Consider the following 71,656-nt stretch of genomic DNA (forward strand, 5'->3'; position numbering starts at 1 on the left):
TAGGGCTATTTGAACTACCTTAAAGAACTTACATCTATCGTATAAAATTTGAGATGAAAAATATTTCTTTGGATGTGCTCATATTGTAAAGGGTGATAGGTTCAATAAATCTTAATATCCAAGAATTAAGATAAAGATAGAAGAAATAAGGTTTATAACTGATTTATGTCACAAATTGACATAAAAAAGTATCAATTAATATCTAAATTATCTAACTTTATTAGGAAATTGATACTTGTTATTATATTTTGTAGAAGAAGAGATCATTAATAGAAAGAACAAGGAAAGAGGATTCCAACGGCATAAATTTTATGCAAAACGGAGTTAAATTGACCCAGAAATTGAAGAATGAAGAAAGAAGACTCAATTGGGTCAAATCCGAGTCAAATCAGGTCAAAATTGGTCAAAAATCAATTGATTTGATGATCTGGTTAGCCGCCTGATCCACAGCAACAGGCGCCTGGACCATGGACCCATCGACGCACCATAAACCAGTCAATCAGCGAGTCTCGGCTCACCGCAATGCATCGCGAGCCTGATCCACGCGCACGGTCCAGGGCTCATGAGGAGAGAGAAGAAGGTCCGAAGGGCAATCTGGTAACTTCACATCACTCGATGGTTCGATCTTCTCTGATCAAGATCCAACGCTCCACATTTTTGCGCCATCGGACGGCCACCATCGCAGTCGGTCAAGATCCAACCGTAATCAAGGCAATTGCAAGAATCAATAAACACTAGGACAACACGGGATCCTTCTGCAATGCGATCCAACAGACGAAATCTTCCAGCGCCTTGATCGGACGGTCCGCGATGCATCCGACCTGATCCCATCTCTGCAGCACGATCCAACGGCAGCGCTTCACCCAGATCGTGATCCGACGGCCCAGAATCGCTTCCGGCTTGATTTATTAGATGAATTGGGTCCTTTAGATGAAGATCGGACGGCTGAAATAATTTTTAAGGTTTCTTGATGGATTTAAGTGCTTTTTGAGTGAGATTTGAGCCCCTAAACCTCCCTAACAGCCCTCTAAAATCTCTTAGTCCCACATCTAAAGTTTTGAAAACCTTATAACCCCCAAATGCCTATAAAAAGCCCCCAAAGGCCCTTGTTTTAATGATTCTGGCCTTCCGATCAAGCTTGTAACCCTAGATAGTGGGGTTTTTAGCTTTCTTCTCAAGCCTCGAGCTTTGAGGTTTTTGTAATAAATATTTTTTTATATAAAATCTTATTTTATATAATTTTATCTCTTTACATTATGCAATTTATTTTTCTTGCAATTAGGATAGTTTAATTTATGCAATTTAATTTATGCAATTAGGTTAGTTTAAATTATGCAGTTTAAATTTATGCAATTAGGATAGTTTAATTTATGAAATTAGGATAGTTTATTTTTCTGCATTTAAATTTTGCAAGTAGATTTAGATCATGTCTAGCTAAGCATCCCTTCTAGGGTTTGCGATGTAGCTAGATCATGAGTAGGGGTTTTACATAGGGTTCTTTCTTTTTCTTAGGGTTTCTTTTTCTTCCTCTTTTGCCAAGAATTTTTGATGAACTAAGTTGGGTCAGAGTCCCTTCATAGTTCATGCTTGATTCAGTGCATAGGAGGAGAAAATCCTAAGAGATCTTAGTTACTACTCTCCTGTAAAGAATCTTGATGGGTTATCGTTGGGCCTTAGTCCCTTCATAATCTATGCTTGGAAAAGACAAGAGGAGTAGTCGTTAGGATCAATAAGAAAAATTCTAGGTAGAATTTCCTAATCTAGATCTAGTAGATTCAAAAAACCCTAGATCCTTAGTCTTATTGTCTTTAGCAAACAACTTTCGATTTTCGATTTTCGTTAAAGCTCGCTTGAGCATAGATTTGAAAATCATTTTTAAACCAAGTCTCTGTGGGATCGATCCGTACTCGCTGGTCGTGCTACTCTGCACACTGTGCGCTTGCGGTTTTATTTACAAATTTTAAGATTTGCACATCAAGTTTTTGGCGCCGTTGCCGGGGATTTGGCGTTTTAAATTATTTTCAAATATTTATTCTTCGTGCTTTATAACTCTCTTTCTTTTTCCTTTAGGTTTCTAGATTTAGTTGGTGATTGCTGAAAAACTCAGGTACGCTTCTAATTTTTCTTTTATTATTTTTAGTTAATTACTTTTCCTTTTAGACCTAATCATTTGAATTTACTTAATCACAAAAAAATAAAAATAAAAAAAAATAAAATAAAATAAAAGACATTTCATAATCATGAAGTAAAATATCAAAATAAAAAAAAAATTAAATTAAAATCTTTTACATTCTTGGTCATCTTGTTTATTTGCATTTGCATTTTCATAATTAATCTAAGGGCATCAACTCATTAACAAGATAAGGTGGGGATTTCATTACCCTTCCTTAGCCCAAAAACCATCTCCATCATATTGCATTACCTAGACCTTTAATCTTAAAATCAATTAGACGTCAACCTTAAGGAATTCGAGCTCAATAGGACAAGGAACCCTAAGAGTTCTATCAAGTTTGAGTTGTTTGATTAGTTGGTGTCTAGACAAGTCCCTGAGGGTGGTTTGTTAAATTGGTTCAGTTGCTGGCCTGGCCAACTCGTTTGGTGTCTAGAAAGGCAACGATGAGTGAACCTCCCACCTCTTATACTTACCTGGCTAACTAGTTGATCAATCTCCACTTGGAAGGCTTGAAGGGTCATCTTGGAACAGTTAGGAGCTGTCTAGATTTAGGTTAACCCTAGGATAGATTGAGTTTAATTTATTATTTCACTTGTTTGAAAAATAAAAAAAAAAATTATTAAAATTTAAATTAATTTGGTTACTTTTCTTTAGATTTAGGACTCCTTAGGATCTTTTCTTTAGAACTTTTTCTCTTTTCTTTCTTTTTCTTATACATAAAAATTTTTATAAAAAAAAATTGTATAAACATCGAGAACCGTATACCTCGTGTGTGGAGAAGAGTATCGGGTCGTCTAGTTAGAATTGAGTCAATTCCTGTTGTTCCAATGGCTGAACCAATCCAACCCATGACCATTAAGGATTTGTGTTATCCAGTTGGCTCCATCCAACCATCTTGTATCAGGTTGCCACAACCCACAGCTAACAATTTTGAAATCAAACCTCAAATCATAAATATGCTTCCAAAATTCACAGGATTAGAGGATGCTTATATATTTATTAGAGAATTTGAGGAGGTATGTGCAACCATGAAACTGTAATTAACAGAGGATGAGGTCAAACTTAGATTAATCAACTTTGCCCTTAAGGATAATGCTAAGAAGTGGCTTTATAGTCTGCCAAACCATTCTGTCACTACCTGGGAGGGCTTTGTGAGAATATTTTTGAAAAAGTATTTTTCCTATTATAAAACAACTAGGATTAGGAATGAAATAAATCAATTTTACCAACTAGCTGGTGAATCATTTTGGAAGTACTTTGATCGTTTCAAGAATCTTTTGACCCAATGCCCACACCATGGAATAGAAACTTGGAGACTATGCCAGATCATCTATGAGGGGTTAGATTCAAACTCAAGAACCGTGCTAGAGTCCATGTGCCAAGGCCAATTTATGGACAAAGAAACTACTGAAGCTTGGCAATTCTTAGAAGACCTAGCCGAGAAAAATTTACAGTGGAAAACAACTAGGGAACCTGATAAAGCTACACCTTCAAGAGGAGGAATGCATCAAATTCAACCAACCCTAGCATCAGAGGCCAAGATTGCAACCTTAACACGTAGATTGGAAGCCTTAGAATTACAGAGACCAGCCAATGTAAATCAAATATCTGCATCCATGTGTAAAGGGTGCAATGCACCAGACCATGTCTTAGAAGAATGTTCCTACTCGAATGAGTGTGCACAGGTGAATGCCACCTATCAAGGACCATTGAACAATCCTTATGCACCCACATATAACCCAGATTGGAGGAATCACCCGAATTTCTCATGGTCTCAGAATCCTAATGTAGGCAATCCAAATTTCAATCAGCAAAATCTAAGGTCCAACCCAGTGATGAACAACCCGCCAGGCTTCCATGATAATGACAAGAAAATTATCTCTTTAGAGAAAAGCCTAGAAGCCATGATGAAGACACATACCAGCTTTATGCAAACCACGGGTCAATTCATAAATAATAACACCCAAGCTATAGTCCGTCTGGAAATGCAAGTAAGTCAGCTGGCTTCGACCATTAGTGAACGAGAACATGGTAGGTTACCTAGCCAACCTGAGCCAAATCCTAGGAACCAAAATGGTCCACGACCCCAACAAGGAAACCAAGTTAATGGTGTAAATGCCATTCATACCTTAAGATCAGGAAAACAAATAGACAATAAGGTAGTTGCACTTGATGATATAGAGGACTTATCTGCCGAGTCACCTTCTAAAACTACTACCTTTCAACCTCAAGCATCAGAAATTGAAAATTTACTTAGTCCAGTACTTAAAAGTCCTAGAGCTCCTTTTCCAAACAGACTGAAATCCAATAAATCTGAACATTTAGACAAAATTTTAGAGGTATTTAAACAAGTCCAAGTTAATATTCCTCTTTTAGATATAATTCATCAAGTTCCAACTTATGTCAAATTTTTAAAAGATCTTTGCATTAGGAAAAGGACCACTAATGTACGAAAGAAAATATTTTTGGCTGCAAGTGTCAGTTCATACCTATCTAGCCATGTGCCAATTAAATATAAGGACCCTGGAGCTCCAACAATTTCTTGTGTTATTGGAGAAACCAATATAAAAAAGGCCTTGCTAGATGTAGGAGCTAGTGTGAATATCCTTCCATATTCGGTGTATGAGCAACTAGGATTAGAAAAACTTCAACCTACTGGGATCACATTACAGTTAGCCGATAGATCTCTCAGGATCCCTAAGGGAATGGTCGAGGATGTTCTGATAAAGGTTGAAAATTTTATTTTTTCTGTAGATTTTATTATTTTAGAGATTGAGCCAGTTGCGAATCCTAAAAGACATATACCTGTCATTTTAGGAAGACCATTCTTAGCTACGGCCAATGCTGAAATCAATTGTCGAAATGGTCTAATGAAGTTATCCTTTGGGAATATGACCATTGAGCTTAATGTTTTTAACTTAGAACAGGAATCCTCTTCTCATGCTGATGTCAATGTAGTCCAAGATGGTATTTATGAATCCATTGACATTAGTGATGATGAAGTCGACCTAGAGTCTAACCCCTGGTTAATCCATGAGTCTGAAGATGTCAATGAAATACTTAAAGAAAATCAGATTAATCAGGAATCGACACTTCCTACTGAACCAATTATTGAGATGGTGAAATCATCACCTAAACCATCGATAGAGGAAGCACCCATTTTAGAACTGAAACCCCTCCCAGAACATCTCAAGTATGCATATCTAGGACCCAAAGAAACTTTGCCTGTAATTATTGCATCAGACCTAGATCCCAAGCAAGAGGAGGAGTTAGTGTCAGTTCTAAAAGCAAATCAAGAAGCAATAGGTTGGACCATAGCAGATATCAAAGGAATAAGCCCTTCTATAGTTCAACATAGAATATACTTAGAGGAAGAGGCTAAACCAACAAGAGAAGCCCAAAGAAGGCTTAATCCAGCTATGAAGGATGTAGTTAAAAAAGAGATTCTGAAACTCCTAGATAGTGAAATAATTTATCCTATTTCTGATAGCTCTTGGGTAAGCCCAGTTCAAGTAGTACCCAAGAAATCTGGGGTAAGAGTGGTCCAAAATGATGCAAACGAACTTATCCCAACTAGGACCCAAACGGGATGGAGGGTCTGTATAGACTATAGAAAGTTGAATGCTGCGACAAGGAAAGATCACTTTCCTTTGCCATTTATTGATCAAATGTTGGAAAGACTAGCCGGACAAGAGTTTTACTGTTATCTTGATGGATACTCCGGTTACAACCAGATCTCCATAGCCGCTGAAGATCAAGAAAAGACTACATTCACCTGTCCATTTGGTACTTTTGCCTATAGACGAATGCCCTTTGGACTATGTAATGCACCGGCAACCTTTCAGAGATACATGATCAGCATGTTTTCAGATATGATAGAACGATTTCTAAAAATTTTTATGGATGACTTTTCTGTTTTTGGTCTAACCTTCTCCGAGTGTCTGAATCACCTGCAATTAGTTCTAGAACGATGTAAGGAGAAGCACTTAGTTCTCAACTAGGAAAAATGTCAGTTTATGGTCAAACAGGGAATAGTTCTTGGCCATGTCATTTCTAAAAAGGAGATTGAAGTAGACAAGGCCAAAATAGTTCTAATTGCAAGTCTTCCACCACCTAAATCTGTGAAAGAAATACGTTCATTTTTAGGTCATGCTGGATTCTATAGAAGGTTTATTGTCAACTTTAGCAAAGTAGCACATCCACTGACTAATCTTTTGGCAAAGAATACCAAATTTGAATTTACTCATGAGTGCTTGAAATCGTTTGAATTTCTAAAAAAAGCACTTGTATCAGCTCCAATCATTCATCCTCCTGTCTGGTCTGAACCATTTGAATTAATGTGTGATGCGTCCGATCATGTTGTGGGTGCAATCTTAGGTCAACGGATAAATAAGCTGTCTAGAGTGATATATTATGCAAGTAAAATCTTAAATGATGCGCAGCTTAGCTACACCACAACTGAGAAGGAGTTCCTTGCCGTTGTCTTTGCTTTAGAGAAATTTAGATCTTATTTGGTTGGGACCCACACCATTGTTTACACCGATCACTCAGCCATTAGACATCTCCTAGCAAAGAACGATGCCAAGGCACGTTTAATCAGATGGATTTTGCTCCTTCAAGAATTTGACCTAGAAATTAGGGACAAGAAAGGCACTGAGAACGTTGTAGCAGATCATTTATCCCGAATTCCAGTCGCACCATCTAGTGAACCACCCATCAATGAATCTTTCCCAGATGAGCAACTCATGTCTGTGTCTACTGAACCTTGATTTGCTGATATTGTAAATTATTTAGCCATAGGTAAGATACCTTCTCATTGGACTAAGCAGGATAAATATAAATTCTTTGCCCAAGTGAAGTATTTCATTTGGGATGATCCTTATCTTTTTAAACAATATCCTAATCAAATTATTAGAAGGTGTATCCCAGATAACGAAGTCATGAATATTTTATCTTTTTGTCATGATCAAGCATGTGGGGGTCACTTCACGTTTAAGAAAACTGCTGCTAAGGTTCTCCAATGTGATTTTTATTGGCCCAATTTGTTTAAGGATGCTCATGAATATTGTAAAAGTTGTGCTCAATGTCAGAAAATGGGTCGAATCACCAAGCGACACATGATGCCACTCAACCCAATCTTGGTAGTTGAAGTTTTTGATGTTTGGGGGATCGATTTCATGAGATCATTTTCAAATTCCTTTGGAAATGAATATATTCTAGTAGCTGTTGATTATGTTTCAAAATGGGTAGAAACAATTGTATGTAGAACACCCGATAGCAAAATGGTCATTAAGTTTCTTAAAGAAAATATTCTCTCCCATTTCGGTATTCCTAGGGCAATCATTAGTGATCGGGGAATCCATTTTTGTAACCGACCTTTTGCAATATTGATGAAAAAGTATAATATCACCCACAAATTGGCCACACCATATCATCCTCAAACTAGTGGGCAAGTTGAAGTGTCAAACTGACAAATCAAACAGATCCTGAAAAAAACTGTTAGTGCCAATAGAAAGGATTGGTCTTTGAAATTAATTGATGCACTTTGGGCATACCGAACCGCTTTCAAGACCAATCTAGGAATGTCTCCTTATAGGATTGTGTTTGGTAAACCATGTCACTTGCCTATTGAGATAGAACACAAAGCCATGTGGGCCATCAAACAACTAAATACAAATTCGAACGACGCTGGAAACCATAGGAAGCTTCAGTTGAATGAATTAGAAGAATTTAGAAATGAAGCCTATGAAAATGCAAGGATATACAAGGAATGAACCAAAGCATTTCATGATCAATCAATTATGAAAAAAAATTTTAATATCGGACAAAAGGTGCTCTTATATAACTCTAGATTACATCTGTTTCCAGGAAAGCTTAGGTCTAGATGGATAGGACCATTTTTAGTAAAGGAAGTCTTTTCACATGGAGCTGTTGAGATAGAAAACCCAAGTAATGGTGTTATCTTTAAAGTTAATGGTCAACGATTAAAACTATTCTTGGAATTACCTGTCGAGACTGTTGAAGATGCCATGGTTCTTTATGAACCAACTTATTCTGATTAAATTGCTTCGAGGTTTGGTCTGGCTGAAGACATAAAACTTAGTGCTTCTGGGAGGCAACCCAGCTTATTTAATTTCTAATATTTTTTTTGTTTTCAGTTTGCTTAGGACAAATAAATTAGATAAACTCCATTGGGGACAATGTCGGTCAAGTTGGGGGGAGAGCTTGAACAAAATCAGGTGTTATCATTTCCTTTTCCTTCCACTATGAGTTATTTCTTGCATTTAATATATTAAAAAAAAAATTTAAAATAAATTAATCTAGAAAAGAAATAAGAGTAAGTTAGAAAGTATTTGCTAATAAATGTAGTGAGTCACGGAGAAGATTAGCTGGTTAGACTCTTGGTGGCCTAGGTCATTTAAAGACTATTAGCACTTCCAATTGCACATGCACACTAACAAGATAAAGTAGGTATTAATTGTAAGGCCAATTAAGGATTTGAGTATTATTTAAATTAGATAATTTTCTCTACACCCCAATTGAAGAAATTTGAATTTAAGGAAAGAGCTACCTGCCTGAAATAAAATGCAAAACACAGAGTAAATGTGGATTGCCTTAAGCCTAGTAATCGGATCTCTTCACCTAAGTCAAGTGTTGAGATTCGCGTCAAACGGTGGTGGGAAGGCTAGGATGCTCAGTAAAAAAAAAAAGTGCGAAAGCTACCTTAGTTCTTTGTTTAATCTGGGGTGTATAGAAAATTAATCGAACTAAGTTATGAAAAATGATACAATTGGCCTGTACAAGTTAATACTGAAATACTAAGTTAGTTATCACTCACATAAGTGCTATAAAACTTTAAGTGTACTCTAAGAAAGCTCCTAAGTAGACTGACTACCGATTCTAATTCGAAGCTCATTACTTAGTAATACTAGAAAACTTCTTGAATTTCGATCTTAAATTAATTTGCAAAGGAAGGATCTTTTTGGAATATGATCTTATTTTGGTATATTGCTAAGGGACTAGCAATGATTAAGTTGGAGGGTGTGATTTATGTCACAAATTGACATAAAAAGTATCAATTAATATCTAAATTATCTAACTTTATTAGAAAATTGATACTTGTTATTATATTTTACAGAAGAAGAGGTCATCAATAGAAAGAACAAGGAAAGAGGATTCCAACGGTGTAAATTTTATGCAAAACGGAGTTAAATTGACCCAGGAATTGAAGAATGAAGAAAGAAGACTCAATTGGGTCAAACCCGAGTCAAATCAGGTCAAAATTGATCAAAAATCAACTGATTTGGTGATCTGGTTAGCCGCCTGGCCCATAGCAACAGGCGTCTGGACCATGGATCCATCGGCGCACCATAAACTAGCCAATCAGCGAGTCTCGACTCACCGCAACGCATCGCGAGCCCGATCCACGCGCGCGGTCCAGGGCTCATGAGGAGAGAGAAGAAGGTCCGAAGGGCAACCTGGTAACCTCACATCACTCGATGGTCCGATCTTCTCTGATCAAGATCCAACGCTTCACATTTTTGCGCCATCGGACGGCCACCATCGCAGCCGGTCAAGATCCAACCGTAATAAAGGCAATTGCAAGAATCAATAAATACTAGGATAATACGGGATCCTTCTGCAGCACGATCCAATGGATGAAATCTTCCAGCGCCTTGATCAGACGGTCCGTGATGCATCCGACCTGATCCCATCTCTGCAGCGCGATCCAACGGCAGTGCTTCACCCAGATCATGATCCGACGGCCCAGAATCGCTTCCGGCTTGATTTATTAGATGAATTAGGTCTTTTAGATGAAGATCGGACGATTGAAATAATTTTTAGAGTTTCTTGATGGATTTAAGTACTTTTTGAGCGAAATTTGAGCCCCTAAACCCCCCTAACAGCCCTCTAAAACTTTTTAGTCCCACATCTAAAGTTTTGAAAACCTTATAACCCCCAAATGCCTATAAAAAGCCCCCAAAAGCCCTTGTTTTAATGATTCTGGCCTTCCGATCAAGCTTGTAACCCTAGATAGTGGGGTTTTTAGCTTTCTTCTCAAGCCTCGAGCTTTGAAGTTTTTGTAATAAATTTTTTTTATATAAAATCTTATTTTTATGCAATTTTATCTCTTTACATTATGCAATTTATTTTTCTTGCAATTAGGATAGTTTAATTTATGCAATTTAATTTTATGCAATTAGGTTAGTTTAAATTATGCAGTTTAAATTTATGCAATTAGGATAGTTTAATTTATGAAATTAGGGTAGTTTATTTTTCTGCATTTAAATTTTGCAAGTAGATTTAGATTATGTCTAGCTAAGCATCCCTTCTAGGGTTTGCGATGAAGCTAGATCATGAGTAGAGATTTTACATAGGGTTCTTTCTTTTTCTTAGGGTTTCTTTTTCTTCCTCTTTTGCCAAAAATTTTTGATGAACTACAGTTGGGTCAGAGTCCCTTCATAGTTCATGCTTGATTCAGTGCATAGGAGGAGAAAACCCTAAGGGATCCTAGTTACTACTCCCCTGTAAAGAATCTTGATGGGTTATCGTTGGACCTTAGTCCCTTCATAATCTATGCTTGGGAAAGATAAGAGGAGTAGTCGTTAGGATTAATAAGAAAAATTCTGGTAGAATTTCCTAATCTAGATCTAGTGGATTCAAAAAACCCTAGATCCTTAGTCTTATTGTCTTTAGCAAACAACTTTCGATTTTCGATTTTCGTTAAAGCTCGCTTGAGCATAGATTTGAAAATCATTTTTAAACCAAGTCTCTGTGGGATCGACCCGTACTCGCTGGTCGTGCTACTCTGCACACTGTGCGCTTGCGATTTTATTTAGAAATTTTAAGATTTGCACATCAATAACCTATGCATCTGATGTTGGAAGCCTATGCGCATGTTTATATGGGTCCAATTTTGGTTATGTTGCATCAATGTTTAGACATTATTAACATGATCCAGGAGTAGAGCATAGGAAAGCCGTAAAGAAAGTCATATGTTACCTATAGGATATAAAAGTTTACATGCTCACATACAGTCGATTTAATCATCATAAAGTAACAGGCTATTAGGATTTGCATTTTGTTGGATACATGAATAGTAGAACATCTACTGCTGGTATATTTTTCTACTTAAAGGAGGTATTATATCAGGAATGTATGTAAATAAGGTTTTGTTTGCTACATCTATTATGAAAGTAAAGTACGTGCCTATATGAGACTCCTCACAAGCTATAAGGTTGCAGAATTTTATCACAGGAGTTAGAGTTATAACTCTACCAGCAAACCAATAAAGATATACTGTGATAATTTTGTAATAACATTCTCCTATAGTACGAAGAATACATATGCTTGCAAGCATACAGATATCAAATATTTTGCTCTTCGTAAAAAAATAAAAGAGAACATAGTGTCTACAAAATATATTAAAGAAAAGTTGATAAATGTGGATGCACTGACTCAAGGATTCATTTTCAAAATTTTGAGAATCAGTTGGATACTATAGGATATAGCTTATTTTTATAATATTTATTGGACACTATGTATAAAGCCATCACATTGAATTTTATGATAAAGTTTAGTTTATTTTATGCTGATCAGCTATTTACTGTGTGAGATAAAGATGACCAAGGAATAGGCATAAGGTTTCTTCTATTCATAAAGTAAAGTTCCACGTAAAAAATTTGGTTATGAGATGTCATTAGTATTGTGATACATGAAAGGTCATGTGTTGATTGATAATACATTTGCCGCCACTACAATAAAATAGATTATTAACGACGAAAATTTTTTATCGCTAATAACCTATTTTCGTCACTAATATTTCATCATCAATAATCGCGTTGTTGATAATATTTTATGATGAAAATTTTTTTTTATCATAAATAATCATTATTTACGAAGAAAAATTTTCATCGTTAAAAAATTTATTTTCTCGAAAACTATTTATGATGAATAATTTTAGTTGTAAAAAAATATTTATAATAAAATTTAACATCAGTAATAAATAATTGATTAATAGCGATAAAAATATTTTCATTGCTATTAATTTAATTAAATATTTTTTTAAAAAATCAAATTTTTAAAAATTTTTAGCAACCAAAATATTTTTGTTGCTAATAAGGGCATTTGCGACAAAATTTTTTGTCACTATTAATTTAATAAAAAATATTTATAAAAATCAAATTAAAAATATTAGTGATGAAAATTTTTCATCACAAATATCTTTATTAGCGATGAAAATATTTTCATCACTATTAATTTAATATAAAATTTTAATATTTTTAAATTTATTAAAAATTTTATTTATGATTAATTTTTTATCGTAGTAAAATATTTTTGGCGATCAATATTTCATCAAAAATAATTTCATCACTAATAGTTTATAAATATTTTTTTTAAAAAATAATTTATGAATATATATTTTTAATTTATATTTATAATATTTTTATAAATTAAAAATAAAAAATAAAAATAAAAAATTTATATAATAAACTTATAAATAAATTTTATTATTTTATTATATTAAATTAAAATTATAAGATATTTGAAATAAAAATAAAAAATAACATAAAGAGACCGTCAAGTGTGGCCATCAAGTGTCGGCATCTGCAGAAGGAGAACAAGTTGGGGAAGAAAAGTGCTCGAAAGAGCTCGGACCGGTCTGCTACTACCTCATCAACTATATCATTCACTTCATCTGTGCCATCCGCTCCATTATCTGGATTTGAAGCCGCTGATGCTCGTCGATGCGTGCAGCCAACTCATGAGCTCGCTGTCGATCCTTAGTAGCCTGTCTCTGCACCTCCGTTAGAGCATGCAATAAATAATAACGAAAACTATAAGTAGTTGAGTATACAATAAATATAAAATAAATTTATGTAACAAATATAAAATAAACTATAAGCAGTTGAGCATGCAAAATAATATTAACGCAAAATAATAACATGAAACCTAATCCCAAGGACTCGATGATTTTTTATTTTTCTAAAATATTTCTTACTTAAATTTTATTTTATAATTTTTTATTTTTTTAAAAATATTTTTTACCTAAAAATATTTTTTTTCCAAATATCTTTTTTTCTGAACGAGTTTCGAACTCGACCTCCCATGTCCCTTACTCCCATGATGCCGGCGCTGTCGCACACCTCGTATCGCTCGGACTCGGCCCCTGCGAACCCTGTTCCCATGATGCCGACGTCGGTGCCGTCACACACCTCGCACCGTCCGGACTTGGCCTCCCACGACCCCCACTCCAATGGTGCTAGCACTGTCACAGACCTTGCACCGCCCGGATCAGATCTCGTTTTGGATCTCAATTCGAATCGAGGTCTTGACCCAGATCCCGATCTCGATTTAATTTGGATCATGATTCAGATTTTATTTTCATTAATCAAATAATAAAATATTTGATAAATATTTTATTTTTTTACTTTTTTTAATTTTTCTTTTCTTTTTTCCCCTCCTGTCCCTCTTCTCTTCCTCCCTCCCCACTGTGCAAACCCCTCCCCGCTGCCGCCCCCTCCCCGGCCCCATCGCCCCCGGCCGCCGGCCGCCCCCTCCCCGACCCCATCTCCGTCATCACCGGCCGCCCCCTCCCCGGCCCCATCCCGCGTGCCTATGCCCTAGACCCCCTCCCCGCCGGCCGACCCCCTCCCCGGCCCCATCTCCGTCGTGACCGGCCGCCCCCTTTCTGGCCCCATCCCCTCCTCCGGCCCCATTCCGCCTCGCCCCCATTTGGATCCTACCCCCTGCCCACCGACCGTCCCACCCCCTCCCCGCCGGCCGTCCCACCCCCTCCCCGATCCCATGGCGCCACCGGCGGCCTACGGCACCGCCCCCTCGTGGATGGCTCCACCCTCTAGTGGCCCGATCAACAAAAAAAAAGGTTGAAAATCTTACCTTCGACGGACAGCGAACAGCGGGCATCGTGGTCAGACGGTAGACAACGGCGGTGGGGAGGGGCTTGCTAGTGGGAAGAAACAGAGGGGAGAGCACGGAGAGAGGAGAGCTCAGGGAAAGGGAGAGAGATCAGGGAAAGAAGAGGGGAGAAATAAGGGTTTCATGCGGTTTCATGCGAAGAGACATCGATTTGACGTTGATTGAAAGCAGGAGTATTAGCAATATAATTTTTCATTGTTAATAACTTTATTAGCGACGGAAGCTAATTTTTATCACTAATAATTCAAAAAAAAAATTGATAAAAAAATTTTGCCACAAAAAAAATTTATTTGCGATGAAAAAAAATTTCGTCACTAATAACAATATTAACGATGAAAAAATAATTTTTGTCACTAATAATTTCTATCAAAAAAATTTCTCCCATTTTTTCGTTAAAAAAATTCTCTTCCCACCAAAAAAATTTCTCTGATAAAAAAATTTTGTCATAAAAAATAATTATTCTTAATGAAAAAATATTTTTATCACCAATAACATTATTAGCGATGGAAAATAATTTTTGTTGCTAATAATTACCACCAAAAAAAAATTTCTTTCATTTTTTTGCTAAAAAATTCCCTTTTCACCAAAAAAAATTCTCTGATAAAAAAATTTTGCCATAAAAAAAATTTATTTATGATAAAAAATTTTTTTGTCACTAATAACATTATTAGCGATGGAAACATAATTTTTATTGCTAATAATTCTCACCAAAAAAAAAATTTCTCCCATTTTTCTACTAAAAAATTTTTTTCCCACCAAAAAAATTTCTTCGATAAAAAAATTATACCACAAAAATAATTTATTTATGATGAAAATTTTTTTTATCGCTAATAACATTATTAACGATGGAAAAATAATTTTTGTCACTAATAATTTTTGCCACAAAAAATTACTCCTATTTTTCAAAAAATTATTTACAACAAAAATAAAATATTTCAGTATTGATTATCTTATTAGAAATATAGAATAATTTTCATCGCTAATAACTTCTATCAAAAAATAAAAAAATTATTTACGATAAAAATATTCCTCATCAATAATGTTATTAGTAATGAAAACTAAAATTTTGGCTTCAATAATTCTATCAAAAAAATAAAAAATTCTTCATTAAATTTTTTTTTTCTTTGAGAAAATTTCATAAAAAAAATTATTTACGATGAAAACTAAATTTTAGTCATTAATAATCTTATTAGCAACGTAAATATAGTTTTCATCAAAAATAATTTTTGTAAAAAAATTCTTCAATAATAATTTCATAAAAAAATAATTTTAGATTTTTTTTATTAAGAAAATTTTTTATCCAAAAAATTTAACAACAAAAAATGATATTAAAAATATTCATATTGAAAAATAAAATATTAATAAAAAAATTTATATAAATAGTTAATTTATGATTTTTTCTTCAAAAAATATTACGTACATAAAAAAATTACGTACGTAAAAAAAATTATGTTATCATGTACCATCGGATGAGAATCATTTTTCTGTTGATACATTATAGATGTTAACTAATAATCAAATAATCATCGCAGACCAATTATGACCATGAATGCACTCTTGAAAAATAATACTGATAGATCCAGTAAAAGCCTTCTGCATATAGTTTAGAAGTATGTGACACAATTTAGTCTATCGAACAGTTAATAAAGTTTTATTTTTTTATGCAGTCGGAAGTTGATATTTTTTCTAAATCAAATTTCTTGCATTTAATTTTCTGAGATGGTTTGCTCTTGGATCTTATAGACGGTTGATTCGATTGTGGGTAAAAAATTTTGTTGCATTATCCAACAAAGTCTAGATACTGAGAGAATGATTCATTTTCAGTATCGGAAGTCATTTTTTTAAATTTATAATTTTTTAATTATTAGCGATGAAATTGTTTCATCGTAAATAATGAACTATTTACGATGTTTTCTAGCATTTCATCGTAAAAAATCTATAATTTTTATTTTTTAAATTTTTATTTTTTTAAAAATATTAATGATGAAAATTTAATTTTCATCATAAATAATCAGTAATTTTTAATTTTTTTTATTTTTTTAAAATATTAACGATAAAAATTTATCGTAAATAATTGAGATCCAGTATCATGTTTTAACGTATAAAGATCAAGTACCATATGAATAACCTTTTTGTAGATCATATTTTAATATATAAAAATTCAGTATCATCTCCTTTCTATGTTCTTGGACAGATACAAGGTCTTTATACTTGATGACCTTTAGTCAGTCCATAGAACCAACAACCTATGCAAAATTGAGCAATGAGACAGATTCTGAGAAACTTAGAGACGAAAAATATTATCGCAAATAATGATCAATTTTTGATTTTTTTTCATCATAAATAATAGGTTATTTACGATAGAAAATATATTTTCATCACAAACATAAAGTTATTTATGACACAATATTTTCTTCATAAATAATCTATAATTTTTATATTTTTTAAATTTTTTTATTTTTTTTAAATATTAGCGATGAAAATTTTTCATCGTAAATAATAGAGTATTGATGACGGAAACTAGCTTTTCGTCGCCAATACTCAAGTATTTACGACGTAATATTTTCGTCGCTAATAATATGTGATTTTTAAAATTTTTTATTTTTTTCATGTATTAGCGATGAAAAATTTTTATCGTAAATAATAGGTATTTACGATGAAAATTTAGTTTTCATCGTCAATACTCCATTATTTATGACATAATATTTTCATCGTAAATAATCTATAATTTTTAAATTTTTAAATTTTTTTATTTTCTTTCAAATATTAGTGATGATAAATTTTTATCATAAATAATTGATATTTATGATGAAACTTTAGTTTTCATCGTCGATGCTCTATTATTTACAACGTAATATTTTCATCGTAAATAATTTATAATTTTTAAATTTTTTAAATTTTTTATTTTCTTTCAAATATTAGCGATAAAAATTTTTCATCATAAATAATGAAGTATTGGAAACAGAAAATCACTTTCCATCGTTAATACTCTAGTATTTGCGACATAATATTTTCATCATAAATAATATATAATTTTTAAATTTTTAAAATTTTTTATATATTAGCGACGATAAACTTTCGTCGTAAATAATGAGGTATTTGCGATGAAAATTTAATTTTCATCATCAATACTCCATTATTTACGACATAATATTTTTATCACAAATAATCTTTAATTTTTAATTTTTTAATTTTTTTCAAATATTAGTGACAAAAATTTTTCATCATAAGTAACTATATTTACAATGAAAAATAAATTTTTATCGTAAATACTTATATTATTTACGATGAAATTATTTTCATCATGAATATTTAAAAATTTAAAATTAAAATAAATATTTTATTATTTATGATGATTAATTTCATCATAAATAATAGATATTTATGATGAAAATTTTTTTTCGTCGCAAATATGAAGCTATTTACGATGAAAACTAATTTTCATCGTAAATATTTAATTATTAGCGATGAATTTAATTTTTTATCGTAAATAGTCTTATTGGTGACGAAAATATTTCCGTCGCCAATAAATTTTTTGGAAAAAATCTCTTTTCTTGTAGTACACCATGATTCGCATTGGTGATTATTTTATAATCAAGTATGTAGTATATATCCTACGGAGGAATTAAGCTTTTTAAATATGGTCACATCAATTTTTTAAATTATTAGATCCCGATAAAGTTTTATTAAAAAATTTTTGAAAAGCTTTAAATAATTACAACGGAGATGCTTTGTTAGGTTGGGCTAAGCGAGAGAATATTGTGATTTTTTTGATTAAACCCATCTAGATGTGGCACATACTAATATACGTCGAGATTTATTTTATATATTTTAATTAATCTGGACTCTGATTAAAGATAAAGTTGAGCTCAATAACCATTGTGGATAAAGCCCATCTTTCAGTCTTTATGACTGATTTATGTACTGCCTCTCATGGGCGAGGCACATTGTAAAAGAGCTTCTACGAACTTGATCCGCTATCCATCCGAGAGCTTGTGAGATTCTTCTCATCGAGAATACTCAGATTAGGGTCAGAGAAATCAAGACGCTGCTTGTTGACAACGAGGAGCATTTAGGATTAGTTTTCTTGTCATTGCACATTGCAGATCGTTGTAGGCATTGATTTATCTGGGACTTGAACAATAATAGTTAAAGGTATGATTATTTTTATATTAAAGATTAAAAATTTTTGTATGCAATTGAAGTGGGTGCAGTACCATCATCTGAGCGTTCCTTGGATCTTGTTACTTGTTAGTGCAAAAATTTGAGTTATAGCCCGAGAATGAAAAGCTTCCACTTTTTGTGAATGGAACCTGGTAGCACGAGTTGAGGGGAGTGGACGGGTGGGTTGCACAGACGTAGAGCTCTTTGAGCCCAGGCCAGAAATTTCAAAGGTTAAACAAGATCGGTGGGCCCAAGTTTTCCTTGCCTGGAGATTGTGTGGAATCTGGGTTCCTACGATTGGATATAGACGGCCCATGAAACGGCCCACATGTTTTTAGCCTAACTAACCGCATGATCTATTAATTCTCGGTATCCAACACATAAACTCGTGGTGCTTGAACGACATATATGTCATATATCCGAATCGAATTATGCTGGGTAAGGTTAGAAAATTGAACTGCCCACGAGTTGATAGGTAACTTGCAGCCATGGTGATCCCCAGCTCAGAATTTTGCATAAGCTTAACCAAACCCAATCTTTTCCTCACCTAGTTCACTTAGGGCTTATTTCGATGATTGGACTAAAATATTTTATTGAATTTATGGATCGGCCAGTACAACCACTACATAATGGGAATATAGGCTGAACTATTTACCTATTTATAAGTATCCAGAAGTGGTTTGAGAGTGGACGGCTCGAATCCTGTAGGAAGGAGAAAAAGATCTCAATCCTAGAAGTGGTTGAGTGGACTAGCTCGAATTTCATAGGAAGAAGAAAAAGACTTGTTGGGAAATGGACCGGCTCAAATTTCATAAAAAGAAGAAAAAGATCTCAAAAGAGATTCTATGCACCGCATTCAGTGCAAAAAATCGTGCACCGCGTGCAGTGATTGGATCACATATGGAGCCGAAGAGCGATGCAAAATTTTTTTTTTCTCCAATCCTGCGTATGATCCAATTATCGCATGCAGTGCGCAGTTCTACACGACACGCGGTGCACAAAAAATTTTGGAAGACTTCAATCTCAGAAGAAATTTAGGAGTGGGCCAGCTTGAATCCACATAGGAAGAAAAAATAAATCTCAACAAGCTTTTTTCTTCTTCCTATAGCATTCAAGCCGGCTCACTCCCAAACTACTCTTGGGTACCCATCTATATTCTTACCATGTAGCTGGTATTATAGATTCAATCCATAAATTCAATAGGATTTTTAGTCCAATCATCCCAGCAGATGCTTAAAGGGGAAGGTGGGGTAAAACTAGTGTTTGTACTTGCCCAACATGCACCATAACTACAAAGTGCGCGGATTATTAGCACCCAAGAGTGGATCTACAAAAAGATGGAATTGATTACCTTCTTTAAAAATAAAGAAAGATGCATGTCGGCAAGATAAATTGCATGACAAGCTTGAGGTTTGCTGTAAGCATCATCCTTCAAAACCATTCAGGAAAACAGGCACAGTACATGAGACTATGGGATGACAAGGCTCATTTTTTATGCATGAATGAGTTATATGTGCAGGAAAAATTCTTTACGTACCATAGGCGGCATGCATCAGCCATGATGATTGACTTACATACGGAATCGAAAAAAAAAATTTATTTTCATATATCGTATCTCAATTCCATATATAAATCAATCACTGTAAGCGATGCACGCGTTTTGCACCGCGTGCAGTGCATAAAGAATTTTTCATACGTACAGAGGTTACCCATGGGCCAGGGAGTTGGCTGGTGTAATAACGAGAGAAATGGATAGACGGGGACAAGCAACCTTTGGCGTTTTCAACATTGAAAGGAAATTGCCAAGTTCATTGTCCCTAAATTTTAAGGGTAAATCAAATCACCTATTAAATCTGATTAATTATTCAAGATTTAGAGATAGAGAGTGTGCGACATGCAGCGTGGTGGTTGTGCACGGACAATCTATTCATTCATCCAAACAAGGCCAAAGAACAATGTTGCTGTAATCCAATAAGTACTCAGGGATTTCTACATCAGCATTAACAAGATAACATTGCTCGGCCAGCAATACGGTGTCCGGTCCCAGTAGCCTTCACAAACGAGAAAAAGGTAACAGGACAATTAAGATCTGGAGAGCCTGGCCTGTGAGCTTGTCATACGGGAGAGATGATACAACCACACGGCACTCAACCCTATGACGAGAGATTTCATTAGTTGGGAACAATATTTAAATTTTTTGTAAGATTATTCTTTTTTTTTTTCCTGAAATTGGAAAAAAGTCTCTACCTTTTAGTTTATTACGACATAATTTTTGTATTTCTTAAGAAGTATCCTAATAAATTTGTGTGTGTTGTACAAATCTTATATATAATAATACCAGATCCATATGCACCATTTATTGCACTAACTGTCAAATATAAATATGCATCTGTTTGGGCTTTATGAATTAACTCAAGTATTGTATAACATGCTAAATAAATTGAATATATTAAGAAAAGCTAGAGTTATAGATAAGTTGAGCAAAGCTAAATTATAAACTACTAGAAACTACGATTTGCTTCGATACTAAGATCCTTTCATTTAGGAACTAGAGATTTTATGTTTAATTTTGGATATGAAACATTATATTGTAGATTGGTCTCTCTTCATTTCTCACCAAAAAAAAAAAAAAAAAGCTAGTAAGAAAAGAACAAATTAAAAAAAATATTATGACACTAGAGTAAGCTATTCATAAGCTAGCTAAACTTGGCTTGAATTTAGCTTGTTTAAATAGAGATGAACCATGGTAGGATTATGCTTACTTACTTTACATCAACTTGAATTAATTTGAAATATGAATATATAAACAATTTATCTATACTGCATTCATATAATTATTTATTATATATTAATATAGATTGTATAAAATAAAATATATCTTAGCTATATAATAATATATTTAAAGTTATTATTCAAATTATATGATAAAGATATAAAAATTGTTTTAGATTGTCGTAGAATCTCTTAAACATATAAGCTTAGTTCTGCTCGTGTTTCATCCACTTACGACCCTATATTACAAAGTGCTGGACTTAGTTATACAAAGTAAATGATGAGGTACATAGTGACTTGAAGGGTGGAGGAATTTACTTTAAATTCATGGATGGAGATTATGCTGCAATACCGTAAATGATATGCATATTTTTGTAATCTTAAGCAAACTATAGGAACGATAATGCAGCTATCTGTCGACATGGCACCACGTGCTTGGAAAATTATGGCACGAGTCTTGACTAAGGTTGTCAACTTGCCATCAAGATCGCCCATCGTGCTCTTTTTTCTGTGGTGGAGCTTATTTATAGATCGTGGCGTTGCTGGCCGGCCGCCACGTAACCGCCTGCGTGTGGCTGAGTGGGATCCACCTCCTTTTTATCACGCAAACGTGATTCGCGAGCGTCGGCACCGGCGCGGGTGCAGATGGGCGCGCACCTGGTCCCCCATTTTTGCCTTTTGCCGGCCATCCCCACGGGTCCAAAAGACAAACAGTCATGTAACAAACAAAAAAAAAAAAAAAAAAAAGACAAACAGTCAACTTGTCCGTGCACCGCCGCACCGTGTCTATTTCAGAGCAACAAGGATCGATACGTACCTGTGCCTCCAAACAAACAGTCATAAACAATGTTTGGATTTACGCTTCTTATGGTCATAAATTTTAAGCTTTTCTACTCAAATTGATGTAGTGGGAACAGGGGCAAAGCATGAGACCATTGAAAAATGGTTTATGCTAGTTTGATTCCAAAATCTTACTCGAAAAAAGCCATGCAGTGGTGTGTGATTTTACATGGTTCCATTAAATTATATACCACATAATGCCAAATTCAAACAAGCAATTAAAAAGCAAAAAAAAAACAAGTTATTTAACTTTTTTAAAACGAATTTGCGACTTACTAAATTGTCAGAGTAACACTGGATGAAAATTCTTGGAGCAGTAGATGTAACAGATCCTGTGCTTCAAGAGTAATTTCTATATGCACTATGGGGGAAAAGGTTTTGAATCTAGAGGCTTCTCACTTGGAGATGAGGGCACCAACCAGTTGAACTAACAACTGTTGGTGGGTGAGAGCTTTATTTCGGTTTGACAATGTGCTTGGATCCTTGCGTGAATTGCTCATCAAAATTCAAATCAGATGAAGGGATTAATTCCACTGCTGGCACCCATCTTTGACCAGTTTTTTATGGCAAGGATGGGCCAAAATCATTCCAAGTACGATACTTTAAAACCAACAATGGGCAAAAAGTGTGCGAGGAGATGAGATCAAAGTGCCAGCAAACAACACGACTTCAGGTCAGGGCTTCACATGATTCAACCGGTGTTTTTGGTTGGTTTTTTTGCCTTTACACCTAATAGATCATCAAAATGGACACATGCCCTTCCCAAATGTTGTCATCCATGCCCATCAGACAGATGCTCGGCTGATTCGCCCAACTTTTGTTGGTGTTAAGTCCATGCTGGAGTTCTTCTTCACCTTTTGCCGAGCTGAGAACCTTTCATCTTCCAAAGCACCTCAGAAGGATTCGAGAACTCTGCTGCCTCTGCTGCGGTAAGGCCTTACAACTGTCTACAAAATAATAAAGATAACAAGTCTTTGTAGGTTGAGCTCTCTTATATTTCTCAACATTTTACAGTCTCAGTTCAGGACTGCAAAATTCCGCGCACTTGTAGGAAATATTAAAATAAAGGAATCTTCTGTTCGCATAATTTACTTTTGAAAGAACAGCAATGCTCATTACCTATTGGTAGGCAAAAATTTGCATCTGAACAGCTGTCCTTTTAGCGTTCTAAAATTTGTAGTGTAAGCATTTCAGTTTATGAATCTGCTAGCAAGTATAAATGGCTTCTAACACACTTAATCTTGTTTCAATTTCTCAGAGGGTATTAAAAGTTTGCATGGGTCTGTTCTGAGGAGAATCATGCTGAAAATGGATCCATGTAAAGCAATAAAATTAGCATATGGAATTTGAATGCATCCATGACAGTACTTTTTCTAACTTGATGCAGATATTTCTCAGAATGAAGGCCTAAAAAGTATCAATCAGAAGCATCATATAGTTTTCGATTGAAAAATATGGTCAAGTCTGTTGCTTTAGGACTCTATATTACTATTTCTTGCGTTGCATTTATTATGTCCAAGATTATAGTTTCATTCCTCCTCTACAAAAGATGGGCACGGAAGCATAGGATCATGGAAGACACTTTGTCAGGTTACTTTCTACTATAAGAAAACTACTATAATTTTATCCACAGGAATTTGCATATGAAGCAGAACACTGATGTGTGGTAACAGGTGGAAAGATGGTCATGTTCCGGTCTCCAACAACACGGTCTCTTACTTCAAAGGCTTTTATGAAGAAGACCATGAGATTATCAAACAAGGACATCATTGGTTCAGGTGGCTATGGTACTGTTTACAGATTAATAATAGATGATAACAGTGCTTTTGCTGTGAAGAAATTGAACAAAGGAAATACAGATAGAGATCACGGATTCGAAAGAGAGCTGAATGCAATGGGTGACATAAAGCACAGGAACATTGTCACTCTTCATGGATATTACATTGCACCGCAGTTTAATCTTCTAATATATGAACTGATGCCAAATGGAAGTTTGGATGTATTGCTTCATGGTAATAGAGTCTAGAACCTTTTTTCAAAACTGTCACGTTTTCAGTACTCTTATTCGGCTTCTCACAAAGACCTTGATACAGGCAAATCAGGTAAAGACAAACCTCTGGATTGGCCTTCAAGGTGCAAAATAGCACTAGGTGCAGCACGGGGTTTATCATATCTACATCATGATTGTATTCCACATATAATCCACAGGGACATAAAGTCAAGCAACATTCTGCTGGATCAGAACATGGAGGCAAGGGTATCCGATTTTGGATTGGCCACATTAATGGAACCAGATAAGAGTCATGTTACAACAATTGCTGCAGGGACTTTTGGATATTTAGCTCCCGGTATTATGCTGTGCCAGAGAAACTATAAGTTATTAAGTAATACATTCTCTTCTACTTCTCTACATGGGTCATAATGAATGAGTGTACTGTTTGAATTGTGTTCAACAGAGTACTTTGATTCGGGAAGAGCAACAACAAAAGGAGATGTTTACAGCTTTGGTGTTGTCTTGCTTGAACTTCTAACAGGGAAAAGACCAACAGATGAAACGTTTATTGAAGAAGGCACAAAGCTGGTGACATGGGTAACAACACTTCCACCCATAAATACAAGTCCTAAAAACACAAGCTCCATAAAGCTGAGTTCATATAAGTGTCATTTGTCAAGTTTTTTCCAATGTAGCTATAAATTTTCTATGGCTTTTTTGTAGAATAAATTTCTTAATTTCTTTCTAGATGAAATAAACCAGCAGAGTATATTAACCATAACAATAATTGTGGAATCTCATCCTAACTATCTGAGACCAGATTTATATTTCTTTTTCCCACCAATCATTTCTTTAAGCGTGACATCCTGTACTAGAGTTAGTTTTTCCAAAATTTTGAATCGGAGTTTTTTACTCACATCATGATAGGCCGCCTCCTTGCTGAACCTTCCTACATGTATTCAAGCCAAGCAAATGCTTTTATTATTTGGTCTCTTTCAATGAACACGTTGCGTGGATTGATATGGTTGCATCACTGATCCAGTTCAAAAGTTTATATATTATTGAATGTACTGAAACTGTAAAAGCCTACCAATTATATTCAACATATTCCTTAATATAGATCAAGCAAGGTCATGGCTCATCTACCTTTAGTTGTTACAACGGTCAGATTTTTCATCAAAATGTCAAAATATATTTTGCCGGATATCATATCTAGAAAAAGATGCAAGGTTGCCTTCAAGGTATGTGGACATTGGACATTTCAAGTTTGAGTTTCTTGAGGTGCTGGAAATGTGGACATTGGACACTTTAAATCGACAAAACATGACATATTAACTTTGGAATGCCAACTTTTTACATTTCTTTGTAAAAGTTGTCAAGCGTTAATATAACAATTAGCTTTCATAAAAAAGAATCATGTATCACATGCCACATATTTACAAAGGTATCCAACTTTAAGTATAAAGTGGATTTGTCTGACTTATTATTCATCATATGCTACATATTTACAAAGGCACATATGTAATTCAAATATGTCCACATGTCCAATGTCATGACAGTTTCCAGGTTATTCTTTTGAATGCTAGACAACAGAACATCCTGTCAAGTTGTCTACTTATTTAAGCTTAGCAATGAGAAATTGTTCTAACTGCAACCTTGATTACCAAGGACCTCCGTGAATTCTGCAGCTTTCAAGATAGCAACTTATGCATATGCAGTGCCCCAAAATTCACATTTACATCTTGCTGATGCATCTCTTATTACTTTAAGTTGCTCTTTAATCTGCCTCTGATGACTTCTGATTTTGATGAAATGTATGGGGTAATAGGTGAAAGAAGTTGTCAAAGACAAGAGAGAAGAACATGCAATCGACAGTTCCCTGGTATGTTTTCCAATGGAAGAAGTCAAGAAAGTGTTCAACATTGCAGAAAAATGCCTAGAATCAGATCCCTCCAAGAGACCAACCATGGCTGCAGTTCTTAAAATGCTTGAGCAAATAAACCAAACAAATCTGTAGCTGGTCTCAATATACTCTAACCTTGGTCCATGTAACAAGCAGATTTCTTGAGGATTATGGAATGCCATTTTTTAATGTCTTATGTACCAATGAGAAAGATCTCATGTAAATCGTGCAGCAATGATTTTTGTAAATTCCTGCAAGAGACTGCTATATGAGACTAATTAAGAAACAAGAACTGACTGATATTAAACTTGTGATGATGCCCAAGAAGTACACTTTGAAGATGTATAAATAAGCTCACTCATCCTTCTAGAAGTACTTACTCTGCCAACTTGTTACATGTTTTGCCTCTTCAAGGAACCAGATTCAAATCCCAGAACAAGAGAAAAATATAAAAGAAAACAAGGGTCCTCATCTGAGGTGACTGAAGCTTTCTAAAGAAGTATGATGGGCCATTTTCTTAAGGAAAGGAGTATCCCTGCAATCGGGACTTTGTATACACAATAAAGGAAAGGAAAAGAAAAGCTGACATTTAACTAGTTAAATAACTAGGAAGAGAAAAACAGAATTTAAGAAGCCCTAAATGGATTAGGATATCTTCTCTAGCTGGATAAACTGTTACTATCTAAATATCCCTATTCTTACATTTTACAAGCAACATTTACATGTTATCATGCCATATTATTATGGTATAAACTCATCACATATTCCATAAGATATCTTGCATTCTATAGATGCAATATGCCCTCTATTTAACTTTGAGCACTTATTTTCTTTGATCACTTATTTTCTTTGATCAAGAAATCATAAGTGAGAAGTCTTTTAGACTATAATATGTACTCAGCCAGCTGTATTAAGTAGCTTTAAAGGCTATAATCTCGGTCTGTTGAATATAATTCAGACTTTAAAGGCCATGTACAATGAATAGGATTGAGAGAAACAAGATTAATGGAAGAGAATGCTGACAACAGAATAATGGAAAGACAATTAAAAGAACTGGAAAAGGAGAGCGGGGTAAAGTATTTAGGTTTATACTGCAGACAGGATAAAGTGTCATGGTCATGGTATTCCGTACCGATCTGAACTGACCGGTACATCTCGTACCATAACATACCGATGGAGAATTGATCCGGTTTAGACCGGATTTTTGAAAAATGATTTGAACTGGACTAAACTGGTCGGTTCAGTACGATATTAGCCCAAACCGTCCGATACCAGGCGGTTTGGCATGGTTCGGGGCCGTTTTGGTCTGATTCAGCCTGATTTTTTTTTTTTTTTTTTTTTGTGCTGTTAGGTAGGATTTTTTTGATTTTTTTTATTATCGATACGATATGGTACGGATCGGTATGATATGGTACCATACCAGCTGGCAACCAGCACAGATTTCGGTATGGAGTCCGTGAACTTGGGTCACAGTTATATACTGCAAATTTTGTTGGTTAGTTAAAAAAGAGAAATGACTGCTACCTTATTAAAGAAGTAACAAAACCCCACTTCTGAGTTATTACTGACAAAAAGAGAATCAGGGAGGCCTTTGGAGACTTGGTATCCATCTATCGCAATGTGACTATCACAGGGTATGGGTTGGGTCCATCTGAGTCTGATATATAAAGTAGCATGATAGCATGATAACAATCTATCTACTTTGTACTATCAAAAAAAAAAATCTATTTTGATGTTCACATTACCCTCTAATTCATTTGTGCATGATTGTTCTCTCTTCAATTGAAAAGAAGAATTTTGCTGTTCAACATCTATAATGTCAAAAACCACTTAGTTTATATTAGCTATTGGTATTTATATTTTGAGAAGTTGGAGTCTAGTCCATGGTCCTTTTTCAAAATCGATCTGTTGTTATATATTAAAAGTTCACCTACAAGCTAGGACTAAGGTTCTAAACTCTTCATCAGATTGATTTGATCCAAGGACACATTGAAGGAGCATTGTTGAAGGATATTTTCTTTATATTTTCAGAAATGCAGTGAGGATGCCACCTTTGGAGTCCAAATGTGAAACCTGCTCTAGGCCATGGGCCAAGGAGAGGAGTGCCAACCAACAGATCCTAGTGCCATTTTACTCTTAACATTTGCAGAGTTGACATAGAGTTCTAATTATGGGCTTGGCAATCATTCTCTTACTCCACATTCTTATAAACTTAAATAACATTCACCTCTTGCTAAATCATCCTCCTATGTCTCTTTACATTCTAGTCAATGTACACTCATATCAGTTCCAAAAGCAAATAGAATCTCTCTCTCTCTCTCTCTCTCTCTCTCTCTCTCTCTCTCTCTCTCATTCACTCACTCACGGACACATAAACATGCAAATGCATAGGACATATATGTGCAATAAAATTCTATCATTCCTATCAATTTCAAGCTTAATTTCCTAAGAAATTTAAATTGTGTTGTTGCATCTTTCTTATAATCAGTTTCAGAAGATATATATTCTTTGTTGTTATTTCTATCATACACAAACGATTGATACGATCATAATATGCATGTATATCCATTATCTTTCACTTATGATAACGATAATAAATCAATACTGCTATCTATTACTATACATAAAGAATTGTAACACTCTCCACTGCAGTTTTGTGTGTCTATAAAGGTTGTTAAAGTTTACCATCCGCTTTCTAGTTTGCAGTGATGGCCATTATTTATTACAGTATGTAATTTTGCGTTTACAAAGAATTGAAGTATAATTTATTCTGCAGCCTTCTACCAATAGATAGCCATCAATACTATTTTTTCCTCATAAACTCACAGTTACTGGATGGTATAAAGGTTTGGAACAGCATCTACATGTGATAAACAAAAAACTGATAGTTTGATAATATAATTGGACTTACTTGAATCTGGATTTAGCTGAAGACCTCTGTCAGCCCATTCACCACTGAGGTCTTTAAGGTGGGAGAAACAGGAGATTCTCCGAAAAAGGCATCATAAAGGGCCATGTTAACATTTGCTGATTCAATTTCAGCATCAACATTTGAAGGAAAGCCACCAGATGAGATGGAAATCTGCATAGATCAGGAGAGGCAGACAGAAACTCATATCTTGATGCATCCAAGTAGTTACTGTTCTAGCATCAATCATATTTTACATGTATTCTATCTCCATACCAGCATTTTGGATGGTACCACCCATGTCAAAAATATGAAAGTTCCTTGTTTTAGATCACGGCTTTGAAAGGTGCTGCGGAAAGTTAGTAGTGCAGATTCATCAACAGATGTAGGGTTCTTGATTCTGGGAGAGATAACATCATCTAAGGCATTCCAAAATGTCTTGCCATCAACATCTCTGACCAGCATAATATTTAGTGATTTCTCCAAGGGTGCTGTAAATTCGAGAACTCATTTCAGGATAGCAGTTATTGTCCAAGTGCTTGGAAAACTATTAAGTGATACCTTGTAAGATTAAGCTGAACAATGAGCAATCCCCTAAAACCTCAGTAGCCGGCTTTCCTTTCCAGGCATCCAATCTCTCTCTGATAGAAGGTTCAACATAAAATCCTGCAGCATACACCTTGACGCCAATAATTGCAAAGACCTTCTCTCTATAACCTGCAATTGAGAAAATCAAAGTTAGGAAAAATGATTTAAGAGACATAAGTATGGTAATATATCTAAGTTGATTTTGCAGTATTATCAACAGATAGAAGACTCAAAACATTGAAATGAATGATGAACCAAAACCGTAGTCATGACCACAGAATGATTATTTGGGCCATAGCTCTTTACTAGAGCATGGCGAACGCAATGCACGTGGCTGCAGAAGCATGGCATCTAGAGCTTCATGAATGCATCTCCCTGAGTTTGGATTATACATTAGAATTTGTTGATTTATGTAAAGTGGATATTTCCTCATGATATTAAACCTATTCCTCTTCTGGTAGAGGTTAAACTTACTTCCGTTTTAACAAACGTTTAGAGAGAGAACAGATGAAGAACACAATATAATGACATTTATTCTTTAAGGAGTATAACTACCATGTAGCATAATACAAAAACAGTCTGCTGGCCAGACAATGCAACAAGAATATAAGATCACCAGATAAAATAAGTAAGAATCAGTGTCATGGTTTATTATGTCAACCCCCAGGCGGCCCCTTTTGATCTCCCAAAAAAATGTTTATTTGGGCTGGTACTTGGAAAATAAAACCAACTTCTTAGAACCAACACAAGAACAGCATCACGAAGAGTAGATGTTTAAAAAAAAATAATAAAAAGGGGACTAATTCCAGCCCTAATTCTGGGTACTGATGCAGGCATAAATTTTCTTCACTGTAAAGTACAAATCAACCATATTCCTTGATCTACATTCACCAGCAAGCTAAAACTGATCGTTGAATTCAAGCAATTCTCCATAATTATCTAGAAATGAAACAAATGAGACACCGCCGCACCTGTGCCGAGTAAAACCAGTGAGCCCGAGCAGCCAGGAACTCTCAGCTCCCTTGGGAATTTTACATTGGTCCCAGTCTCCACTACATACTCCGAACTCCCAACTGCAGCCAAGAACACAATTCTCATCAAGTTGGCAACATTGCATTCAAATTTCCTCACTGAACTCGACTACGATGCATGAGTTGCCAGAATGTAGCCCAATTTCTTGTTTTTAACTTTTAGACATAGTCCGTTCCTATTTCCGAAACATCTATTTACGGCAATTAGACAAGTAACAGGTGGGTAGTGATCAAATCCCGCAAGAATTTTCGCAGACTTAATGAAGCTAAGGAACGAACAGATGGCGTCTGGGGAAAATGAGACAGCAAAAGACTACAAGGGAAGCGGGTGCAGTACAGACCTGATGCTTTGGGGATGAGAGGAGAGTGGAAACTATTGAGACGAGGGATTGTGGAGAAGGCTCGAAGGAGAGGACGCCTTTGGAGGACACAGAAGGGGGCGGCATTGGGTCGGCATCCGGAGATGAGCAAGGGCGGGCGAGGTGGATGTGAGACCGCTCCGAGCATGTCGAGGTGGGTAGTGATTTGCGGGCGAGCGATTTTGGCCTTTCGAGCTCTTGCTGATTGCGATCCCGTGGAGGAGAATTGGAGAAATGACCGGCAGCTGCTCGCAGGGAGGCTAGATTCCTTTTTCTTTTTCAATTCGTAAATGCTGAAAAAAATGGAGACCTGAAGATATTACCGTTTCGACGTTCCCTCGTGGCATCCCTTGGAGCCTCACGCTTATGATACAGGTTCACCCGAGAGCCCATATGTGATAAACTAGAAGAAATATTTGCAGGCGGCAAATTCTTCGTGCACCGCAGGCAGGTGGCGTAAAAAATTCGAGACAGAGTGCACCATTTTATCGGATTGATCTGCATAATGATTATTTTTTAATATATATTAAATATATTATAAATTAATTTTTTTATTTAAAAATTTTATATTATAAAAATATTTTTATTTTTTAATAAAATTATGATATTTTATAATCATAATATGACATCCTACATCTAGAAAGCCATAATTTTTGTCTACAAAATATCATAATATAATACAAAATATCATAATATTTACAGAATATTATAATTTTTTTAAAAAAATAAAAAAATTTATCATTTAAAATTTTCAAACAAAAAAATAAAATTGTAGGTATTAAATATGTATTGAAAAATGGTCGGACAAAAATGCCCCTTCTATATTATGATATCTTTGACCATATTATGACATCGTAGGCTATAATACGCTACAGGATTTATAATTTTTTTCAAAAGATGAAGGCATTTTTATCATACAAAATTTTTAAATAAAAAAATCGAGCTGTAGACATTAAATGCGTGTTGAAAAGCAATAATGACGTGGATCAATCGGACAAGACGGTATACTCCATATTGAATTTTTTATACTGCCCACAGTGCATAAAGAATTTCTCTATTGCAGCCTATGAGAAATTCTTTATGCATTGCGAGCGATGTAGAAAATCTAACATGGAGCGTGTTGCTTTGTCCGATTGGTTCACGTAGTTACCATTTTTTAATACATATTTAATACTTGCAGGTTGGTTTTTTCATTTAAAAATTTTATATAATGAAAATACCTCTGTTCTTTGAAAAAAAATTATGACATTCTATCGCATAATATAGTCCAGGATGTCATAATATGGCCTAAGATATCATAATATAAAAGGAATATTTTTGTCCAATCACTTTTCAATACGCATTTAATACCTGCAGATCAGCTTTTTTTCGTTTGAAAATTTTGAATGACGAAAATACTCTTATTTTTTAAAAAAAATTATGACATCTTGTATATATTATAACATCCGTGATCGAAAGGTATCATAATTTTTTCAAAAAATAAAAATATTTAAAAATAAAAAAAATTTTGTTATACAAAATTTTCAAACGAAAAAATCGAAGTACAGATATTAATTTTTTTAAAAAATAAAGATATTTTCATCATATAAAATTTTTAAATAAAAAAACTAACTTACAAATATTAAATATGTGATGAAAAATGATGACTATGTAAATTAATTGGATAAGATGATGCAGTTCATATCAGATTTTTTACATCACCTACAGTGCACAAAATATTTCGCTGCAGCCAATACAGTATTCCCCGGAGCCGTAAATATCCCTCCCTCCCAATCCTTCTCGGTTGGTAATTGGGCCCACGTCCATTGGACCACCATGGCCCATATCCTCCAAAACATGAAAAAAAAAAAAAAAGACTTCGTGAAATTTTGAATTGCACCGTTCCGGCGAGTGGAGCTAGCAATGCACGGAGAGCATGGGATCTTACTCCATGCCTCATTCATCACTTTCATTGAGTACTGCAAATCTGCAATAATCAATATGCTACATTCCATGCTATTATTGTAAATTTTTGGTGGCAAAGCTAGTACATGCAAATAATGGATTTTCTTTTTTTTTTTTGAAAAAAGATTATTACTTTCCAGCGACAATCGTACAGGCAAGCTCAGGAGATGCATGTTTAGATGTGGCTCGAGTATTCCAGGGAGTTTTTTTTTTTCCTAATCTAATACTCAAAAAGTAGAGTTCTATGCTCACCATTAAGGTATTCAAAAGTTATTCAACAAACATGACACAAAACTCAAAGTCTGCCATGTATTGCAACCATGCAACAGGGTTCAAAGTATCAGTGTGAACCTAAGTCATGCCTTGTGACCGTAAGTCAAGAGTGCCAATTCACGTTCAGCCAAACTTGCCTTTAGCATTAAGAGGTAAAACAGGAAAAGCCGATTTGCCTTTTTCTTTACCCAATGCCATGACTACGAATCATCCATGAAACCCACTGACTCCTTTTACTGTAATTTCGAATGTGGCCTTTCCTGCTACCAAGTGACAAGGAATGCTACGTGTGAGGGTCAAAAGTAGCTTCGCTAATTATGTACATGTTTTACGCATGTTTCTCCCAATGTTTTTTTATTGGACCTCATATGAATACCGAATTTGGAATTCAACACGTATCACTTTTGCATCAATCACAGAATACAGATTGTCTCCAAAGAAACCAACAACTGTCTTTTAGACCATGACTGCACTCCAGAGATGGAGTCCAAAAAATTGCATAAGAATCATGTGACATACAGGATGCCTCCATCCTATCAATTGAGATTGATACGCATCGACCCATCTTTTTGTGCCGGATGTACCCAGAGCCATCATTTTTGCCATTTCTTTGGGCTTCCAAGCATTTCATGGGGGCAATTTGCGAAGCTCTCAGGTGGAAGGAATCATGACCATATCGATGTGGCGCGTCGTAATGGCACTAGCTGGCAACAACATGGCTGTCTTTTCATATTTTCATCATTGCTCAACAAAATTAAAATAAAATAACACGAGGCTACGAGTTTCGAGATTATTGGACTCTAATCAACAATTTGTAGGACGGCATGCTTTTCAGCATGGACCAGACATGCACCACGGAATCAAAAAAGCAAGCACCAATTATAGCAAGCAACAGCAACAGAAAAAAAAAAAAAAAGGAAAAAAAATTATTCAAAACAAAAGAAAGATCGAAACAATGCGCTTGGCTCTCTCCATACTTCACGTCGCTCTCTTTTTCTTAGTAAAATCACACGTTCTCTTTCCCAAAGATAAAAACATCGCTATCTCCTGTTCAAGGACAAATCCAAGTATTTTGAACCTAAGGCTTAACCTAACTAATATGGATCGGCACCAAAGACAACAATTTATTTCATTCATGAGTTGGAGTTCTTGATGCCTCTAATACAATTTACTTATTGGAACATCAATGTGACATATACAGCAAGGATATGAAGACGAAAATGTCATAAGTTTCAAGATTATTTTCATTTTTCATAAGGTTCATTATCATTGTTCACTAGGAACATCAATGTGACATATACTGTTTGGATATGAATTTTTATAATTTTCAAGATTATTTTCACATTTTCATAAGTTTAATATATCATATTGTTCGAACATCTATGTGATACACACTATTAGGATATGAAAATGAAAATTTACACACAGGATGATATACAAGGATAGTTGAGTTTAATTTACACAACAAAACATCCAATAAAACATACATTAAGTAATTGCCAATGGCAAAGGCATTGTGGAGCCTCTAGATCCTGTTCTAGCTTATAGTAGTCAGCTCATTTTATTCCTTGGATCGCAGATTGCTCAAAACTTGATTCTCTTGTTTTCAAGAGTAAACCTTTGCACAAATTGCAGGCATATGTGCTGCCATATGTCACCAAACATTTAGAAGATTCCTCCTTACTATGCTGGGTCAATTTCCTCCTCACCAAACACTTAGAAGGTTCCTTCTTACCAAGCATATGTGCATGCACTATGAGACTTTCAAGTTATATACACCAAGCAGCTAAAGCAAATTTGGCTCAGCTGCTTTGAACCGTTCTCCGGATAGGAAAGAGTTCATAGTTTTTCGCATATTTAAAAAAACAGGGAGAGAAAATCTTATAGGTACTTGGATGCCTGCAGATTTATTGATCATTTTAAAAGGAAATCAATAAGTGAATTTAATTCTTTTCCCTTTTTCTTTTTTTTTTTGTGGTTAGAAAGAAAACAAGTAGATGATTTTTCCAGTTATCAGTGATATTGCACAAAATTATGGTTTAAATGACACATTTCTTGTCATTTCACCCATTTGGAATTGCACTAGGGACTTCACCCACCTTGTTGATTATATTTCTGAATAAGTGCAAAACAAGTGGCGTATGCTGGATCGGCTTTCCATATAATGGTTTAATTTTATTCAATGTCCTAGCTACAATGCCAGCTATCCTCAATCTTTCTTCCTTTAATAGACTAGCCGACAGTTTTGGCCTTCGCTGGTTACTGTACAAAGGGAACGTTTGAAGATGACTGCTTTATTCTACCAAAAAGAAAAAAAGATGATTATTTTAAATCCCTTATCGTACAACATCTTCCTAGTTTCTTTTTTCAAATTAATGACATTCATTTGGACAAGTACCTAAACCACACCATGCCCTTTTCAAGACATAATCTCATTATCACGCTGATAATTTAATCTCTTTCGAACTTCTTTTGTTTTAATTTGATAATCTTTTTCAAAATCATCAGTTTAATCTTGACTCCAGCGACACCTACTGAATGGCCTTTTGAACCTATGAATTCGCAAACAAGCTATTCAACAAATACTCTACACCGTCCTGGAGCATTTTAATTGGTTAGTTCATTATTTTTGTTGTTGTTGCTGTTGTTAAAGCTGAGGGAGATGCGAAGTGAGAGAAAGTAGGGGGGAGTGTTTGAGATGCGCATGTGTTCCATAACGGGGTCTTGGGGAGGTGCGGTGGTAGGTCTCATTTGGAATGTGGAAGCACTATTAGCCCTCTCAGTTCTTCGAAATCTTAAAGCAGCCTCAAGCTGCACCATCTAATATATGATTCATTTGGAAGGTGGGAGCACTATTAGCCCTCTCAGTTCTTAGAACTCTTAAAGTAGCCTCAAGCTGCACCATCTAATATATGATTCATTTGGAAGGTGGAAGCACTATTAGCCCTCTCAGTTCTTAGAAATCTTGAAGTAGCTAGCCTCAAGCTGCACCATCTAACATATGATTTTTCCACCTAGCTCGGTTGGGAGATAGAGATCGGACTATCCATATCCTCCCTCAATTTCACATCAAAGTGATCTGTATCTCTTCGACCAAACCCTAAATAACCTTCATTGAGGAGGGATCCTTGTGACTCCCGTTCCTTGGAGCTCAGGCATCTTTCATGTGATCCACCCACTAGTTCAATACCATTTATCACAGCCATAATTTCTTTTGGGTTGTCGAGGAAAACTCACTGAGAATAGAAAATCTCCTGTCACACCTAGTACATGACCTGTTCTAGATTGATAAACCCGTCAGGAATATCTAATATTTTACCTTCAACTACTTCTGGTGCCGGGCGTTAGCCTTTATGGTTCATTGAACTCCATTTGCCACCCGTTCTAACCTTATCTATTAATAAATGTCAGCTTTCGGAGTCAGCAAAGGCAGACGCAAATGAGTGGTATGATATATCTTTGCGAGACTCTGTTCAATCGCTAGCTCTGAAGAGTAATCCAGTAGGACAACGAGGAAGGAATATCATATTCTTTTGTGCGAACGGAGCCCATGGCATCGTGATCTCCAATTCTGACCTTTTGTCCTCACCCCGAGTAATTTCAACAGGTACTCGCGTCTTTTACCCAAAAAGAAAACGAGTACTTGCGTCAACGCGAATCTTCCTGGAAAACCCTCCTTAACGTCCAACACTAATTTATTCGTTCCACGCACCCTGGTACTCGGTATTCGGCACTCCGAATTCCGTGATCGAGGGGCATCAACCACTCCACGTGAAGACACGGAAACGACCACGTCGTGAGCTGCCTAGCTGCCACGTAGCCTACCGTCAATAGGCCCCAAGCATCCCCACCTTGCCCTGATGGTCCCTATTCCAAAAGACGGGTCCGTCCGGATCGGCTCGGTCCGTTTCCGGGTCAAACCGGTAACCTCATCTGATCAGCCGGCTCTCGCCCATCCTATTCCATCCCCTTCCGCGTTGTTCACGTGCATGGGACGCAATCCTTGACCACACCACCGCCCCCCCCCCCCCACCCCCCCCCCCCACGACGACGTCTGGATCACCGCCAAAGAGACCCGCCCACAGAAGAAAGCCAAGACGATTAGACGGACGTTGGAAAAATGTTTAAGAAAAGATGATTTGATCCTTTGAACATTTTCCTTTTGTCTTATTATAATTGTCTATGGTAAACTCCCACAATAAAAAGAAAGAAAAGAATGCAGTTTTGTCCCATCCCACCCTCCAAAAATTAACAAGAGGCGAAAGAACAAAATTAGCATACATGATAGATCCCATTTTTTCTCAACAAAACAAAAGAATAATGTTAAAAAAGAAAAAAAAAAGAAATCAAGAAACACGGAATTGGCGACGGCATCTGCGACTCTTAGGTGGCGAGGAAATTGGAATTGGCCGGCTTGGCGTTGCCGTTGCCGTTGCCGGTGGTATTATTGGCACTGGTGTTGTTGTTGCTGTTTGCCTGGTGACCACCTCCAATGATGGACGTGATGGCGGCCGCGAGGGCTGCCGTGAAGTTGGGGTCTGCCGTTATTGCTGCGGTTGCCGCGTTCACTGTATCGGCCAGTGAGGTGGCTGACGGTGTCTTAGGGTGATGGAATTGAGCTCCTTCCATGTCGGCCGACATCTGAAGGCCAGAGAATTTTGTTTGGTTGGAGAGCGTCTGCCCGAAGACCTGCGGCAAAGAGAGTGGCTGCGGTGGGCCGCCGAAGCTCGGAGGGCCGTTCTGGAAGGGGACTTGGAATGGAGCTGGTGGCCTTTGGAATTGGAGAGGATTAGGAGTGTGGGTGAGATCCAAAGTGACGGTCGGGAATGGAGCAGATGCTGATATGGTCGCCATGCTTGAGGAGCAAGGAAGTATCGTTCTCGCTAGGAAGCCAGAGTTCATCAGTCCATCGGTGCTTGACATGGATCCAGAGAGGAGCATCGAAGCGGCGGCTGAAGTGGTCGATGCCATCGCCATGGCAGCTGGTGGGAGTGGATGGTTGTGACTCCCCTCGTAGGTTGTAATCAAGATGGAGCGATCCTCGGCACACCTTTGGACCTATTGGTATATATTGCCAAGTTATAGATTATTAGTTGGATTGTTACTTTTGACTAATCTATGATTAATAGGATTAAATTGATCCTGGGAGATGAACATTACCTGCTTGCGGACGGGGCATCCGGTTGCCATGGTGCACCGGTAGTAAGCGCGGGGGCATGGGTTTCCTTTGGCCATCTTCTGTCCATACTTCCTCCATTGGCATCCATCAGTGATCTATAATACAATTAGAGCATTATCTAATTAGTCTCAATGTTAATTATTATGGTTATCCACAATTAACTTCATTTATGTGTCGAAGTTTGTCTTGTGATATCTTACCATAGGTGCTTCGGATCGTGCCCGGACCGATACACGGGCTTTCCTCATGGTGGTTTCTTGGGTCTGTTCTGCACTTTTGGAGGGGGCTAATTTGGGTGCTTTGTTAGGATTCCAGCCTTCAGACGACGGGTCAGGGCTGTCCTCCCTGTTAGACCTCTCATCGTTAATTGGAACTATCTCCTTGTTCATGTTGTTCTTGTGCAGGCGGTAGTCCATTGATCCAGCTTCAACATTGTTCGTAGGCGATGAGGAGAGATGCCGGCTTCCACCTTCAGTGGAGGACTGGGAAGGCTCATCGGTGTTTGAGGCTGGACCGAGGTCTATGAACTGCCTCGGCACGATCTTTCCATCGGTCTTCTCATCCACAGCCTGAATCATAGATCTCTAAATCACTTTATATACTGCAATTGCTTTGACCTAGATGAGATAAATCAGGATAATTCTATCGCTAATTACCTCATGGCCTTGTGGGCTTCCATTCTTTTGGTTGCGCTGTTGCATTAGAGCAACGACATGCATCTGGAGGGCGTTGTAGTTGGTGGTCACCTGGTTCAGCATCCCTCTCAGCCTCTGGTTCTCTTCATTCATCCTTGCCAGCTCGGCTTGCATCGCCGCTAACTGGATCGAAACAAACAGACAATTCAATTCAGTGAACAGTACTCATCACCACCATGCATAGAAACAAAATAGATTCAATCAAATATGTGTAACAGTGCATTTATTCATTCATCCTCTAAATATATGACCAACCTCGCCCTCGCCTTCTTTATCATCCTCAGGAGGCGACAACCCTTCATCCACCGTCGACTGATCGCTGCCCGTATTAGCAGTCCGAAGGTTCAAACCGGTCTGCAGATATCACAATTCAATTCATTTAGCACATTTATCAGATCAAACCCAATACAAAGATGAAAGAAAACAAACCATGACACCGGATTACTAACGTTGATGGTTAGATCTTCCTTCTTGATACTAGAACTGGGCACCTTGAGGTCGAGATCGGGCTCCTCTCGGCTCCTCTTCTTCTTCTCATCAGAGAAGAAATCCATCTCATCCACCCGCTTCTCGCCGGCCGGCACCACCGGGAATTCGATGGCGGTCGGGAAGTGGTCACCCGATTCCATAGAATGCCTGCGTTTGAGCCCAACGAGGAACGACCTGCTCGCCAGGAAACCGACCGACTCCGAGGAGGTGTCCCAACTCAATCCTCCTCCACCACCTTTGTCCATCAATCTATGATTGATTTGTGATTATGGTAATTGCGAGAGAAGAATTGCGAGGGAGAGGGAGAGGAGAGGGTGTGGGGCGGGGGGGGGGTGTTGAGGGGTGGTAGGAAGTCTGAAGTCTTTTACAGGTGAGATGGGGATGGCAATAAAAAGAGGTGGAGGGGTGGGGAGGGACGAAGACTTGGGGGAGATGGAGTGACGTGAGGTGGTGCGTCAGCGGGGACAGCTGGATGAATTAGGGAGGGGTGGCCACACACGGCATGAAGACGGCTGGCTACTTGTTGAGCTAAAAATGAGACGAGACAAGAGAGAGAAAGGGATGGAAGAATAGAGAAAGGTTGGTTCCGTGGAGTTTCGGGTGGGGAGGAAGAAAGGGCAAAAAAGAAAAAAAGGAAAAGAGAAAACAAAAAAAGAAAAAGAAAAGAAAGGGGGTTGGGGGAGGGGAGGGAGTCAAACCGCGATCTGACCGCTTCAAAAAATCCACCGCCTCTGATTGGGCCGGCGCGTTCCACGTGAGAGAACTCGTCAACAACTTTGACTGGACCCATCTCTGTGAGAGCGGGAGAGGGAGGTGAGCGGACCGGGGGAGGAGGGGGGGGTGAGACGGCGGGGCCCAGAGGATTGACCAGCGGGGCGGGAGCGTCGCGGTGGAGGCCACGTGCGACGGAGAGGTGGGATCGGGAGCGGGAGGTGCGGCGGTGCGGGGACTCCGTGTGGCGCCATTTGCTAATTTACAGCACGTTCGCTTTCTTGACTCATTCGGGCTCAGAGAAGATTTGGAGTGAAAGAGAGCGGATCTGGATCAGTTTATTCCGTTTGGACCTGACGGTTGGAGGCTGGGAGTGCGGGATGCAGGGGAGGGTGTTCCGGCGTCGTGATCAGCTATTTGACAATTTGAGCCATGCATTTACTCGATGATGGTCGAGCCACATCGATCTGTCCCTATTGATGCGGGAATTTACTTGGACCATAAGCTTTGCGCTCTTGGTGGGCTACTGCTCTTAGAATACACCCTCCTTTTCCATCTCAACCGGAATATTGGTCCAATTTAAGATCTTGGCTATGCAAACAAATTAGCATTTGAAATTAAGAACAACCAAATAATATTCTTTTTTTTTTTTAAATATTTTTGGTTCACATGTATAATCTTAGAATTGCACCCAACTCTACACATAGTCTTGGAAAGAGGCTGCATGCATGGGCAATTATTATCGTATTCTTTTTGGTAATTAAGTTGAGAAGTTGCATATAGGGCACTTTTGCCCGCCTATTGTTGATACAAGGCCCTATGATGATCCAATGTTTTGTCCAACTTTAGTAGTAGCTCCATCAGCCTCAAAATTACATGCACCATCCTATATAGTGATTTGAATGGTGATTTATTGAAGGCACCGGCTTATTAATTTGGTAATGTCTTTGGTAATTGGACCAAGTGATCTGGGATTGAATATCATCTTCACCAGGATTTGGGGGATTAGGGATACCTATATGAGGGCTATTCTCTGTTGTGTAATTCATTGCCCACAATCCCTTCGACTAGAAAGAAAAAAGCAATATATTTGTAATAATTTTTAACTTGTAAAGTACATAAGCATAATCTAACTCATGAACTTTTTTAAGCAGGCAAGTGGTACAACTTGATTGAGCTAAACCTTACGTTGGTAATTAGCCTGATATTTTAAGCTACAAGAAGAAATATTTATCCCCAAGGAGCCAGTAGTTCTATGTCCATTGGTTGGCTAATATTTTTTTTTTCTTTAAAAAAAAAAAGGTGGATGGTTGGCTATAAATATTATTATACAATTTATTCTTTTTGATAAATATATAGAGAAAAGTCAACCCAATTAATATTTTATTATACAAACTGTTGAATTTGCTCTTGTATTCAGACTCTACATGTTGCATCAACATGTATGAATGATTAAAATATTTGTTTAAATTAAAGATAATGAAGAATATCTAAGTGCAAAGAACATGAAAAAAGTTGGGCGGCAAGGAAATTAAGGAATACATAAACTTTGTCACCAATTATATTACTAGAATTGCAAAAGAAAACCTAATTAATTAGTCTTGTATCACATGAATGCTTTGTATACCAAGGTTTTTGATTAGCATGTGTAAGAGAGAGAGGAATACAAGATGGAGGAGGATGCCATTTGCATATCCTAGCACATCGATGTTTATCTCATAATCGGATATGACAACTTAAGGATAAGCTTGCTAATTTAGTGACACTTTCGCAATACCGTGGAATATGCCCAGGTTCTCTACACTTCTGCCAGAAACAAGCTCTTGGAAGATTGTATTTGCATTCACGGGCTAACTCTGTGTTTAAGAGATGCACCAAAATCTTAATCTTGTTTTGTTCTATCATGCGTAGTCAATAGCTAGATTCCAACAATTTTAACAACTTCAAAACAAAATCTCACTCTACTACAAAACAAAGCAATAATTAGGTCGAATTTTAAAATGAACTCTAAATATTTTGCTTGAATTCAATAATCATCCTTTTATTTTTGTAGTATTTAGTTATATTAATCCCACCTAATGGGTGGTTCTTGCAAAGATGTGGGTCAAATCAATGTCAGGTTTGTTTTTACTAGTTTTCCTTCTTGAGGAAAACATTTGAAATATTCCTTTTTCACCAACGGTTTCTTGACAAATATTGCATTGCTTTGAGAAATACCTTTCTCACTCGGTTTAGAGTTTTCCACGGGAACATTTTTGATAAACAAACGAATTTGTTCCCCCATTAAAAGTAAACAAGACTAGGAACAAGCGAATTAGCTAGCAGCTTCCTCAATATCCCTCTAAAACCACCACAAGCTAGTGCCTCGTGTTTCCTGCAGTTTTTCTCTAGTTTTCATGCGTTTTCCACGTGCTTGGCTGCACACAAGTTTAAAAATATAAATTAAAAAAAAAAAAAAAAGAAATCGCATGCCAATTTTGTTTCCCTAAACTGGCCAATATTTATTCCCAAACGGTTCCCCATGGCACACTTGTTTTCTTTATCTCCTCCTATGGTTCTTGTAAACATTTTGTGGCAGCTTATCATACATAAAATTATGATGTGTTGGTGATTGGGACCAGCAAACCTCTCAGAGGTTGACAACCGATAAGGATTTCTAATACCAGCCGCGTATAACCGAGGGTCTCAAAAGTCAGCTACGCCAACTCATTTTAACTCGACAATATTTATTTATTTTTGACAATATTTATTGGGATCCCATCTCACCCAACACCCCCCCTCCTTCAATTCTATATGGTATTCAACGATGTTTACCGAAGCATATGAAACCGGACATGGTACGGTTGGAAAGTCTTGAGAGGTGGGATTTGAAATGGAGGATAACCCCTGGAATATGGTATTCCCCCAATTGGTGGATCTGGTCATCATGTGGTCATCATTTACCATAGACTTGTTTATCTCCTGAATTGATGCAATTAACTTGTCTTGTCAGGAGAGATGACATGATGTTGAATATAATCTAATTGGTTTCATACTCTGAAAAATTTCTATCAGATGGCTTGTAACGGGATGTAAGACTTCCGTATGGTCTTCTGGATTCTACTCATCAGTGAGCAAATTAATTAAGCAACATGTTTTACTAAGCAAACTAATTATTGGTCATTTGTGCTGGACCAATGGCTTGAGTGATATTAAATTATATCCTTGGACGGGTTTTCTGGGTTGCGATGGCAATGCTTTGTCAGAAGTGGAAGATTAATCTACTTTGAAAACAAATTACGCTGCAGAAGAAATAAGCATCAATATGGGATTTTTTTTCAAGACTGTCTTTTCTTTTCCACCATTTTCATAAGAAGTCACTGTCAACGCAATAGTCTGAGGGAGATTAGGATGGTAATTAGGCGTTTTCCAGAGGGGAGGAAAGATGCTTAATTACATAGCAAGCAAGTGTTATTGATTGCCAAGTTTTATATAGAGAATTTATAAAAAATTAATGATGTTTATCACGATGAAATATGATAGTGTAGTCCTTGATTCAAGTGTTAATGGATTTTAAAAATATATATATGTTTAGAGTATGAGGTCAGGGTGGGGATTATAGTCTAATTTTTGTTCCATCTAACAAAATTGAGTAAATTGACTCTGCAAAAGAAATTGCAATCCAATAAATTTTCATGGATTTTGTAATCAGTTAGATCAGGATACCCATTTCAGTCTTAGCGAGATTTGTAGTAATATATTATGGCTAAAGTGATGCTGCATCAATTTTACATTTACAGGAGATCATTCACGATCTTTAAAGATAGAGAATGACGACTTGCACAATCTCCTTCAAGTCAGCAGTTATTGCCAACTCTCTATTTTTTTTTTTTTTCAGATTTTTGATTTTACAAATTTCTTCAAATTTCACATAAATATATATTATGATTTTTTTGGGCCGTTATTCATTAACAAAATCATACTTTTTTTAATCTTGCAGTTATTTTCATATTTAAAATAGTGCAGAGCATTATCTATTGCTCACATGAGATGATTAAAGATGGTTGGCTATGACCCTATCTGAGTGAAAATTTTTCATAAAAATTGTCAAATACACTGAATTTTTTTTGTCCACTTCCCTTCGGTCTTAAGAAATTGAAAATTCTAAAGCAACATACATATGTATTGATTGATTGATAGAATTGCCGGAATACTTATAGAAGCAACAGTTGAAAAAGATGGAGTTACGTCATGACGAGGATGTGGGCTATCAAAATAGAGATAGAGATAAAATATTTTGAAACTTGGTCACCCCATGACAAGATAAGCAACCAGTCCCGGTCCGTTTTCTAGCCAATTTACTGCGATGAACGCGACGTATAAACTACATCCTTATCTCCATCATTCTCCGCTTCGTCCCATGTGATCTTGGATTTTTATGTACGGTGTGAGCTCTTGACAATGGGCATCTTTCCAATTTCCATCAACTCCGCACGCCTTCATGAGCTGATTTCTTGGACCAGCCCTTGACACCAAACTTTTGAACGGGAGAAATGAAGCAAGAAAAGTCTACCTGAAACGACCTTAAGCCCACACACTTAGACAATCTCGTCCTATTTTATTGTAAATATTATATGTATCCGTTTTCTTTGATATGAAAACAGGGGATGGAGATTTGCTTAATAATAATAATAATAATAATAATAATAAAAGAATTAGAAAAAGAGAGAGATTGATGCGGAAGAAACTTCAAGGAAGATTTGGTAGGAGGGGAAGAAAAAGGGAGAGACGGCATGGACTGAGATATTATGCTTTCTCTGGTCATCGTCCCACGTGGGTGCTCACGAACTGCCAACCAACCTACGTAGAAAAAGGCCTCCGCCAGCTCAACTGACGTTAGGCTTTGCAGACGGCAAATTGGTCCGGATTAAGTTGTGGAATCCAACAACCGAAGGCTTGTCCTTGCCCAATTTGAGATTGGAAAATGGAGATTTCTATTTAATTTATAGAGCATGCATGGATTCTCGCATATGCCATTTATTGTAGAATAGAATTTTTTCACTCAATCCCTCTTCAGTTCATCACCCTGTTTAGTTATAGTAATTATATAAATCCCGCATCGCGATTTTTTCAATTGAAGATGGGCGCATGCATGATAATTTGTTGACTTAAGGGAGCTTTGAATGCATGTAGCGTGTGATTTTCGTTTCTTTTTCTCTTTCTTCTTCTCCTTCTTTTTTTTTTTTTTTTTTTTGTTGATGTCATGACGTTAGGCGTGACTGTAAGTACTGGATGGAAAGATGAACTACTTTGTTTGTGATGCCATATGCTGCATGAAAATTTATCAATATGTCCTTTAATTTGGTCGAGATATTATTCGTACCTGTTATTAATATCTATGAGCAACAAAGTTCCAACAGAACCCTCTTTTCCCTCTCGGATCGTTAATTAAAAAATATCGACATGTAATCTCACGTCAGTGGGGCATCCTAATTTTGTAAATTAGCAATATTAACATAAAATTCTTCTCGTATATTTCTGATATGTTTAAATTTAGGATCCAAAATCTTAGTAACGGACTACCTTGCCTGCTAAGAAATTTGTTAATATAATAGTTATCCGTAATGTACTCGATCAATATTCCGAAGAATGATATTTCAAGGTGAAGATGCTCTTGGCCCAAAAAGAATTCGAGATCTTAACACCCCTTTCCCTACTGAAGACAGGAAAATCCACGGAACAAGAATTTTAATGCATGTCTTCAAAGTGATCATGATATGTGATATTTGTCATTTTTTTCAAATTACACCTGTTGCGGCCAATTCCTTCATCGTCTGATCGTCGGAAATGAGTGCCTGCAAAAGAAGTCCTCACTGATCGGAGGTAACTCCGATGGGGACCTTCTGACGGTCAAGTCAGAGAGGAGACTAGGCAACAGTAGAAAAGAATCAAGGAGCTCAGCGAGAGGGAGGGAGAGAGAGAACTAGGGCTTCGAAGGAACCTCGGAGAGAGAGAACTAGGGCTTCGAAGGAACCTCCTCCAGCACTGTTGCCTTCCCAATTTTATAGTAGAGCGCGGCATGGCACCGTCATTAATGGCGCAGACAATGGGAGGAGTTGTCAAATCGCCGGAGGCTGTCAGAGTCACCGCAGATTGTCAAGTCACCGTGGGCTTGTCACATCGCTGGGGTTAATCTATGTCCTTGGCAGGACAATGTCCCAGGACGGCTATGCCGCATGCCTTTGTCAGGACGGCGGCCCTCAGTAGTCGTACGGCGTTTGAAGAAGCCGACCGACCATACGTCGGTATTTGGTTGTGGGATGTTGGGTGAAGACCCAGGGACCCTCCGACGGTCGGTCTGGCGCGTTGCAAGAGTCGGAGAAGACACTGTCGTTCGGCCAGTCGGGGAAGGAAAGGGTCTACCCGACCGACATACGTTCGGCCGGACAGTGTCGGCAGCTACTATTGGCAGTCGTCGGTCGGTGCGGTCGGTAGAGTCGGGCGTCGGTTGGAGTCGTTCGTCGGGGTCATCCGTCGGAGTCATCCGTCGGTCGTCGGTCAGATCGGTCTGAGGATAAGTCGGCGTATGGGGGTCAGTCAGTATATCCCAACAGTTGTCCCCCCAACTCCTGAGTCCGATGTCGTGTTGGCTCGCGTGAACACGTGGGCGACGGCTTCGGACGAAAGGAGTGATTTTCCGTCATGTCTTGCCCCGACTCTGGCGATCGCATCAACGAACGATCCGATGTCGGTCGTCCCGACTGTAGGTCGAGCGTGCACGTCGGGTCGGAGGTCAGCCAACCTCCGAACGTAGCATGACACGATCATCCCGTAGAGTCTGATAGTCGAGTAGCATCCGACGTATCCGATAGTCGAGTAACGTCCGACGTATTTGGATAGGATAATGATGGCAAGTCGAATATCCGTTGTCTGGCCCTTGGTCGGGCGTGCTCGTCAGAATGTATGATAAACGGTGACAAGCCGAATATCCTTCGATCGGTTCTGACCAAGTCGGTATGTCGCAAGTCGAACTGCGGTCGTCTTGACATTTTGCCGCTCTTAGTCGAAGCTAAGTCGGCAAGTTAGCCAGCTGCGTTGGTCGAGGCCTTTTGCCCTCAGAGGCATAGGCCGTCGATTCGACGATCGGCGATCGAGCCACGTTGGTCGGCGATCGAGCCGTTGGTTCGGCGATCGGCATCGGGCTGCATTGGTCGAGGCCCTTTTGCCTTCAGAGGCCAAGGCAGTCGATTCGGCGATCGATGATCGAGCTATTGATTCGATGATCGACGATCGAGCTGCTTCGGTCGAGGCCCTTTGCCTTCAGAAATCGAGGCCGTCGGTTCGATGATTGGTGATCGAGCCATTGATTCGACGATCGATGATCGAACCGTGTTGGTCGAGGTTCTTTTGCCTTCAGAGGCTGAGGCCATCGGTTCGACGATCGGTGATCGAACCGTTGATTCGGCGATCGACGATCGAGCCGTAGATTCGGTGATCGACTATTGAGCTGCTTCGATCGAGACCCTTTGCCTTCAGAGGCCGAGGCCGTCGTAGATTCGATGATCGGGTTACGTTGGTCGAGGCCCTTTGCCTTCAGAGGCCGAGGCCATCGTAGATACTCCGCTCCTTCGATCTCTATCAGGATCTGCGCACGAGGAGCGGAGAGAGGGGTGTAGAAGTCATACCTTCGATGCGTCGGTCTCAGACTCCATTATCGGGATGAGATTCGTCTATCGATGGGGCCTGTTGGGTTCAGCGGAGCTTGATTTTTCTTCCGCTTCTCCTTCTGACCCATGCCCTCGGTCAGGCACCGGTCGAAAGCTCCTTCGTCCGCACGCATGTATTTGTACGTACGCTCCAGCAATTCGACATACGTCCGGGGGAGGGTCTTGTCCAAGGAATAGGTGAACCGAGACCCCCTTAGTCTCCTCTTCATGGCCGAGATAGCCATGTCTTCGTTGAGGTCCTGGACCTCAAATGTGGCCACGTTGAACCGGGCCACAAAGTGTCGGAGCATCTCGTTTTCTCCCTGCTTGAGAGAAAAAAAGGCTGTCGGAGGTTCATGGAGGCTTCCGGCTGGTGCTGAAATGGGCCACGAAAGCATGTTCGAGCTGCCCGAAGGAGTGGATGCTTCCCGACCGGAGGCCGGAGTACCAGGCCCTGGTTGCCTTGCGAAGTGTGGCGGAGAAACCGATGCAGAGAAGGGCATCGGTCGCCCCTTGGATCATTATGAGAGCCTTGCAGCTCTCCAGATGGTCAACTGGGTCAGTGGAGCCATCGTAGGGCTCCACATGAGGCATCTTGAACTGACTAGGGATTGGCTCGTCGAGGATGAGTCGGGAGAGAGGTTGGGCGGTCTGGAAGTCGACATCGTTCGAGGACTTCTATCCGTCCACCTGCAGCTGGGCAAGCCGACGGTCGATTTCTTCGAACCTGCATTCGTAGTCGTCGGCCTGTCGGTGCTGAGAGACCCCGGGGGTGGAGTCTCCCGATGAATCTGAGAGGGAGGCGGACGGTGTCCGTGGCCGCTTCTCCTTCCTTGCTCGTTCCAGCTGGGAAAGAGACGGTTGTCGGGACCGATGGGCATCATGCCGTGTCCGCCTTTCCCTCTCTCGATGGGAGTGCCGTGATGGCTGCTCCTGAGGAGGGGATGGAGACCGACGCGGGCGTCGGCGGCTGCTCCTGGAGGGCATTGGGTGTGCCGTCGGTTGTTCCGCCAGCGAGTGCGACAATCGGATTAGTTGTTGTTGAAGGCTCTTGACCGCGTCCGTCAGCACGATCATCTGCCGCACGATCGTCACGATCTGCGCCTCCGTGGTCATCACAGGATGCGGAGAGCTAGGTTCCGCCATGGAGGGTGGAGGAGAGGCCTCTTCCCGGCGGGAAGAGTGCCTCGTCGATCCGGTGGCCCTCGATTCGCTGAGCCCTGCTTCTTGTCATTTCGAAAGGGTGTTTCGAGTTCTGTGGGGGTCGTGATCCCTGCGCCCCCCTACTTGGCGTGTCAAATCTATTGCTACCAATCCCCTCATCGCCTGGTCGTCGGGAACGAGCGCTTGCAAAAGAAGTCCGCACTGACCGGAGGTGACTCCGACGGAGACCCTCCGACGGTCAAGTCAGAGAGGAGACTAGGCAACAGTAGAAAAGAATCAAGGAGCTCAGCGAGAGAGAGGGAGAGAGAGAACTAGGACTTCGAAGGAACCTCCTCCAGTACTGTTACCTTCCCCATTTTATAGTAGAGCGCGGCATGGCACCGTCATTAATGGCGCAGACAATGGGAGGAGTTGTCAAATCGTCGGAGGCTATCAGAGTCACCGCGGACTGTCAAGTCGCCGTGGGCTTGTCACATCGCTGGGGTTAATCTATGTCCTTGGTAGGACAATGTCCCAGGACGGCTATGCCGCATACCTTTGTCAGGACGGCGGCCCTCAGTAGTCGTACGGTGTTTGAGGAAGCCGACCGACCATACATCGGCATTTGGTTGTGGGATGTCGGGTGAAGACCCAGGGATCCTCCGACGGTCGGTCTGGCGCGTTGCAAGAGTCGGAGAAGACACTGTCGTTCGGCCAGTCGGGGAAAGAAAGGGTCTGCCCGACCGACATACGTTCGGTCGGACAGTGTCGGCAGCTACTATCGCCAGTCGTCGGTCGGTGCAGTCGGTAGAGTCGGGCATCGATCGAAGTCGTTCGTCAGGATCATCCGTCGGAGTCATCCGTCGATCGTTGATCAGATCGGTCTGAGAGTAAGTCGGCGTATGGGGTCAGTCAGTATATCCCAACAACACCCATTAGGTACTCGCTTACTTTGTAACTTATGTTGTACATTTCACACAAGTATACTTTTTGCCTATCACCATTTCTATCCCGGGCAATAGTCACCTCATCCATTATTAGTATATCATTATAATTATGGTTACTACCATTACAATTACTCTTCGCTAGCGTTAGCAGATTTTTTTTTTGAATGGAAATGATAATAGTATTAAACTACCGCTATAATTTATTAAAAAAAATATATTTACAAATAAACTTGTTGAGGTCTACTGCTCAGTCGTACACACCTCATCTCCTTCACCCAGCGTGAGAAATTGTCCGCTCTAGAACGGAGCCCAGGCCTTTGACCTGGTTAACACCCCGCTCCGCACGATTTTACCCCGCAAAAGGCACCTCACGTGGGAGAGGAGGAGTGATAGTACTTAAGCAGTAGAGTCCCTTGATTGTATCCGGTATGGGACTTTCGGACTCAATGCCCCCGATGCCCATCCCACAACAGAGCCCTCCAGCAAGGGAGTCTACTGCTGCAGGTAGGGGACGGATTCCCACAGACGGCGCCAATTGTTGAGGTCTACTGCTCAGTCGTACACACCCCATCTCCTCCACCCAGCGTGAGGAATTGTCCGCTCTGGAACGGGGCCCAGGTCTTTGACTCGGTTAACACCCTGCCCCGCACGGTTTTGCCTCGCAAAAGGCGTCTCACGTGGGAGAGGGGGAGTGATAGTACTTAAGCAGTAGAGTTCCTTGATTGTATCCGGTATGGGACTTTCGAGCTCAATGCCCCCGATGCCCATCCCACAACAAAACTATTAAACTACTCGTAACTAGCATTAGCATTATTATATCATTTATGCATGCACTGCATTTTGGGAATACTTCTCTATCGCAATTTAAATAGTGGGCTATAGCCAGCTAATTCATTATAATCATTGTCACTATCATTATCCTCACTATCACTGTTGCTATTACCACTAACAGTGCTCCGATTGTATCATTTTAATCATGTTATTGTTATTATTGTTGTTGCTGATCTCATTATAGCAATGAACTCATGGCTGCCAATCTTAATATGCCTGGAGTCAGGCTATCAGGCGACCTTCTTATTTTGCTACCAAGAGCCCACAATTCGTAATCCCCTCTCAGTTTGGCAATGGAATGGAATTAAACGACCCACCGTTCTGCTATTATTAGCTACAAAGTGGGAAACGGACGAAGAGCTGCTTTCCCTCCCACTGTATATTATTCCCGCTCATGCATGCAGTCTTTCCCACGTTTCTAGCTTCCTCCCTTCTACCAACTATATTTATTAACATTAATATTCTATCCGGTTGTCAAAAGTTTCTTCCTGCAAGCAAGGCATCGATGACTCAAACTTTTCAACTAGTCCTCTCGAATTTTAAAAATTAGGGACCGGGGGTACCCGTCCTCCCGCGCCCACCTCCCTTTTTCTAAACGCTTTCTCCTCGTTTCAAACCGTCCACCCCCAAACTTTATGAAAGCTGGGCACCACCCAAAGTTTTTCTCCCTTTCGGTCCGGTCTCTTTGAGAGTTAGAGACCAATCAGCTTAGAGCTAACCACCATTTCTCCTCCCATATTGTCAACATAAAGCCACACTTTCCTTGTCCCCTCTCCACGTTGTTAGAAATCTCTCCGTGCGTCTCGTAGTAAACTAGAGGCTTCTTATTGCCGCTATGGGAACATCGTTTTAGACCGAGCCCATAGAGAGATGGTCTAAGTTTTCAGCTACTAACATTTATGTCTTCTAGCATGCGAGACGCTACCATAAAGTTAGGGTCCCACGTTGTTGGACGCCAAGCTTTGCTGGCTATTTCTGCGTTAGACCGAGGTTCTGATGTTGAATTCTTATCGGGCTTTTGGCCAACTCCAAGCCATGTCGACCGACCATTCCTTCTTGACCTGGGTCACTTTTTCCTTTATTCACCGATCTTGATACCGGTCCCAGTAAATTTACAGGAATCCATACGGACACTAGCACACGCACGTGGCTAATCTAAGAGGAACTTATAAGAGGAATTGACGCATGCATTTAAGATACCATCCAATTCTCTGTATATACGCTATCCTCGTGGGTTAAAATTTTTATAATCAGATCGAACATAAAAAAAATTATTACCAGACTGTCATCACCTATCACATCTTCAAAGTACATTATGTAAATATATATATATATTAAAATATTAAAAAAATAGAAATAGATAAGCTCTAGATGTTTATCAATACTGTTCAAATACTCTGAGTTTATCCATTTTTATTTTTTTAATATTTTAAGATCATGTACATTTACGTACTAGGAATAGCAAAATCGATCCGATCCGATGGATATGCATCCTATCCAAATCCGATCAAACCTAAAAAAATAAGATTTGACTGGATTTGGATAAAATCCGAAAATTGTAGCATGGGTATGGATAGGATATTGGTAGTGCTGTTTTCTACCCGAATTTAAATCCGAACCCGATCCAAACCTATGGGTATGGGTAATACTCGAACCCATATCTGAATATATATGTTTATAATTCTATTTTATAATTCTGTTATGGTTGATAATATGCATAAAATTATTTTAATTATTTATACGTTCTATGTTGTATTATAATTTTATTTCTATGTTTGATTTTTATATACCTGGACTTATAAATTATGTTCTATGTTTAATTGGTAACTTTATTTTGATTGATAATATGTATAAAATTATTTTGATTGTTTACCTTTTTTTTGGATATGGGATAGGCATGGGGCGGGTATGGATTGGGTATAGAAAAATGGGTTACCCAGTATCTCCGAACTCAATAGATATGGAGATGGGTATTTTTTTTTTTATTCGATCGGATATCGGGTAGGATTTGTGTATAGGGTATTAAGTTCGAGTTTGAAGATGGATAGTACAATATCTGATCCAAATCCTATCCATTGCCATCCTTATATATATGTCAGAGATGTCGCAGACGATGACGATCATAATTTTTTTTATGATCGGTCCGACCACAAAAGTTTTATCCATGTTTGTGGATGTAAGATAAAGAGCACCCTAAAACCCCAAAGAGTATATATTTATATATTTAAGAATGGAGTGTCTTTGTAATGGGATTCCGAAACAAGAAATTGAGAAACATTATGGCATTATAATAACAGAGACCTTTATTGATGGCTTAGGACGCCATGACAAAAAGTTTAGTTGGTAGCAAATACATCCACGCGCAGGACAAGATCATGCATGCCATCCATACAGATACAGGCTTCCTAAATAAAACACGTGAAGACATTGAACAAACCTGAACTAGCCCACTCTGCCGACTTCTCCTCTTTATGATTTATCATTACATGGAATGCTTCCGTTTTTCCTTTCTATTTTTATTTTTTTATTTTTTCTTTGGAGAAGGGACCAGACGTGCTTGTTTGCAGGACCTCCTTTCCCATTCTCTTTCTTGCCATCGAAGGAGCCTTGTCGTGGTAAACCATCCTGCTTGGTTAATCCGTCCGAGTCAAATGGAGCCAAAGACACTGGGAACGGTAGGTGCGGTAAACCATCCTGCCGACTCGGGTCCACACCAATGTGTGCCCACCAGCTTCACCTTGAAGTTAACTGGTATTTGACGGAGGATAAACGCCTTATCAAAAAAAAAAAAGACGAGGAGGATAAACCAGGTGCTATTATTTCAATGACTAGACTGTCCTCGTATTGAGGTTGTCAGTTGCCTATTCTGTGCACAGGATGATCTATGAGAGGACAATAGTGTAGCTATCAGCTGTTGGATCCTAGCCGATGGTAAAGCCAACTTAGGCTTAGCACTAGACTTTAGCTTCACAAAAGCTATATTAAAAGCTTCAATACCACTCGCGATCATGTGATTGTTTTTTGTATTCAAAGGATGTTGGACGCTTTGGCTGGATTTCATCCCCAAATTCAACGTGGAAGAATCAATTAACTTCAGCTATTCAGGATCAAGTAAGGTCATGTGATCAATTGTAAACAGTCGTAGCGCCGTTTTTTGAGGAAGGGGAATACGAATTTTATCTTGCCAATGAATTTACCTAGAGCATGTCAGTACGATCCAGAATAAGATGCTGTGCTGCAGATACATGCCAGCACGAATCATACAACCACAGAGATACAGATGGATGGACATTCGCTGTTATCTGTGACTAATACGTATGCTACTTCCATTATAATTAACACAATCAAATTTCTAGTCCAGCAAGTAATCGAGTTTTTTTTTTTTTTTTTTTCAAAAAAAAATCAAATGCCATCAAAGTTTTTGCTAAATTCCTTGTCCGAAAATAAAGCTCAAATGCCATCAAATGTTGCATTCACATCCAACAAACTTATTTGGGTTTCATAATTCAGATACTCAAGAAGCAGAATACTAGTTTAATTTGAATTGCTAGGCGGTAAGTTATGATATGGACCATTTATTGAAGACAAAACTGGTAGCAAGGCATCTAATTTAACACATAGGTACTATCTATTTAGCCCTGGCAGCTACAAGATGAAGAAGAAACACAACCCTCTTAGCCTTCTCTCAACTTCCAAAATTACACAATCCTTTGTGCAGAAAATGATCGGCGAGCAAGTTTGAGGAAAAAAATGTTTGAGAAGTAAAAAATAGTCTCCTTGATGTGGGTGGCTGGGGAGATTAATCCAGAATCCAAAGTGATGCACCATAGTCCATAATCACAACGAAAATATATCGATGACCAAAATACGCATACTTCCTACTACATATATGCAGGAATATAGCTTTCACATGAGTACCGATGATCAAAAGTCCAGGTGCAGGTCTGATCACAAAGTATATCCTATGCCAGAATATTTACAATCATCGGATGGCTAGACGATACATAAATAAGACAGTTTTATATATGAAAAAGAGTAAACTTCTCATATATGTGCTGCTGCTTCAGCAAATCCAACTCTCAGCTTCCCATAGTCAAAAACTGTGTGATACGCTCCCATGAAGACATCACCCAATATCCTGCAGCATGTGCAATACTCGCATGAGAAACTAACCAACAGCCTACAAGAAATAAGAGACTGTAAAGCTACGGCAGTTTATACCAGAGGGGACCCTGAGGTACATCCAAGGCAGTAAACCCACTGATGCACTGGGTGGCTGAACTTCCAACATCTACTTTAAGAATGTACTGCACCCAATAAGAAAGAACAGAAATAATGGTGAGGGGACATTATTACAAGCCATCCATTGCAGCATTAACCTAAAATATATTGGTCATCGTCAAACATATCTCGATATTGTGTTCATTAAAGAGACTGCTGTTATAACACAATATATGAATTACTGAGCTTAAAAATTAAAAAATAAAAATGCACTTGAAGAAAAAGAGGTGTTCTACAAACTACAGTACTGTTTTCTGGGCACCACGTTTATTCCCTTTAAGAAACACATAGGCAGCTTTGAGGCAAAACAGAAATATTTAAATTGTGTTCGGATTTTAGAAAGAAACATCTTCATATAGGAAACTAGTCACATGTACAACTAACATGAGGCAATTACTCAGATCAGTTCAATAATATTTTAAAAGAGGTTATGGTTTTTGCTTCTCTTGGCAATCAAAAATCCAACAACTACTGTTCTTTGTAGCTAATATTTAAGCATGACTTAGGCCACATCATCATGTCATGCATACCCTGACCGTAAATCTCCCCAAGCTGCTGTTCCTCCGAAATCATGGTCTATGGAACACTCAGGCTATTCTTTTCTAATATATACAACATTCACCATATACATCTTATCTCACCAACTATTGAAGCTCTCGAAACAGGTTTCTTCCAATATGGCCCCAAAACCTCTTTTAGCAGTTCAAGAAGATGGAGGGCATTCAACAGAAAGAGGAGAATAGGAAAAGAACTCCACGTTACCTGGAAACTCCACCTTTTAGGTTTACAAAATTGTCTGCAGTATTGGACACACAAAGACGTGGCAGGGCACAAGAAGATATGGATGAACACTGCACTTCGATTGTCATGCCATCTCCAACAAAAAGTGCCAACATTCGGCACTTTTTTTTAAACAATGTTAAGATACTTGAGTTGATAAATAACTGCAATGACCAAACAGCAAACACAGAATCTTGCAGTTCTTGAGGATGTATCCACCACAAGTAGCTTAAATCTTTCACTAAGAATGAATCTTGAACCAAACTTTAATTTTGAATATTTTCATTGGCTGTGAAACTAACAAAGGTCATCCAGATAATAACCAATAATCCATATTAGTATCTGGCTACTGACATGGAAGCTTTGGACCATGTATCATCCATGGCATTCTCCGTAAGGTTCATTTTCTACAATAAGAGTTTAAACTTCAGAACAGAATAAACATGTTGGGTATGAGATAGAGAAGGAAACCTAGCATGGTAAAGCATCAATGCGGTGCATGGGATGCCTCTAACAATGTCCTACATTCTAGCAAAGGGCCGAGTTTCATTCTCTAATCCCATAGTCTACCACATCAGTATCGATCTTTAGGCATCACAAGCCAGGTAAAAGCTTGAACTCACCTACATCTGTTAATTATAAGGATTCCACAGCCCAACTAGCAATCTGTTTCCCAAACTTCTGTTTGTTTTTGTTCTTGAATATCTGTTTACTAACCCACCTCACCTTACCTAGGACCAGTCTTATATGACAAGGATTAACAAAACTAAATACTTTCTTCCCAAGAAAAATAAACAAGATACTTCTAATTCCTATTTATCCGCTTGGCAGCCCCCCTCCATTGAAGTTGTTCCTGTTGTTTTACTTAAGAGCAAAATCCATCCACTTCACTTTGAATTCAACTTCTTATTGATGGACAGCATGTTCAAAAGATAAAGATGGTCTTATCAAAATAACATACGATAGACTGCATTGGTGTTGCAAGCCCCTTCAAGATAATCCTAGTGAAGGACATTAGCTAATCTACTTTCATAAGCCAAGAAAAGGCCTAGATCTTACAACAGGCCGTCATGTTCTAATATATGTATAAAACCCAAAGTAAGACCTGAAAGAGTTCCAGTATCAATCTTATCTCCATAACTGATAGATATTCTAGGGAAGGATGGATGGTTGAGCAGCATGACTCATATTGTTTCATCTTGACAAAATAACATGAATGTAGATCATGCTCTTGCCAGATTATGGCAAATAATCAGTCACATGAAATAGTCTATTAGTATGTAGTTATTTGATTCAAAAGCTAATCAGCAAACAATACTGTCTAGCCTGGATAACATAAACAAAGAATCTTTTTGGTTTTCAACATTGGAGAGCATGTTTCTCTGTTCTTTTGCTGTAGATTTCACAAAAGTTTGCTTGGAAAAATCCCAGCCCAAAGACAACCTAGTATCAAATTCGTCCACAAAATAACAAGGGCCTTCAGGAAATTTGAACACTACAATAAAGTGAAAATTAAATACTTAACCATGATGTGTTAGTAATAAAAGAAGAAAAGCCCATGAATCCAAAAACAGTCTATCAAAAAGACGCCTGCTCTGGCCATTGTCTTATTAATGAGCATTCCGGATGCAACTTCAACATTTTTTTTGCAATGCCACTACTTGTAAAACATAAATAGATTTAAAATAACTAGGTGATAAAATACAGCTCAATGTACCTGCTCTGGTTTCAGGTCAAATCTTTTGCCACCAATAGTGAAAGAAACGGTAGGCATGGATGGGAGGCTATCACAGTCTACAGCAGATTCCCCCGTGGGACTAGGCAGTCGCTCACATAGCTGCATGCAATTCAAGATCATGAAAATAAAAATAAAACAAGAAACTCTTACCGTCTTCCACATTTTGGCTAGTAGCTTTACCTGATTGATGTAGTTCAACACCTGTTCAAGTGTCTGGTTCTGCACAAGTTGATTTTGCATCCATACAACTGCCATCTCACAATATGTGCACATACCATTTCCCAGACCACCAGTTGATCCATCTCTTTTGCCATTCACCACACTCTTAATGCCCATACTGTGTAAACAGAGATAAAATCAAGCAAAAAAGTATAAACATTTATGTAAATTGAAGTATAATAAAAAAGGTACATGCTGAAAGAAAGATAAATGAAGATTATGTAAATGATTGACTTCTAACCTAACTCCATGAGTCCCATCAAAGGCACACAGCCCAACCCGAGAACAAATTTTTGCAGGCTCTTCCTGCAATTTTTTTTTTTTAACCAAAAGATATCAACAAATCTTGTTGTGTAGCAAATACTGCTGTACATGAGTATGACAAAATCAGTCTAAAAGATCTATATAACAGCAAATATCATAAAGGACCTTTTCCATCAGCATTTCCATAATCTTTTCCCCATACTGTGAGACCATTGCTTTGCATTGTTGGCTAACAACACCAGCAGCTCCAATTTTTTGATTAACTTCTGCAATGATGGTCTGCCAAGAATATGTCACAGAGGATCATAATTAAAAGATGATCGAAAAACAAAAACAATGCCTCAGCCAAATGATGACCTTTGGTTCCAATTAATTGCATGTTTGACCAGAAATCACAGTGAGATGTGATGGAAAGACATACAGCGATATGAAAACCAAAGACAACATAGCCATGATACTGCCAATCAACAGCAGGCAGAAATACGTGGAAAAAGACATTCTGCTGTCACTTTACTCAAGGGTATCTGAACAAGTTATCTACTGAAAAAAGAAAGACACAGATTTTAGCATAACTTAGAAAATTATCGCTAGTCATTTCCGAGATTCTCCTTTTTTTTTTCCTCTGAAATGTTCACTGCATTATTGAATTTCCTCTCTGATGTCTTATTTCAGACCTTCAATATCTCTCTTTTTCCTTGTCTCTGATAATGTCTTCCTCCAGAACTTTTCCATGAAATACGAATACTCACCATCGTCAAACCAACATCAAATGCTTGTGTGACCATGTCACATTAGAAAATATTATGGTGCTTCAAAAGAGTTTGCAGACGTCATTTATTTAACACCAAATAAAGAAAGGAGTACCAGAAATATGAGTGAACATACAAAGATGAACACTCAGTGTTTCATAGAAGTGCAATGAGTGGCACTATGAACATAACCCTAATAAATACACACAACATTCTAAACTTGTATCAAACAGCTCGAAATCTTACTATTTCTTTATGAACATGGTCCACCACTTTGAACCAAGAACATTAAGACAGATATCCAGACCTTTGACAGATAAAGCCATGTCCACTATGAACATGGCAGTAATGTTTACAAATTCATGCCACAGAACAAGTTGAATGCATCAACAGGATGACAAATCATTGCTGCTGAATTTTTTCACAGAACATATATGATTTGTGCTGTAACAAGTTAAATCACCATAGCAGAAGTGATATATCACCAGGTTTTGACAGAATAAGGCGGAAAAATTATGTTACTGCAGTTCTACCAAACGTGAGTGTATCATGAAGACAATTTATTGATATATCTGTTTTGTTATTGTGCACTACCAGACACATGTACACATGCTTATAAGACAGAGGCAGACAGACATCAATAACTATGTACTATATTGCCATCCTCGAGGCACAAAGCATGCATGTCTCACATATAATCAATGTGATGAATGTTGATGGCTGTTGTGTTTAGAGTGGCAGGTTTAAATAGATTACATCCCCTTGTACCCCAATGAGGTCCCTGGCCAAAGGAAAGCGGACCTGTTAAAGTATAAAAATCATATTTTCATTGAATGAAGCATTAGAGTTCTGGAGTACTAAATGATGTAAGGCATGAACATGACTTGGCTCTTGCAATGAAAGGGTAAATTTTAAAATAAATGATAAAATTATAGATGAATGCCTTTATGGTCATATGAAGCAGGTTATAAGTATCAATGCTTGCAATGAAGACTCAAAACTAAAGGAAAAAAAAATGAAGAAGAACTGAAAGAAACAAAGGGAGGCTATAACCACCAAACATAGATACATACTGTTGGACCAGCAATCAAAGAAGTTCCAGAATCTGCAATTGCTTGACATCCGTCTGAACAGAATCCTGAAGAATCCAAGTTGTAAGCATAATCAGAATGTATAAGAGAACATCTAACTAGACTAAAACACTTCAAACCAGAAAAAATAGCGTATCAGAGAATTAGCATGAACTACCAGTTGTCTGACCACCAATGAGGACATCTCCCATTTCAAACTGCAACCAAAAGGTTTTGAGATGCAGAAGTTAAATCAAGTGGATAATGGGTATAATATGACAATGTACTAATAAAAATTATTTAGGGACAGGGTAAATATGATGAATCTTGTGCTAATGGGAAAAACAATCAGGGATCAACCTGCCAGTAGCCTTTCTGAGTTACAGGGACATATGTGTGTTCACCCCTAAAATGCTTTCGGTCCATCCCTCCGAACATAATTTCGCCTCCCTCCCCTTCCTCAGCATTCCGGTTAAACCAGAAAGAGAAAACAGGTTCTTTAACAAGACTCTGGTTAACCATGTTATCCCTGTAAAATGGTCCGGTTAAACCAGAAAGAGAAAACAGGTTCTTTAACAAGACTCTGGTTAACCATGTTAACCCTGTAAAATGGTAAGTCAGTAAGCCGGTAAACTTATATATCTGATTCTCTCATTGGTCTAATAACACTATACAGCTATACATAAGCTCATGTTCATGGAGAATTTACAATTATTTGAAGTTCAATCCCCCAGCACAAAACATCAACAATGAAACATAAACAAAGCAACAAAACATATATTGTTGTCAGAACTTTGATGCACAAGAGGGCTTGTCAAGCCTTAGCACTCCAAAAGAGCAGTTCCATGATATAGATTCGTGATATACCTGCCCCTTGGCATGGCGAGTTGATATCTCGCAAAGGACAGGCATTGTAGGAGGCTAGGAGCACCTACAAGTATTGAAAAACTAGAAGTGCTAAAATTTTCAAACCTGAATTGCAGAACACCTCCTTGATCATATGAAAATTGAAAGGGCATAACAAGCGTTTTGACAGTTCACTGGTTGCAGTATCAAGTAATTGTCATTATTACATAATATGGCATGTTATAGGCAGGGCCGGTCCTGATATTTTTTAGACCTAGGGCTAAATGAAAAAAAGGGGCCTTCTCTAATAAAAATTAATATATTTTAAATATTAATTATTATTGAAAAATTAATCCACATACAATAATTTTCTATAGATATATTCGTTAAGCAACGTGTAAAACCTATCATTAACCTATTTAATTATTTTTTTTATTATAATATTGTAGAAAACCAATTTTGCATCCCATTAGAATATTAATGCAGGGCCTAAGGCCTAGAGCAGTCGTCCAATTCGACCTGCCCCTGTGCTGGCCCTGCTTCCCTCCTCTCTGTCAATCTCTTGAAACTGGTTTACTCACATTCCTCGATACCCTATGATGCTTGCCACAAGGGGTCACAAATATGATTCGCAAGGATCATCGAATCTGATCTACTGATTCACATCTTTTGTGCATGGCACAACATCTCTATGAGGCACTTATCCCATTCTCTTACCCTCTCACTCCCTGGCAGACGCAGACGGAAAAAAAAAAAAAAAAAAAAAAAAAGGGGCCTGGGGGCCTGGGGCGGTCGCCCGCTTTGACCCGCCCCAGGGCCGGCCGTGGTTATAGGGCACATGTAAGTCCACTTGTAATCAACAATTCTACAGGTTATAAACAATGAATAGACAACTTTTTCCAACTGAATGTCTCTTTTTTCCAGAAATCAATTCTTTCAGTCAATTAGAATATTTTTAATCAAATTGCTGCTTTAATATTTATCTATAAATATGTGGTTTGACCAGATATTGATCTATAACACAGTTTACAGAATTTTTCTGGATGAAAAAAATATCAAGTTTTGCATAACCAAAAGAAAAAGGGTCACCAAATAAGTCCAGAGATTTAGATGTAATTCACATTCTCAAAACAAAATATCAATATATTCTATTAAAAAACAGTTAAATCCACCTAAAAAAGATGGCTTTCAATCCTGGCATGCTTTCATGCATTTCATATCTCATGGCTACCTCAGAAGATGCATGGAGAGGTTAAAATAAACCTAGATTGGCATGGATTCCAACCGTATAATATGATTAGGAGTAAGTCAGAGCTCAATTACTATTAGTCAAGTCTAAGATAAACTCTATGTTTGTTCATTCAGAAATCTGTCTCACAAAATTCTTCCTTTAATTATGTCATAATTTCACAACACATGAAACTTGCATGTCTGTTTTGGCTGACATCTTCTTTTTCAAAATTTCCATGTCTGTTCATTCCCATGCATTCTTTGAGACCACTTGTATACTGAAGATTCAGTTGTAGCATATTAGCCACAAAACTATACCAGTGCTGCTCACTTCATATGTCAATGGAAGTTGTCGGATTTCCTTGGAAATGTAAGAAAATAAAATTGAGGTTATGGGTGATAACATGCATTATGACTTCATAAGTTCTAGAAGCCATCTACCATTATTACATCTACAGGGACCTTGTTTTATATTTATGTTTTTGCATTTGACCTTGATGCTGATCCCAAGCCCAAATGAAAAATGTGGAGGGTTAATATCAAGTTGACAACTGAAAAAGCATGTCAAACATGAGGTCCAAAGAAATCATGAATACCATGGCATCCCTGTTTCACACAATACACCACTATTTAACTCAAGTGCACAAAGAAGAGGGAGAAGGGTTGAGAAACCTGAAACAACATCACAGGCAATAGTAATGATTGGCAAATGAGGATTTATGAAGTTTATCCAAAGAGTTGGACAAGGCTTGATGGTTATGTTTATTGATCTACCAAATTGGGAAGCATCAAGTAGCCATAACACACACATATGGTCAATCTAATGCTCAAATAACTAATTATTCTCAATCATTTATTCTGGCCAATGTGACTAAAGAGTTTTCTGACACTTTATTTACCATGTTTTACCTTTTCTTTTCAAGGCTTCGGCATGTTTCAACCTGCACCCATCCAAAACAATCAACATATTTCTAACTAGGTTTGAGCCATGAGGTTCAACAAAATGAAGTATAAACATTGAATTGCATGGGCTAGCAGAACTGCTGTGCGATTTTCCGTCACAAGTTGATAAAATAAAGGGCCTATTTACCTTTCAACATTTCACTGCTTGTCCTTTTTCTCTAAATAATTGAATTATCATTTTTATTTTGACCAATTATCAATGGTCAAATCTAGCTAAGGAAAGGAATTTCAAACAAGCACTAATTCCAGCAAGTTCAGAAAGAAAATGACATAACAACCAAATAATTATGAGTACACAAGTTATGATTGTATACCACACAGGCACCACGTTTCCAACTGAGATTTCTTTAAATCCAAGCCCAAGTATTCCATCGAATTTCGCAACCATGAAAGTGATACTCGGCTCTCTAGTGGCTTCAATAAAAACCTGAGAAAAGGTTTTGATATGACATATTCAGTCCATAAAATATCTAAAAGTCAGAAACACATAATATTTGAGGGAGTTTCTAATAAATTCCAGACCTGATTCTTGATGGTAAGCTCACCAACTGTAACATAGTCTTGGCTGAAGAAACCTGATACTGATCCCGTTCCATAGTGAATATTTGCAGACCCCCCTGCTCAAAATATCAAAAGACATAATGTCAAAATGTTCTTAAAAGAAGGTCAGAAACCAAATCTTGTGAGATGAAACAAAAGATAGTGTATTACTATGATAAGGTACTTTCAGTGCATGCAATTGTGTTTAATCAACAAATCTTGAATAACAATAATGATTAGACCATCAACAAAGGGCTTATTGAACTACAGCCATGCAGTTAAGTGCATGCTTCCTTTTCCTGTGTGGTTATAATAAACCATAAATATATACACACTACTCTGTTGACCCTGATATTAACAAGGCTAGATCTAATGACTCTGGTCCTTCTTTACTTCCCTTTAAATTTATTTTCAATATTTTTTGACTGTCTATATACACACATCTGTATGTATGTATGCATGCATGCACGTATATGTGCATGTGTATATATATGCTTGTGTGTGTGTGTGGAGTGATAGAGCAAGAGAGATAAATAGGAGGGCAATAGGTTATGTTAATGCATAGAACACTAAAGTACCTTCGTCTGTTCCAATTAACTTTCAGTTAAACATCTTGAGTTACTTAGGCACTCTATTTCATCACATTTGGGTTCCATAAACGTCTTCATAATGTACAGTTAATGTTGTAAATTTTTTGTGCCTAGCATCCAAACTAAATATCCAATAATTGTGTTCCTGATCAGATGAAATCTATCCGAAAGAAAATTATCAGAGTTCTCATAAGCTTCTTAAGTTTAGCAGAGGGAATCTTACTCACTAGTGATATCTTAAGTCTTCAAAACTTGTTTTCAGAAAATTAAGCTCAAGCTTTGTTTTTCTTGAAACGGCTTAGAAAGTTCTGCAATCTGATCTTAAAAAGAAAGATCGGATGAATTCTTTTCATGGTTCAAACTTTCAAACAAGATGCATTTGTTTTCACCAAAGTAAGTCCAAAATGACATCCAGTATTGGGATGAGTGGTTTTGATCAGATGCCAGTTGGCTTCAGTCAATTCCAACCGAAACTGACCGCTGTAAACCGAAAGCAACATAGATAATACCTGACAGCCTACTTTTGTTTCGTGTTTCATGAGTCTCTTTCTCATAATTGACACAAAAATCTACCCAACCAAACAGAAAGCACGCTACAGCCACTCCTCGGTGTTTTGTCCAGATATACTCTGACCCTAAAAGTCTGAAGGCGATCGTGTTTTTTAATACACAAACATTGATGTATTGGAAAGAAATCACCGAGTGTAACTTCTAAAAATGTAATCAACAAGAATAAGGCTAGCCAACAAAAAAAAGGGAAAAAGGAAACCAAGAATGTTAGGAAGGAGAGGCAAACCATTCTTCTCATAGGTGCTCGAGAGGGTCGACTTGTATTTCGAATGGAAATAGCAAGCAACCTGCATATATCATTGAGTAAAAAGAATTATGGAAACATCGATGGACACAGGAAGCTCATTTTCTAGGGGGAACGACACCACTGGCATTGCGCCAACCGAACAAAAGATTGCTCACCGAGAAGTAGCACTTGGACGAGGGAACCCAAAGGTTGGAGCTGCCGGTGTCGAAGATCACCGTGAAGTTCTGTGCCGGCGAGCCGAGCCCGATCTCGCCGAAGTACTGGGCGTTCATGTAGTTCTTGAGGGCGACGACGTTACCCTCCTCCCCCGGTCCCACCGGCCCCACCGGCCCCGGCTCAAAAAACCCATATTTCCGGGCGGCCAGCGCTGCCGCCGCCTCCTTCCTCACCGCGAGCCGGGCCGCCAGCCGGCTGTTCTGGTCCAGCGCCTTCTTCTTGAGCCCGATCCGGAACACGCCATCGGCCGACACCGGAAAGGCCAAAGAAAACAAGAGGATCGAAAACACCAACACAGCACAGCCCCTCTTTCCCATGGACGAGACCTGCTGACGCATCAAAAAGAGAAAAAAAAAAAGGGGAAGATAAGCTTAAAGAAACTGTGACAAGTATCCAGAAAAGGGAGAAAAAAGGGCAATGCCACCACCACAGCGACGAGATGAAGGAGGAATGGGAAATCGGAGATGGGGTGAACTGGGAAAGGTGGGTAGGGATAAGAAGAGGGAGGAGAGGAGAGGAGGGAAGAGGAGTGGGGACCGAAATTAACGTGCAGGGGCCCGGCTCTAGCTCACCTCACGGTACGTGGATGCAGATGGTTAAAGGAAGAGTGGGATATCGCTGGACGAGAATCCGAGGGGGAGGGAGGATAGGATAACGGGAATATATGTGGGATACCCAAGTATTTTATCATGTGGTAAAGAGACGTTGGGATTGCGAAGGATAAGTTGTCGGCGAGAGTGAATAAGTGGGTTTCTGTGGCATGAGAAGAGTGTTGGGAGGATAATGGCCAAGGTTTGGGCCCAGGGCGTCCTTGTTTCTTCCCCGCTGGGCGACAGGGTGGGGCCGAGTTCGGGTGCGCTTGGCGGGGGTGGAGTGATGGAACTGACAGAGATTCCTCTGCTGTGTTAGGAGCTATTTAGGGTCCTACAATCATTGCATCATATTAAGTTTGAGATTACGTAGTAGGATTCGTGTCACGGTGGGCGATCCCAGTGACAAGCAAATCGCGTAGTTATGGTATGATTATCTTATTATCACATGATTTAGTAAAATTGGAGCATGATGAGCTCCTGATGGCTCCCACTGGGAAGCAAGGAAATCGGAGAGGATGATAATAATGTGTTGTGGAAGAGGACAAAGAACCCTTGCTTGGTGTTATATAAAAATGGTGGCTTGAGAGCCAAGACAATAGAGTCCAGGAAACTAATTATAAATAACAATTTCTAAACTAAGGTGACCTCCAAGTAAAGATTAAAGTCTGTTCTTAGGCTATCTGGAAGAAAATATATAGAAAGGTTGGTGATAACCATAGAAGATTGCTTGTTAGTTAAAGATGATGGTGCAAAAAAGCATTGTATTTATGTCACCCTTATTTTTTAAGCTTATTTTGAATCCATTATCATAAAGGCCAATATGGATAAAAGTAGATCAAATATTATCCGTCTGTATTCATTTTCATAGTCAAATCTATTCAGATATGAATAGAAATTTGAAAAACTGGCTAATATACATATCCTTCGAGCAAAAATAGATATGGATATTGTTGGGTATAAAATCTCCCCCTAGCCGAAGTTCGTGAGGGGAGTGACCCTTCGGGGATCCAACTGACTTCCGACCTCCGGCAACATCTCTTCAAACCTCTCGGACGGCCGAGCCTCCACCACACTCCTAAGTTTTGCCGACGGACAGGCCCCCGCCAGCGTCGACCGGATTCTTCGCGACGTCCGGACTCCTACGGGAGCCAGACCTCGCTCACGACTTCACCCCTGACTGTGATAACAGGTAGGCTTCGCCCGAGCTCCTACGGGAGCCGGATCTCGTCCCCAACTCCGAATGCAGAAAGGCTTCGCCCGGACTCCTATGGGAGCCGGACTCCGCCCACGACTCGAGCTGCAGGTAGACCTCGCCCGAGCTCCTACGGGAGCCGGATCTCGTCCCCAACTTCGAATGCAGAAAGGCTCCGTCCGGACTCCTACGGGAGCCGGACCTCATCCCTGACTCTAATTGCAAGTAAGCTTCGTCCAGACTCCTACGGGAGTTGGACTTCACCCCTGACTGTGATTACAGGTAGACTTCGCCCAAGCTCCTACGGGAGCCGGATCTCGTCCCCAACTTCGAATGCAGAAAGGCTCCGTCCGGACTCCTACGGGAGCCGGACTCCGCCCACGACTCGAGCTGCAGGTAGACTTCGCCCGAGCTCCTACGAGAGCCGGATCTCGTCTCCAACTTCGAATGCAGAAAGGCTCCGTCCGGACTCCTACGGAAGCCGGACTCCGTCCATGACTCGAGCTGCAGGTAAACTTCATCCGGACTCCTACGGGAGCCGGACCTCATCCCTGACTCTAATTGCAAGTAAGCTTCGTCCGGACTCCTACGGGAGTCGGACTTCACCCCTGACTGTGATTACAGGTAGACTTCGCCTGAGCTCCTACGGGAGCCGGATCTCGTCCCCAACTCCGAATGCAGAAAGGCTTCGCCCGGACTCCTACGGGAGCCGGACTCCGCCCACGATTCAAGCTGCAGGTAGACTTCGCTCGAGCTCCTACGGGAGCCGGATCTCATCCCCAACTTCGAATGCAAAAAGGCTTCGTCTGGACTCCTACGGAAGTCGGACTCCGCCCACGACTCGAGCTGCAGGTAAACTTCATCCGGACTCCTACGGAAGCCGGACCTCATCCCTAACTCTAATTGCAAGTAAGCTTCGTCCGGACTCCTACGGGAGCCGGACTTCACCCCTGACTGTGATTACAGGTAGATTTCGCCCGAGCTCCTGCGGGAGCCGGATCTCGTCCCCAACTTCGAATGCAGAAAGGCTCCGTTCGGACTCCTACGGAAGCCGGACTCCGCCCATGACTCGAGCTGCAGGTAAACTTCGTCCGGACTCCTACGGGAGCCGAACCTCATCCCTGACTCTAATTGCAAGTAAGCTTCGTCCGGACTCCTATGGGAGTCGGACTTCACCCCTGACTGTGATTACAGGTAGATTTCGCCCGAGCTCCTGCGGGAGCCAGAACTTGTCCCAAACTTCGAATGCAGAAAGACTCCGTCCAGACTCCTACGGGAGCCGGACTCCGCCCACGACTCGAGCTGCAGGTAGACTTCGCCCAGGCTCCTACGGGAGTCGGATTTTGTCCCCAACTTCAACGGAAAGAAGACTCCATCCGGGCTCCTGCGAGAGCCGCGCTCCAAGCTCCTCTCAGATGGGTAGCCAGTCACATCTCCCCATCAAACACCCCAGCCGAACTCCGGTCGATAGGCCTAGACCCCCTGGCAGGCCGCAGCAACGGCCACGACTCTGCTCCACCTCCTGCGATGGATTCCACGCGGCCCCATCACTCCCTGGCAGGCCGCAGCAACGGCCACGACTCTGCTCCACCTCCTGCGATGGATTCCACACGGCTCCATCACTCCCTGACAGGCCGTAATAATGACCACGATCCCGCTCCACTTTCTGCGATGGATACCGCACGATTCTTCCATTCTCTGGCAAGTCACGACAACGGACGCCGCTCCGCTCCCCGTGGCAGACTCCACGTGGCACGCCCCGGTGATAGCCACGGATCCGCTCCACTACTCTCTGCAACAAATTTTCCCTGACTCCAGCCGGCCCACTGCCAGACGGTTACAGGCATCGCTATCAGTTTGTTGCCCCCTCCGCCTATAAAAAGGGGGACCCCAGATACGTTATTCTATAAGCTCTCATTTTTACCTAGAAACTCTGCAAAAATTTTCGTTCGAGCACTCCATTCTTGTTGAGGTAGAGAACTGACTTGAGCGTCGGAGGGTCTTGTCGGAGCAACCCCACCTCCGGTTTAGACTTCTTTTGCAGGTCCCGACGGCGACCGCGACTCCAGCTCCTCCAGCGTAGGCGGATTTTTGCACCAACAGGATTGGCGCTAGAGGAAGGACGCTGTATCTTCGCAGTACCCTTGTTCTTAAAGGAGCGCCAACGGAACTGCCCCTGGGCATCTTTTCCGGTGCCCTCTCCTCCTTCATCCACTTGGTCTTTGCCCGATGCCTCCCCGCAAGGCGTCCACGCGACGATCCACAGCCTCCGCGGCCAGATCTCAGGCTCCGACCTCGCCTCCAGTTTTTCAACCTTCTCCTCCTCCTCCGGCAACGGCGGTCGGCACGGAGCAATTTGATCTGCTAGCACAGCAGGTCAGGGGCCTCACTGAAGCTGTGCAAGCCATGCAGCAGCAGCAGCCGCAGGCATCAGTACGCCTGGAAAGAGCGTCACCGGAACACCAGAATCCGACGGTGGGGCAGGCCACGTGGGCCAGCCGCCCCGTCTTTTCTGGAAAGACGAACCCGAGGGTGGAGAGCCCTCAATCGGATCACGACTCCACCCCTGGAAGATCCTTGCCCTCATTCTGTCAGAGGACCCTCGAGACCCGAAGTCGGAAGGATTTTCTGGACCGTAGACTCCAGGAGATGAACTGGCGGATCGAAGAACTCCGCCACGCTCCCCCCGCCTATGGTGAGGATATTTGCACTGACCTCCCTTTTTCTCAAATGATCATGCAGGAATCGATCCCGCCAAACTTCAAACTCTCCCAGTTCGAAAGCTACGACGGAACTTCGGACCCAGTTGATCATCTGGAGGCCTTCCGGATGATGATGCTGCTTCATGGCGCACCCGACGCTATTCTGTGCCGGGCCTTCCCATCCACCTTGAAGGGAGTGGCAAGAAACTAGTACTCGGCACTGAAGTCGGGTACCATCTTTTCCTTCGATCAGATGAGCCATCAATTTGTGGCCCATTTCGTCAGCAGCCGGCACCTCCGGAAGGGTTCGGAGTCCCTCATTAATATCAAGTAGAGGGAGGGGGAGTCCATCCGGGCCTACATCAACCGTTTCAATATCGCGGCGCTGAAGGTCCGGAATTTGGACCAATCGGTAGCAATGGCCGCTCTGAAGGGCGGCCTTCAGAAGAATGACCTTTTGTTCTCCCTGGAGAAGAAGTACCCCAGAGATTTTGTTGATTTATTGGCTCGGGCTGAAGGGTACGCCCGAACGGAGGAAGCCTTCAAAATGAAGGATCAGGAGACTGCGAGAGAGCGGCAGACGGGAGACTCGAGTAAGCCTGCAGTCGAAAAAAGACCGAGAGAAGCTCGACCGCATTCTCGATCCCCTCTTGGGCACAAGCATGTCCATACTCCTCCCCGGGTATGTAGGCAGAGAAGTCCGGACCTCAGAGTCCGGTGGGGTTCTCCATCGAGAAGATTTCGCAACTATGCCCCCCTCAATACCTCGAAGACCCAGGTATTGATGGAGGTCAGGGAGCAGCTCCCTAGGCTAGAGAGGATGCGCACACACCCCGGGAAGTGCAACCCCAACAAGTTCTGTCTCTACCATCGCGACCACGGCCATGACACGGAGGAATGCATCTAGCTCCGAGACAAGATCGAGGAGCTCATCCGGCGAGGCCGACTCGACAGGTTCATTCGACACCGGCCTGAGGGTAGAGAAGATCGGCCAAGGGCCCTGCCGCAACCTGAACCGCCAAGGAGGGAGGAGCAGCCCGGAGATCGACCTCCAATCACGACCATCGACTCCATCACCGGAGGCCCTCAAGGAGGAGCAGACCTTCCACAACCATGGAACTCGAAAAACCTGTAAATGTACTACTCACGACTTTACTTTGAATCAAAATTCCTTTCGACTTTGCATGTCTTTCCCTTTCGGCATGGACTTGTTACGATTGGGGGCGACCCCTTCAAACAATTATAACAAGGTCATGTTAGGAACAGGAGGAGAATCTCGTCCTAACATGAGCAAAATGAAAGTCCGATTATTTTAAGGTCGGACCGGGGGAGAGGCCCATATAACGATCCTTGAGCGCCCCCACAGCCATGTTAGGGACAGGAGGAGAACCTCGTCCTAACATGAGCAAAGTCAAAGGCCCGGTTCTCCTAGACCGGATGGGGGGAGAGGCCCTTCAACGCCTTTACGCACCCCCACAGCCACGTTAGGGACAGGAGGAGAACCTCGCCCTAACGTGAGCAAAGTCAAAGGCCCGGTTCTTTTAGACCGGATGGGGGAGAGGCCCTACAACGCCCTTATGTGTCCCCACGGCCACGTCAAGGACAGGAGGAGGACCTCGCCCTAACGTGAGCAAAGTCGAAGGCCCGGTTCTTCTTAGACCGAATGGAGAAGAGGCCAAACAGCTCCCACATGTGCCCCCACAGCCATGTTAGGGACAGGAGGAGAACCTCGCCCTGACATGAGCAAAGTCGAAGGCCCGATTCTTTTAGACCGGATGGGGGGAGAGGCCCTTGCGACGACCCCTATGTGCCCCCACAGCCCCATTGAGAACAGGATGGGGACCTCGTCCTAACCCGAACCGAGATCGACCATGTCAAGGACAAAGGGGGAACCTCGTCCTATCGACGACAAGGACCCGACTGCCCAACGAAATTGGATAAGGAGAAAAGTCCCCTCAATGGCACCTCTACACTTCTATGCGACCCCTTAAAAAGCAAGGGGAGGACCCTCACTCGAAAAGAGGAGGAGAATTGAAAAGGAAAGTGATGAATTACGCCGACAGCAGACGGAAAACAAACAACACCAAGGACCTAAGGAACCTCGTCTCAACAAAGACGGAAAGTTCCTACCTAACATCCCCGGCCTCTAAGAAAACTCTCGAACGCAGGTCAAGAAAACAGCGACACCTTCGAGGCGATGCAGAATCTGGACCACCAAGCTCGAGCCTATGACCACGGACGATAAGAAAAGCAAATTGGTGTGGCAATGATTGGGCACCTCCAGACGACATCGATGTC

The 71,656-nt window shown here is 39.6% G+C and overlaps 4 protein-coding genes and 1 non-coding gene across 13 annotated transcripts; 1 reads left to right on the plus strand and 4 right to left on the minus strand.

Moving 5' to 3' along the window:
• Positions 1-3,369: 3,369 nt before the first annotated feature.
• On the minus strand, positions 3,370-3,476 carry LOC140856766 (small nucleolar RNA R71). The gene has a single exon (XR_012140368.1). It is a non-coding gene; the product is annotated as a small nucleolar RNA R71 (small nucleolar RNA).
• A 19,053-nt stretch (positions 3,477-22,529) lies between these two features.
• LOC105041019 (fatty-acid-binding protein 3, chloroplastic) lies at positions 22,530-30,979 on the minus strand. Of its 7 annotated transcripts, none has more exons than XR_012139941.1 (7): positions 30,654-30,979; positions 30,253-30,354; positions 29,255-29,410; positions 28,970-29,184; positions 28,697-28,867; positions 23,009-23,056; positions 22,530-22,832 (listed from the first exon to the last, which is right to left on the minus strand). XR_012139941.1 is itself a non-coding variant. In XM_010917805.4 (6 exons), the coding sequence occupies exons 1-5, from the start codon at positions 30,817-30,819 to the stop codon at positions 28,709-28,711; spliced, it is 798 nt and encodes a 265-aa protein (XP_010916107.1). In that variant the 5' UTR covers positions 30,820-30,978; the 3' UTR covers positions 22,530-22,832; positions 28,697-28,708. The 7 variants fall into 7 exon arrangements, 5 of the variants coding, with proteins under 5 accessions (XP_010916107.1, XP_010916104.1, XP_073110438.1 ...); XR_012139940.1 differs by lacking the exon at positions 23,009-23,056 and adding an exon at positions 24,800-24,915 and having other exon boundaries at positions 30,654-30,978; XM_010917805.4 differs by lacking the exon at positions 23,009-23,056 and having other exon boundaries at positions 30,654-30,978.
• LOC105041018 (receptor-like serine/threonine-protein kinase At1g78530) lies at positions 22,655-25,899 on the plus strand. The gene is made up of 6 exons (XM_019849394.3): positions 22,655-22,818; positions 23,277-23,479; positions 23,563-23,901; positions 23,983-24,237; positions 24,346-24,479; positions 25,711-25,899. The coding sequence occupies exons 2-6, from the start codon at positions 23,344-23,346 to the stop codon at positions 25,897-25,899; spliced, it is 1,053 nt and encodes a 350-aa protein (XP_019704953.1). The 5' UTR covers positions 22,655-22,818; positions 23,277-23,343.
• A 6,047-nt stretch (positions 30,980-37,026) lies between the features above and the next one.
• Positions 37,027-39,589, minus strand: LOC105041017 (probable WRKY transcription factor 31). Its single transcript, XM_010917801.4, has 6 exons — positions 39,212-39,589; positions 39,018-39,116; positions 38,724-38,885; positions 38,268-38,636; positions 38,049-38,162; positions 37,027-37,946 (listed from the first exon to the last, which is right to left on the minus strand). Exons 1-6 carry the CDS (start codon positions 39,494-39,496, stop codon positions 37,272-37,274), a joined length of 1,704 nt encoding a protein of 567 aa, XP_010916103.2. The 5' UTR covers positions 39,497-39,589; the 3' UTR covers positions 37,027-37,271.
• A 14,830-nt stretch (positions 39,590-54,419) lies between these two features.
• Positions 54,420-65,614, minus strand: LOC105041016 (aspartic proteinase oryzasin-1). 3 transcript variants are annotated; one of them, XM_010917799.4, is made up of 14 exons: positions 65,444-65,614; positions 64,811-65,197; positions 64,635-64,695; positions 63,231-63,325; positions 63,023-63,135; positions 60,030-60,198; positions 59,848-59,887; positions 59,673-59,737; positions 58,016-58,129; positions 57,828-57,892; positions 57,548-57,704; positions 57,347-57,466; positions 54,790-54,875; positions 54,420-54,706 (listed from the first exon to the last, which is right to left on the minus strand). In XM_010917799.4, the coding sequence occupies exons 2-14, from the start codon at positions 65,186-65,188 to the stop codon at positions 54,613-54,615; spliced, it is 1,557 nt and encodes a 518-aa protein (XP_010916101.1). In that variant the 5' UTR covers positions 65,189-65,197; positions 65,444-65,614; the 3' UTR covers positions 54,420-54,612. The 3 variants fall into 3 exon arrangements, with proteins under 3 accessions (XP_010916101.1, XP_010916100.1, XP_010916102.1); XM_010917798.4 differs by having other exon boundaries at positions 65,299-65,446; XM_010917800.4 differs by lacking the exon at positions 65,444-65,614 and adding an exon at positions 65,299-65,433 and having other exon boundaries at positions 64,811-65,200.
• Positions 65,615-71,656: the final 6,042 nt, after the last annotated feature.

This window comes from Elaeis guineensis, chromosome 3 (genome assembly GCF_000442705.2).
Source record: "Elaeis guineensis isolate ETL-2024a chromosome 3, EG11, whole genome shotgun sequence".
Lineage (NCBI taxonomy): Eukaryota > Viridiplantae > Streptophyta > Magnoliopsida > Arecales > Arecaceae > Elaeis > Elaeis guineensis.

Coding starts and splice junctions, on each gene's coding strand:
- LOC105041018 (XM_019849394.3), top strand. CDS start 23,344: ATGGTCAAGTCTGTTGCTTTAGGACTCTATATTACTATTTCTTGCGTT. Junction 23,902..23,982: donor TTTGGATGTATTGCTTCATG/GTAATAGAGTCT, acceptor ACCTTGATACAG/GCAAATCAGGTAAAGACAAA. Junction 24,480..25,710: donor GCACAAAGCTGGTGACATGG/GTAACAACACTT, acceptor ATGGGGTAATAG/GTGAAAGAAGTTGTCAAAGA.
- LOC105041019 (XM_010917805.4), bottom strand. CDS start 30,819: ATGCTCGGAGCGGTCTCACATCCACCTCGCCCGCCCTTGCTCATCTCC. Junction 30,355..30,653: donor TCTCATCCCCAAAGCATCAG/GTCTGTACTGCA, acceptor TCTTGGCTGCAG/TTGGGAGTTCGGAGTATGTA. Junction 29,185..29,254: donor GTTCAGCTTAATCTTACAAG/GTATCACTTAAT, acceptor TCGAATTTACAG/CACCCTTGGAGAAATCACTA.
- LOC105041017 (XM_010917801.4), bottom strand. CDS start 39,496: ATGGACAAAGGTGGTGGAGGAGGATTGAGTTGGGACACCTCCTCGGAG. Junction 38,886..39,017: donor ATAAAGAAGGCGAGGGCGAG/GTTGGTCATATA, acceptor GTTTCGATCCAG/TTAGCGGCGATGCAAGCCGA. Junction 38,637..38,723: donor GAAGCCCACAAGGCCATGAG/GTAATTAGCGAT, acceptor TCTATGATTCAG/GCTGTGGATGAGAAGACCGA.
- LOC105041016 (XM_010917799.4), bottom strand. CDS start 65,188: ATGGGAAAGAGGGGCTGTGCTGTGTTGGTGTTTTCGATCCTCTTGTTT. Junction 64,696..64,810: donor CGTCCAAGTGCTACTTCTCG/GTGAGCAATCTT, acceptor TGATATATGCAG/GTTGCTTGCTATTTCCATTC. Junction 54,876..57,346: donor TTGACCTGAAACCAGAGCAG/GTACATTGAGCT, acceptor TATTGGGTGCAG/TACATTCTTAAAGTAGATGT.